The sequence below is a fragment of the Diceros bicornis genome, chromosome 14 (genome assembly GCF_020826845.1).
Source record: "Diceros bicornis minor isolate mBicDic1 chromosome 14, mDicBic1.mat.cur, whole genome shotgun sequence".
NCBI classification, from domain to species: Eukaryota; Metazoa; Chordata; class Mammalia; order Perissodactyla; family Rhinocerotidae; genus Diceros; species Diceros bicornis.
The window spans coordinates 47,864,792-47,936,880 of record NC_080753.1 but is presented as its reverse complement, the minus strand read 5'-3'; the positions used below and the strand labels follow the sequence as shown (position 1 = coordinate 47,936,880).

At 38.8% G+C, this 72,089-nt stretch overlaps 1 protein-coding gene across 1 annotated transcript; it reads left to right on the top strand.

Annotated features, from left to right (window-relative positions):
- The first annotated feature begins 43,999 nt into the window (after positions 1–43,999).
- Positions 44,000–47,363, top strand: ID4 (inhibitor of DNA binding 4). The gene is made up of 3 exons (XM_058555181.1): positions 44,000–44,832; positions 45,229–45,287; positions 45,863–47,363. The coding sequence occupies exons 1-2, from the start codon at positions 44,392–44,394 to the stop codon at positions 45,271–45,273; spliced, it is 486 nt and encodes a 161-aa protein (XP_058411164.1). The 5' UTR covers positions 44,000–44,391; the 3' UTR covers positions 45,274–45,287; positions 45,863–47,363.
- Positions 47,364–72,089: the final 24,726 nt, after the last annotated feature.

Sequence of the window (72,089 nt, the reverse complement as noted above, 5' to 3'; positions counted from 1 at the left end):
CGGTCTGGTTTGGGTGAAGGCCCTCTTCTGAATCGCAGGCTGCTGATTTCTTGCTGTGACTTCACTTGGTGGAAGGGGTGAGGGAGCCTTCTGGGACTCTTTTACAAGGGCATTAATCCCAGTCAAGAGGGCTCTATTCTCATGGCCTAGTGACCTCCTAATCCTATCACCTTGGGCATTAGGTTTTCAACATATGAATTTTGGGGGAAAACAAACAATCTATAACAATTTGTAACTCCTTTATAATACATCCTACTTTCTTCCCTGTAGTAATATTACCAGGTATAGATTTTATTTCTTCTATTAGATTGTAAATATATCCATCAAAGAGTCTAACAGTGTTTCGGCCATAGCAAGTGCTCAGCAATTACATGTTGAAGAAGTAAATGAAATTTTGGTTTAGTTTTAAAACAAGCCTAGTTGAGAAAGATTCTGTATTGCGCCTGTATTGAGAAAGATTCTGAGGTGACTTTCAGTCTCAGCAGGATGGAATGCTATAATCAATTAGTAAGGGAGGATGGACAAGTGGTTCACAGGATATGTATTTGCCACCCCTTTTCCATGGCCTTCAATTGTTTAATCCCAAAGCAAAAATTGAAATAGTCATTCATTTGTTCACTAGTTCTTCCATTAATTGAAGATATATTTATTGAGCACTGACTATGCTAGGACCCTAATAGCCAACATGATTAGAGAACTAGCTAAGTGTTCTAGAACATTTACTCATAGGCCCTTTTGAACAGATATTCTTTTTATGGTTTGTACAATCATTTTAACAGTGTTGATTAGTGATATTTCATAGTGCAGGCCTTTGTTAAAAAAATACTGTTGCCTTGTAAACATTATAATGTTTCATTTATCTTATACAACAGTCCTATTAATTGCAAAAAGACAGATGTGAATTTCAGGATTCTGAATATTTTTTTAGGTTGTCCTGTCTTTAGATTCACTCCTTTCAATTAAATATCTTTTCCTCCAAGTTGAGATTTTAAAAATATTGCCCAATTATTTCCTAGTAAAACATTATCCCCTAAGTGTTTCTTAAAGAATTGGTTAACTCTAGAAATTATTGCTCTACCAAACATTTGCGAATGTAATTAATTCATTTTCTTGATTTCATAGGTGTGATATCACACGTACAAATTATAATATACGAATCTGCTTCCTGGTAGGGAGCACCATGTGTTTAGCACAGCAATCTATTACACCACACACACATTATTCATTAACACTAATAGGCATTGTGTGCATAAAGCCCCACTCATTAATTGGAAAATTAAACTCCCTTGTGTATAATTAAATCACACCCCTAGCTATAGAAAGGCACTATTTTTACCTTTAAATTTGTATTTTAGTGCTTGTCTAATAAATGCAATTGGACTGTTCAATAATATCTTTTATTGTAGCAAAGATTTGGCTATGCTGGGAATAAATCCCATGTCCTAAAGTCTGTCCACTTCAAGATCAACAGAGTAGTCTTAGAATTATTCTTATCCTTCACTTGGTCACTAACATTCCATGACAAAAGACACCTGCTTAAAGTGGATAAATGTTCTGCCAGGTGATAGTAATGCATGTTGGTCCTATTAGTAGGGAAAACTTCGGCTGAGTTGCAGGCAAAAAGGCCTTTTGAACTCACCCTTAGCTGTTTCTTTCTGCCTGAAATGGTAAGCTATCATCAGTCTCTGTGGTCCAATTTCCCCAGCTGCAAAATGGGATCATAATAAAACCTAACTCATCAGGCTGTTGGGAGGATTAAATGAAATAACAGACACGAAATTCTTGCTACGAGACCTGCCATAGCAGGACAGAAGCTAGAAAAGGAAGCTGAGATGATCCACCCATTAATTGAAACCACTTCAATTATGATAATGAGGCCCTACTATGTGTCAGTTACTCTACGGAATGCTTATCTTATCCCAAGCAATCCTCACAATTCTGATAGACAGTCATCATTATTCCCATTGTGTACATAAACAATGTTACAGTTTACAGGAGTCTGGCTCAGAGAGGTTAAGCAGCTCTCTCCAGGTCCCAAGATTCTGGCCCAAGGATTCTGCATGATTAAGGTCTATGCTCTTTCTCTGATCCAAAAAAGCTGAAGAACAAATGCAGAAGGAAGAGAAGTTTTTGTTCTAGAGACTATCCAAAGCTCCATAAATTGTCATGATGTCTTTTTTGTAGTTTCTCAGAGAATGTCTATAGATAACAGTTTTATAAAACTGGAAAATATCTTTAACAATATCATCACATAGAGATAGATTTAGTGATAGAAACTAGAATATTAAGCATCTTTAGTATCAAATAAATGAGTGTCAGAGTAACTTGGGAACCTTGTAAGCTGTCTTATTTCAAACTTGCCATGCTTCACACATGGGAGAAAAGGATATCCAGTCAAATTCTTCTACTTGTTTGTCAAAATTTCCTGGTAAAACTGGCAGAATACCTAACCCAGTTAGAAAGAAAGAAGGAAGGAAGGAAGGAAGGTAGGAAGGAAGGAAGAAAGGAAGAAAGGAAGAGAGAGAGAGAAAAAAGAAAGAAAAGAATTGGTTTGAAATACAAACTACAAAAGAACAAGATGCTTTTAGCCACATTTATACAGAGATTTTTTAAATGTTTACTCGTAATATGATTAGTGTTTGAAAAGATTTATCTAGTATAAAAATAGTTTTAAAGTTGTAAAAAATGTTTTAAATAAATAAGAGGCTCTGAGAACCATCTAGCATTTACAACACTGTTAAGTACTGATTGAAGTGTCATTTTAGTAATGCTTCTAAAATTTCCTGCATAAACTAGTGCCCTTATATGTCTACATAAACAGTTTCTCCATTGCAAACAGTATGTCTTCTTGGCTCTTAACAAAGATGAATACCTCGAACAAGGGATTAATATTAGCATTTCTTCGACAAATGGTAAAAATTCATTATGACCCTCTCCTTTAATATATCCTTGCATAATCTACTTTACATTTGGACCCAAGAAAATAGTGTAAGAATTTCCATGGGAAAAAACCGTGGCATTTTATTCTAAGTCAGAGAGATTTTTCCATACATGCACTGCTACCCTTCCTATATGTATAAGTTAATAGAAGATATATTAAAAAAAAACCTTAGTTTTAAAATATATATAACATATATAAAAATATAAAGGACATTAATAACATTTCATATTATTTCTCAAACTCAATGCAGCCATATTCTTCGATTTGTATGTTTTTGTATTTGCTACCACTCAGAATACCTAAGATTCTAAAATGCTGGCATTCGAAACATAACCATTAGGATAGTTGTTACATATTTAATTTCATGCTCCACTCAGCATAAAGCAGTTGTGGGACTACAGACCAAAGCAAATTAAGTAGCTTCTTAGATAATTTCCTGCTTAATTGAAAGCAGGTAGCTTTTTAAAAGTAATGATTGGCTTTGTTTCAAATGATTGTAAGGTTATTTCTTTTTTTTAATACATGGTTGTAGGATAACTTTCTACTTAGTCCAAGCACAGTGGGTTGGAAGTCTCCCACTGAGTTTAAAGGACATGAATGTGACCTCGTGCCGGCAGTGAATGAATGAGAGCACTCCATGGTGGTGTGTGGATGTGGGGACACGAGGCAAAGTGGGGAATATATATATATATATATATTTATTATATATATTTATGTACATATACATACACAGCCAGCTCTGGTGGTCTAGTGGTTAAGATTCGTCACTCTCACCATGACAGCCTAGGTGAGATACTAATAAGGAGACATGAAAGGAATTTGGTATGACATGAATGTCTATATAATGGGTGCACAATGGAGTTCTGCTTTGTCAGGAGTCAATATTCAGATTTTTTTCAAATAAACTAGACCTGCTAAAAATCTTTTAAATAACAGAAAAGCAGAAATGCTTTCTTGTTGCCTAGATTTAATAGAATAATGGAGAAACAAAGAAAGAGAGAGACAGACAGGGACAGAGGAAAATGCACTCTTCAGAACGAAAAATTTTAAAACAGGGAAAAAATATATATTGAATTTTTACCTTCAATTGCCGTGGTGATTTATGCAACTGATAATGGTGAGCATCAGTGCCCTAGAGCTATGGGATAAGTGCTAAGAGATGCACTTTCGGTATTTACTAAAGTTCTAACTTGCCTGCATCCTTTTAGACCCCTGATTCTATATTCTGTTCTACTTTGGATCACTGCTGTCAGTCAGACTGCACTTAGAACCACTAGCTATGCCATTACAATGCAATATATTAGCAAATCAATTTTTTCTTTTTCAACACTTGTAACCAGCCTGTGGTACTGAATGCTTAGTTTCCCATTTTTGTGGCATTCCTAAGAATGTTTTTCCAGCCATTTTTAAAAGGTAAAAAGGAAGGAAGGAAAGAAGAAAAGAGAGAGGGAGAGAGAGAGAGTTTGTTAGCGGAAGAGCCATGAGTGGGTCTGGTAGTAATTAAGAGATGTTTATCAGCTACTCCAGTTTTCCACCTTCATGGCATAGGGTAGAAGTGTACTTCTCAATCTACTTGCAGTTTGGCATGGTAATGTGATGTGCTTTGGCTATTAGAAGATAAGCTCAACTGATGTAAATCACCGCCAGGCAGAAGCCTTTCAGAGCTGATGTAGGATATACCTTGTTTCCTCTCTTCCTTCTGCCACAGCAACAGACAATTCTCCAAATGGTAGGGGCTCCATCAGCCCTACTGAAACCCAGAAGGAGAAGACAGGGGTAATGTCTTTAGCCAACCCATAATAGACATGTAGCAGATGCAAGAAATAAACCTTTGTTTCTACAAGCAACTAAGATTTTACTTCAACATAACCTACATCCTAACTAATACAGTGAGTGACAGGAGAGAAAGAAGAACTCAACTTGTAACAGCAATTACCATAAAGTTGAAAGGAAGAAACAAAACATAGTAAAAAGAACAGAGATGTTTGTTTGAGAGGATATGAAGTTCTAGAAAGAATATGAAACCGAAAATTCAAATACAGGCACTAACTGGTCTAGACACTAAGGATAAGACTAATAGAATTCCATCAGGTACCTCATAAGGTATAAAGATAGCCCTAGGGGATATTAGTTTTGAAACTGGGGAGGATATTTTACGTTATCTCTGACATTTTGGCATTCTTCCAACATTACCTCCCTTAGTGCTCAATTCCCTTTTTCAGGGATTCTGAAAGGAAAAATCAACAGGAGTTGGCTGTTGCTTAAATGTGTAATAGGAAAGAAAAGATCAAAAGAGGATCCCTGAGTTTCTGGCTTTAGTATCTGAATTAATGGTTGTACTGTTTAATGAGATAGAGAACACAGATGAGAGGGGAATTTAGACACACTGAGATTGAAAAGCCAGTGACATCCAAATGGAGACATCCAGTGATAATTGGAAGTCCAACACATGAGTCTGGAGCTTAAGGGAGAGATCTGAGCTGAAAATGTAGATTTCGAATCTTTTAGCTTTTTCATACTACTTTGAGTTGGACAAGATAATTCAGGGTCAGTAGGTATGGGAAGAAGAGGGCAGAATCTCAAATTACACCAACACTCAAGGAACAGGTAAAGAAAAGGAACTCTCAGAAAAGAATGAGAAAGTAGAGAGAAGTGGGAAGAATTTTACCTAATGAAATTTCCAGGCCCTTAACCTCTAACTTTTCTCCCAGTCCTTCACTTCCTGCTGATGGTTTTACTTCCCTCCCTATTCCATCACACCACAATCACTTTACCTCTCTTTTGCACTGTCAATGGTCTTTCTTAGTGACTTACACCACTACACTAACATACCTTCTACCTTGAATCAATAAAAAAAATCTACATTTCTATTTTTACAATGATATCTTCCCTAGAACTATTTTCTTGGCTATACTGAGCCTAAGGTTAAGAGGTTTGCAGGGTAAGCATTTTGACTCAAACACCCAGCCCAAGTATTTAGCTTCCCTAATCACTATATAAGTGCTGTATGGAGCATGACCACAGGAAGAAATAACTAATATTTAAACATATATTATGTGTTAGTGAAGCACTATGGTGCATCTTGTACATATAGCATGTGTATTCTTGACAACACCATAAATTAATTTTTACTTACTTTAAAAAAGCTAAGAACATTGCCCAAGATCTCATTGTAATGCAGATATTCTGCTTCCAAAAGCGTTGTCCATGCCATGAGCCTCCTCTGCCTTCTAAAGAGTAGAAGGTGTTATTCCCTCCTTCAAAGTATTTTCACTGTTGGGCAAGAGAAAATCCATTTATGCTAAAATTATCCGAAAATGGTTTCAAACCTAACAGAAATGAAAACTGAGACCGCTTCATAATTTGCAATGTTAAACAGATAGGCATAGCTCAGTAGTTCTCAACTCTGGTTGTACTTTTTTAGAATCACCTATGGTGCTTATAGAAAACACTGGGTCTTCTATTCCCCGAAAGATGGACTACAAGTACTTTTCTCTATTCCTCCTCTTAAGTATAACTAATAACTCTGGACATTATGTGAAAAATAAACATAAGAAGACTGAAGACAAGGTGAAAAGAAGTAGCCAAATGAGCCAGGGAACTCGGCACCTGAGGATCAACATGGTGGTGAGTTCTCTGGGTTTTCTTTTTGCCTCAAATATCCCAGATGAGGTGTGAGACAAGCCAGCAATCCAGAAATGCCAGCAAGCAGACAAAAAAAGCCTTGACAAAATCTTTCTCTCTCTAGACAAAGGAAAAGGACAAGACTAGCCAGACAGAAAATGCTTAGACAAAAACATCTTTACTCCAGCCAAATGTCACAGAAAAAACTGTGGCTCCACCTCCACCCCCACCAGCAAAAACCAAGTGGGAACCTAGACTTCCATCCTTGCTAGGTATCCCAATACACCTACCTGAGTAGTGTCAGAGGAGAAAAGTAGGGAGCCAAGACTTTCATCACCACAAGATAATAAGAAGCACCCCCAACCATGGTGTCCATAGAGACTATGTGAGAAGCCTGGACTTCCACCCTACTCAGAAGTAATGAAGTGCTCTTCCTTCTTCATTGGAGTGGTGTCAGAGAACGCTAAGTGGAGAGTTAGGACTTTCACCACTACCCAGCAGTAACGAGGCCACTGCAACTCCACAATGTCAGTGGAGGCCATGTGGGGAGCAGCAATGAAGCTCTCATGCCCCTTCCAGTAAGGGTGATATCAGCAGAGGTCTAGTGGGGAAGCAGAACTCCCATCCCTTTCCCAGCAGTTATGAGGAGCCCCTTCCCACCAGGTGTTAACAGTAGTATGGATTTCCACCCTCACCAGGCAGCAACAAGGCAGCACCTTCCTCCTCTTTCCCTCACCCTAATTCTCCCATTAGATCTGTGTCAGGGAGCATTTTCTGCTAACACAAAAAATCTCAATAAGATCCAGAGTCTCAACATAATACCCAAAATGCACAAGTTTCAATCACAAAATCACTCTTCATAACAAGAGTCAGAAAAATCTCAACGTGAATGAGGAAAGACAGTCAATAGACATCAACACTAAGATGATGAAGATATTAAAATTACTGATCACAGATTTTGAAGCAGCCATCATAAAAGTGTGTAAATGAGCAATTATGAACTTGCTTGAAACAAATGAAAAAATAGAAAGTCTGAGCAAAGAAAACAAAGATTTTTAAAAGAACCAAAAGGAAATTGTAGAACTGAAAAATACAATAACCAAAATAAAAAACTCAATGGATAATCTCAACAGCAGAATAGAGGGGACAAAAGAAAGGATCAATGAACTTGAAGATAATAACAGAAATTACCCAATCTGAAAGATAGAGAGAAAACAGATTTGCAAAAAATGAGCTGAGCCTCAGGGACCATTAGGACAATAACAAGGCATCTAACATCCATGTGTTTGACAACTAGGAAGGAGAGGAGAAAGAGGGCAAGGCTGAAAAGGTATTTTAAAAAATAATGGCTGAAAACTTCCCAAATTTGGCAAAAGCCATCAACCAACAGATTCATAAAGCTAAGTGAACAAGAAGTGGGATAAACCCAAAGAAATCCACAAGGCACATTATAGTCAAACTTCTGAAAACTAAAGGAAAAAATAAAATCTTTAAAGTGGTAAGAAAAGGGTGACACCTTATTTATATGGGGAAAAAACAACTAGAATGACAGCAGATTTCTCATCAGAAACCATGGCGGCCAGAAGGAAGTGGTATGACATTTTTCGAGTCCTGAAAGAAAAGAACTGTCAACACAGAATGCTATATCCAGCAAAAATATCCTTCAAGAATGAAGGAAAAATCAAGGCATTCTCAGATGAAGGAAAACTAAGATAATTTGTCCCCAGCAGACCTACCCTAAAAGAATGGCTAAAGAGTTCTCCAAATAGAAAAGAAATGATAAAAGAAGGAATCTTGGAACATCAGGAAGGAAGAAAGAGCAAAAAAAATAATAAAAATATGAGTAAGTGCAATAGATTTCCCTTCTTCTCTTGAGTTTTCTAAATAATGTTTGACTATTGAGGCAAAAATTATAACACTACCTGATGAGGTTCCAAATGTATGTACAAGAAATACTTAAGAAATTATATTGTAAGTGGAGGAAGGTAAACGGATATAAAGGGAGGGAAAATTTCAATACTTCACTTGAACTGTTAATACCAGTAGACTGTAATGAGTTATGTATATATAATGCAATACCTAGAGCAACAACTGAAAATATTGTACAAAGAGATGCACTCAAAAACACTATAGATAAACCAATGGAATTCATAAAAAAATGTTCAAGAAGCTCACAGGAGAACAAGAAAAAGAAAACAGAGTAATGAAAAAGAGAGAGAGCAAACAAAATAAAAATAAAATGGCAGACTTAAGCCATAATATATCAATAATTACATTTTATGTAAATGGTCTAAATATACCAATTAGGAAACAAGATCAGCAGAATGGATAAAAAAAATAAAAAAGATGGCCCAGCTATATGCTGTATACAAGAAGCTCACTTCAAATACATTGATATACGTAGGTTGAAAGAAAAAGGATGGAAAAAGATATACCATGCAAGCATTAATCAAAAGACAGTAGGAATGGCTATATTACCATTAGAAATACTAAACTTCAAAGCAAGGAGAATAATAAAGGACAGAAAGGGACATCACATAATAATAAAAGGGTTGATTTACCAAGAAGACATAGCAATTCTAAATGTGTATGCACCAAATAACATAGCTGCATATGTGAAGCACAAACTGATACAACTGAAAGGAGAAATAGGCAAATTCATAACTATAGTTGGGGACCTTAGCATTCCTCTCTCAACAATTGATTGAACAACTAGACAGAAAATCAGCAAAGACATAGAAGAATTCAACAACACCATCACCCAGTAAAGGCTAATTGACGTACAACAGGATAGATCATATCTTGGGCCATGTATCAAATCTCAAGGAATTTTAAATAATTAATTCATACAAAGTGCATTCTCTGACCATAATACAATCAAACTAGAAATCAATAGCGGAAAGATAACAGGAAAATAAACAAACACTTGGAAACTAAACAACACCCTTCTAAATAATCCATGGTTCAAAAAGGAATTCTCAATGAAAATAAAAAAATACATTCAACTGAATGAAAATGAAAATACAGCATACCAAAATTTGGGGGATGCAGCGAAAACAGTGCTGAGAGGGAAATTTATAGCACTAAAAGCTTACATTAGAAAGCAGGAAAAGTCTCAAACAAAAATCTGAGATCCTATCTTAAAAACCTAGAAAAGGAAGAGCAAAATAAACCCAAAGCAAGCAGAGGAAGGAAATAATAAAGATAAGAGTAGAAATCAATGAAATTGAAAACAGAAAATAGACACAATTAGTGAAACCAAAAGACGGTCTTTGAAAAAAATCAACAAAATTGACAAATCTCTAGCAAGACTGACAAAGAAAAACAAAGAAGACACAAATTAATATTAGGAATGAAATACTAATATCTGTTATCACTACAGATCCTGCAGACATCAAAAGATAATAAGAGGATAGTCAGAGAATTCTACATACATAAATTGACAAATTAGGTAAAATGAACCAATTCCTCAAAAAGCACAAACTATCCCAACTCACACAATATGAAATAGATAATTTGAATAGCCCTATAACTATTAAGGAAATTGAATGTGTAATTTTGAAACTCCAGAAAAAGAAATCTCCAGGCTCAGATTGTTTCACTGTAGAATTCTACCAAACATTTAAAAAAGAATTAACACCTACACTACACATTCTCTTCCCCAAAATGGAAGAGGCAGGAACACTTTCCAATTAATTTTATGAAGCCAATATTATCCTGATACCTAAACCAAAGATAGTACAAAAACAAAAACAAAAAGAAAGATACAGTCTAATATCTCTCATAAATACAAATGCAACAATCCTTAACAAAATACTTGCAAAGAGATTTTAGCACTATGTCAGCACAGAATTATACACCATGACCTACTAGAGTTTATTCCTGCATTATAAGGCCATTTCAACATTCAACAATCAATCGATATGATCTACCATATTAACAAGCTAAGGAAGAAAAATCACAATACTATCAACTGAGGCAGGAAAAGCACTTGACAAAATTCAATATCCATTCATTATATAGAAGAATTCAACAACATCAGAACTAGGTCAATTCAGAAAACTAGGAATAAGGGAAACTTCCTCAAATTGATTTAAGAAAATCTTTAAAAAAATAAAATAAACCTATAACTAACATCATACTTAATGACAAAAGACTCGATGTTTTCCCTCTAAGATCAGGAACAAAGCAAGGATGTCCCTTCTCACCATTGCTATTCAACTTGGTACTAGAAGTTCTAGCCAGCACAATATGGCAAGAAAAAGAAATAAAAAGAAGAACTAAAACTCTCAATTTGCAGATGACATGATTCTCTACTTCAAAAAAAAAAAAAATCCCAAGGAATCTTAAAAAAGACAAAACTCAAACAAAACAAACATAAAACCTCCTAGAACAAACAAGTGAATTCAGCAAGGTCACAGAATACAAGATCAACAAAGAAAAATCAACTATATTTCTGTATACTAGCAGTGAGCACGTGGAAACATAAATTAAATATACAATACCATTTGCAATTGCTCAACAAAATGAAACACTTCGGTATAAATCTAACTAAACATGTTCAGAACTTGAATGCTGAAAAGTACAAAATGCTAATGGAAGAAATCAAACAAGATCTAAATAAGCAGAGAAACATACTGTGTTCAGAGACTAGGAGACCCCACACAGTAAAGATGTCAATTCTTCCCAAGTTGGCATATAGTTTTAACACAATATCTATCAAAATTCCAGCAAGTTTTATTAGATATACATAAGATTATTCTAAAATTTGTATGGAAGGGAATGGAACTAGAATAGCTTTAAAAAACAATGTACCAGAGAATAATATGAGAGGAATCACTCTACCCAATTTCAAGGCTTATTACATAGCTACAGTAGTCAAGACCACATGGTGTTTATGGAAAGATGGGCATACGGATCAATAGGAAAAAAGAGAGAAGCCAGAAACAGACCCACATAAATACTACAATTGATTTTTGCAAAGGTGCGAAAGCAATTCAATGGAGGAAGGATAGTCTTTTCCAACAAATGGGATACTCATAGGTTCAAAAAATGAACCTTAATATAAAAACTAACTTAAAATGGATCAGAGACTTAAATGTAAAATGTAAAACTATAAAACTTTTAGAGGAAACATAGGAGAAAATCTTCAGGACCTAGGACTTGGTGGAAAGTTCTTAGACATGACACCAAAAGCATGATCCATAAAAGAAAAAATTTTTAAATTGGACTTCATTAAAATTAAAAACTTTGTTCTCCAAAAGATCCTTTTTAAGAGGGTGAAAAGACTGGGACAAACTATTTGCAAACCACATATCTGATAATGGACTCATATCTAGAATCTATGAAGAACTCTCAAAACTCAACAGTAACCAAACAAACAATCCAATAAGAAAATGAGTAAAGACATAAAGAGATATTTCACTGAAGAGGATATGTGGATGGCAAACAAGGACACGAAAAGATGTTCAACATACTAGTCACTAGTAAAATACAAAGTAATAATATTGCAGTGAGATATCAATGCACACTTATCAGAACACTTGAAATTTAAAATAATGACAATACCAAATGCTGGCAAGGACGGCAGAAATTTGCTGTCTTATGCATTGCTGTTGGGAAGGTAAAATAATACAGTATTTTTGGAAAATAGTTAGGCAGTTTCTTAAAAACTAAACACATACTTGCTATATGACCCAGCAATCACATTCCTGGGCATTTATCCCAGAGAAATGAAAACTTATGTCCACACAAAAACCTGTACACAAATGTTCATAGCACCTTTATTTGTAACAATCTTTCAAAAAGGAAACAACCACAATGTTCTACAATAGGTGAATAATTAAACAAACTGTGGTAGATCCATACAATGGAATTCCATCTCAGTAATAAAAAGAAATAAACTATTGATATATGCAACAGCTTGGATGGATTTCAGGGCATTATGCTGAGTGAAAAAAGCCAATCTCAGAAGGTCACAGGTTTGTAAGAATCAATATATATAACACTCTCCAAATGACAAAATAATAGAGATAGAGAATAGATTAGTGGTTGCCAAGGGTTAGGGATGGTGGGGAGTGGGGGATGACTATAAAGGGATTACAGTGGAAGGTCTTTGTGGTGCTGGAATACTCTATGTCTTAATTGTGGTTGTGGATACAAGATTCTACAGGTGATGAGATGACACAGAATTACAGGAACACTTCATTCCAATGTAATTTCCTGATTTTATTATTGTACTACAGTTATGTAAAATGTAATCAATGATGGAAACAAAGTGAAGGGATATATAGGACCTCTCTACTATCTTTGCAACTTCCCATGAATCTATAATTCAAAATAAAAAGTTGGAAAAAAAAAAAGTAGATGCCAAGACCAAACCCCAGACCAAGTAAGTAAAAATCTCTGAGGAAGAAACCTAGCCAACTGCATTCTTAAAAATTCATAGGTTGGTTCTAGAGTGTGGCTACGGTTCGGTACCACTGGTAGCCAGTGCTATTACTGAAACTACAGGTGAGTGGAACACCTGTGAGTAAGTCTAATGGAAGATAGAAAGGAAGGAGAGAACTAAAAATGAAAATCTATTTTAGGTTTCTTGAGGGTTTTTTTCCCCCTAATGTTGAAACCTGGCATTTAAGTGAATCCAAATAATGTGCATGGAATAATCAGCCACCCATTATGTTATAGACCATTTATACAAAAACGCCAACCCGGGTAGACTGTTCTTTGGATTCTAAAGCATTTGGTATCAATGTTATAATTTTAAAACGCTAAGGAGCAATTACAATCACATTTAAATATGCAGCAATTTCAGAAAATTAATGTTTCACTGAGTCCTCATTTTTGATGGGTAACAAAATGAGTTTGAGGGTTTTTTTAATTTTATTTTTTTTTAACAAACTGCTGACTACTACCAGCAGTAACCCTGGGAAACATGTGAAAAGAAATTATTCCTATCTTGACCATGAATTCCAATACATTTGTTATTTTTATTAATGATCATCAACTACTACCTAGTAGTCTCTTTGGATTGAACTGTTTTGGGAAGTGTGTTGAAGACACAGAAGCCAAGGATTATTATGAGCCAATAAATGACGACTTGACCAACTAAATAGCTTGTGTGGTTATTAATCATTCTTTAGCACCATCATCAAAAGATACTCACTGGGCATCTACTCAGCTGAGCCAGGAGATTAAAAGTTTAGGAAAGAGTTCTTCTCTGCCTTTAAAGAGTTTAAAATCTGTTTGAGGATGGGACCAAATACATAAACAATAAATAAAAAAGCAAAGAAGGAAATGCTAAAATCTGGACTAACAGAAAGTAAAAGAGCCAAAGTGCTTGTTTTTCCTGGAGGTATTTTTGCAAGAGCTGGGAAGGGAGTTTGCATCTTCTGGGCTTATTGATCCTGCAGATGAGCGGCTGCAAAATGCTGATTTATGCTATCCATGGGAGGGTTTCGCTTAGTTCTCAGTTGTGGACTTCCAAAAATGCAGCTGTTTTGAAGCAAGAGGTTTGGCAGAAAAGTGAAAATGAAGCAAAAGGAATCACCTCCCACCCAACTCTAGTCAATAGCTATGTCTTCTTTCCCCCATCTTCAGGGCTAAAAGATTTTTGCACGGGGATGGGGTGAGGGTGGGAGTGGGTTGCATGCCGAACTATTTGCCTTATCCCGAAACCACCAATCTCTTCCATTTCCTCTTTCCTCCTCCTCCTCCTTGTTCTCTTCTCTTCTCTCTCTCTCTCCCTCCTTCCTTCACGCACTCTCCATTCTAATTTACAGCACGACAACTTCCCAGATTTATTTTCTGTTCTGGAAAGATTTATCCATTTGGAAGCGTTAAGTTCCTAACTTCAAGTTCCCAACTGTCGTGATGTGCGATTGAAAAGCAAAATAAGAACCACTGCGTTTGAACAGCGGTTAGTGCAAAATCTTTTAAAGAAAGTTGTTTTGTGATTGTGGGAGGTAATCAACACCTACTCAGACATTCTTCTCTAAGACAGCTGAGGTTTACCATTTGCGCTATTACGGCAATGAATTTTTCCTCCTTTGCTTTACGCCTTTTGGCAGGAACCTCGACTCTGCAGGTGTTAGCGCTGCAAGGGCTGAACCCAACCGCCAGTAGGTCTGCCGAGCCTAGCATGGGATGTTGCCCAGCAAAACACGGGGCCCAGGGAGACCGCGACCGAGGAAGGGAGCCTGCAAAGCGCGCTTCAGAAGGAACTGGGACCAGAGCCCTCGAAAACTAGAGCGAGTGCATTTCCCGGCACGGGGAACCCGCAGGAGACTGAAAAAAAAAAAAAAAGAGAGAGAGAGAAAGAAAGAAAGAAACCCACCCCCGCGATCTTAAACCCAGCGCGAGCAAGCGAGCAAGCGAGCGCGCGGGCTGGCTGGGCTGCTCCAGCTGGAAGTCATTGTGCCGGCTGGCGTCTGCGTCGTCAAGGCGACCGCCCGGCCGGCGCCAGCGGAGGGGGGAGGCGGGCTCGGTGAATGGGTGACGTCACGCGGCCGGCGCCAGGCAGTCTGGGCAGCCGAGCCAATGAATCAGCTGTCGGGGGAGGGAGCGGGGCGCGCGGGAGGAGGGTGCAGGAATGCGCCGGGAGCCGCGCGGCCCGGGCGGGCGGGAGGCGCCTCCGCCCCGCCTCTCCCTGGGCGGCCGGACCGTTCCAGGCTCTGCCGTCCCGGGCCTCCCCACTCCTGGCGCCGGGGCTGCGGCTCAGCACCGCGGGCCGCGCCGTCTGCCAGTTCGCCCACGGGCGCGCGCTCTGCGGGGAGGCCCGCGAGCTGGGCCTGGCTCAGTGAGAGAGGATTTGTTTCCCGCATGTGGCGTCTGTGCCACTTACTCATTAAAACAGGGAAACAAAGTAAAATTTGTCCTTCTAGATGGAGTGGACTTGGAAAGCGTTGATCGGTTAATTCACTGCGGCCTTCCTGTGTGCTCTGCTTTGTGCTGGGTGTCACAGAAAAGGAATCAGAGGAAGAGCTCAGAATTGTACAGGGAAGAACGAAATGTAACGAACTCATGATTCGGGCTTGGAGCCAACTGCATTTTCTTCTATGATTCTATTGTGCTGTACTATTCTGTGCCTTCGAGGGTGTAGAAGGTAAATGGCTCCAGTTTTTCAGTGCTTCTATGTTGTTTTTCCTCTGCTCTGTCTTGCTGTCCATTAGACGGTGACCTCCATAGGGCCAAGCGCTGGGTCATGGTCGTTTCAGTATCCCCAGCTTTTAGCGCTCTCAGACGCATGGTAAGCACCGTAAATTGTGATGGCTGATCTACAATGCAAGGGCAAGTGATCTTTGAGTAAAGGCTCGAGTAAAATGAATACCCTTGAATACCTAAACACCTATTTTGGGTGCTTACTTGGCTTTTGGCGGTTTTTGAGGTTGGTGATGCATTGTTACTGAAACTGGAAAACTGGCGAGTGTGGCCTCAATGTTAAATCTGCCTTCCCTGCTGCAGTCATTTCCTTCTCTGGTCCCCGGTTTTCTTCACCTGTAAAGGAGACCTGCTGAGATGTTCTCTTAAGACCTCTCAAGTTATACAAGCCTATGAATGTATTTATCAACCTTTACAGCTAAATTTTGAGTTTACTATTCCTATAATTGTATTTGGTACACATGGCAATTATTCATTTATTCAACAAACGTTTCAGGGTAACTGCTATGTGAAGAATAAGGACTAGAGGTTTTAGTTGAATTTTTTTTTTAAGATAGAAGATAGGATCCCTGACCCGAAAACTTTTAAAGATATGCAAATAAATACAACTAGAGCCAGCCCTGATGGCCTAGTGTTTAAAGTTTGGCGCTCTCACCACTTCAGTGGCCTGGGTTGGGTTCCAGTAGAGGAACCACATCTCTTGTCTGTGAGTTGCCATGCTGTGGTGGCAGCTCACACAGAACTAGAAGGACTTACAACTATGATATACAGCCATGCACTGGGGCTTTGGGAAGGAAAATAAAAAAGAAAGACAACTAGGAAACAAAAGAAGGTGCTAATAAGCTATTATAGACCAGTGAGTCTGAAAGTTTGATGTGCATTCAAGTCACCTGGCATTTGGTTGAAATGCAGCCTTGGATGAGGGCTGGGATTCTGCATGTCTAACAAACACCCAAGTGATGCTGGTCCAGGGACCATATATAAAGAGGGTCTACACTACAAAGTAACAAGGAAATCTTAAAGTAAGAATATGATGCAGCCCAGGTGGCCTAGCAGTCAAGTTCCACGTGCTCCACTTTGGCGGCCTGGGTTTGGTTCCTGGGCACGGATTTATACCATTCCTCTGTGAGTGGCCATGCTGTTGTGGGGCTCACATACAAAAAGGGGAAGATTGGCAACAGATGTTAGCTCAGGGCGGATCTTCTGCAGCAAAAAAAAAAATAGTAAGACTATGATTGATGTAAAATGGTGTCATTTCCTGAAAGCCTCTGGAGGAGGTGAGCTTGAGCCAGGTGACTGATTATGTGAGAGGCTGAGAGGAATGAAAATACCTCCAGGAGAAGACACAGCATAAATAACAACAGCGTTGGAGGGAAAGGAGCAAGAAATAAATCGGGCAATGGAGAGGATTTTGTTTGACTTGAATTAAGAACTATCTTGGGGAACTACAAAAGATGAGATTGGATATTTACTGGTGGGGTGGGTAGTATGAAATGAACCAGAACCAGAGAACTTAGGATTTTAGAGCTGAAAAGAACCTTAAAAGTTATCAGCCCCAACTAATTTGGAGTCGATGAGGAAACTGAGCAGCAAAATGATTTCATTTGGTGATGGCAGAGCTCAGAGTATAAGCTAAGCTGAGAAATTTAGATTGCATACATTCTGTATCCAGCAGAGTTCTTGATATAAAGAAAACCATTTGTTATTGTTGTACAAGGTGGAAATATGGAGGAAGAATGAAAGCAAGAGAGACAACCATAGGAAATAATTTAATACTTCAAGCAAGGAGTTTTGGATAAGGTCTGGGCTGGGGAGATGAGGAAATAAAGGGAAGGGTTTAATCGTAAAAATGTTGGTTTTGCATAAATTTTATGATGGCTGGAACCAGCTGATTGTCTTCTTTTTTTTGTAAGAGAATTCCCTCCATCCTTCTTGTATTCCAATGCAAAGTTTTTCAACCCTGACTCCACGTTAGCGTCACCCCAGGAGCCATTGAAAAAATAGGAATGCTTGGGCTCCTCGTCACATGAATTTAATCAGACTCTGGGAGTGGAGCCCTGGCATCAGTATTTTTAAAAGCTCCCCAGGTGATTATAATGTGCAGCCAGTGTTGAGAATCACTAATCTAATATATAGTCACCAGCTCATTTCATAGATTTCATTTCTGCCCCTGAACATTTCCCCTAGTGTTAACTATTATACTAGCACTAGATCATTTTTAATACTTGGTGTATTTTGTGGTGGATTTTGATGGTTTATAGCACATTCTCTAAGTTCAATGTTTTCTATCCCTCATTAACTGTCATGGCTTAGTTGTGAACATATCCTGCTATCTCTCATTGGCAAGAAAAGGAAAAGTGATTTGGCACATTATTGGATGGAAAGGATAAACCTGGTTTATGAACATATATGGTACCGCAATGTGGCAGTGTGTTGTCTTGCAATTTTTTTACTTGATTTTATTTTAGCTTTAATATCGCTACACTAACAGAGTCTTTAAGATTAGAGCTGATGAAAGAGGTAAGTACTTAAATAGCTACTTAGACCCTTGGAACTTTTATTTTCAGTTTTCTCTCAAAAATAATTTAAGTTTTTGTAGAAAAAAAAAATCCTGAAAGGGTGAAGTCCTTGTGGCTTTGTCCTTGGTGACTAACTTAACTTTTAAACTTTCATTGATTCATTCATTCCTCTAAAATTAATTGAGTACCTACTATGTGTTTGGTACTTTTTTAGGTAGAGAGTTGCCAAGAAAAGCAATTTTTCTGTCCTCAAAGAGGAAGAGATAAGCACAGTTAATTTCAGGTATTGTATTTATTTAGTTTGGACCTTTAAAAGGTACTTGGCTTTTCCACACTATCTTACAGCTGCGTTCTGTGAGTATTTTTTAAAATTCAATTCATTCCTTTAGTTTAAAAAACAAAACTAATGCATTTATGTGTTCAAAAACCAAATAAAAGAGAATATTTTCCCTCTCCTTCTTGTCCTACATCTGCCTAATTTCCCACTCACACCCCACAGAAGTCATTATTATTAATTTCTTGGGTACCCTTCCAGAGTATTGTTGTTGTTTTTGTTGAGGAAGATTCACCCTGAGCTAACATCTATTGCCAATCTTCCCCTTTTTGCTTGAGGAAGAGTCACCCTGAGCTAACATCTGTGCCAATCTTGCTCCATTTTGTATGTGGGTTGCTGCCACAGTGTGGCTGACAAGTGGTGTAGGTCCATGCCCAGGATCCAAACTCGCAAACCTGGGCCACCAAAGCAGAGTGTGCCAAACTTAACCACTAGACCACAGGGCCAGCCCCAGGGTATTTTTTATAAATATACAAGCAAATAGAAATATATTATTATTTTCCGCATTTTTACACTCTTCTATATATTTTTTTTTAATTTAAAAATATTGGGGAGTTCTTTATCAACCACATTCTTTTTCATTTTGTTATTCCTCCATAACATTCTGTTGTCTGAAATTATTGTAATTTGTCTTACTCCTATTGATAGTGACCTAGGTCGTTTCTAGTCTTTTATTACAAAGCTGCATAAATAACACTGTATCTGTGTCATTTTACACGTGTGAGTTTATTTGTAAGATAAATGCCTCCAAGTGAAGTTACTGGATCTTTAAAGAGTGTATGTTAACATTTCTAACTATTTCTTTAAGATAAATTCCTGGGCATGGGATTGTTGCGTTGAAAGATATGAATATTTTTAAGGTTTTGATATTTATTGACAAATTGCCATCTAAAAGTTTGAACTGATTCATTTTCTCACTTGCATATTATATAAGTACCCATTTCTCTGAAACATTGCCAGCACTAGAAACTATTTTTCTTTTTTTATAAATCTTTGTTTATTTGATAGGTAAAGAATGGTGTGTGTGTATATATATATATATATATATATATATATATATGTTGTGTGTATATATATACATTTTATATTATGTATATATATATATAGCTGTTAGATAGTTTGAACTTGATTCCATATGTTTATTAGCCTTTGTGTGATCAGGGATTTGTTTGTTCATTTGTCTAATTTTGAAGAATTTTGATTTTTCTTCTGATTTGCAATAAATGGATTATAGTTATTAATATAAATAATAATAATAATGGCTTATATTTATTGAACCTTTACCTTGTTCTAGGTGCTGTGCTAAGCATTTTTAATTGGTCCTGTATATTGTAAATATTTTATCCGAGTTTGGTATGTGTCTTTAATCCTTTCTTAAATAGTATTGCCACTTAAAAACCTATAGAGGCTTTAAAAATTATGTGATAAAATCACTATTTTATATCAATATTTTATATTTTTTATTTGTTTAACACATAAAAAAGTCTGTCCCACTCTAAAATCAGATTAGTGTTCATCTTTACTTTTTTCTAGTTCCGTATAATTTTAAATAATTTTTTAAATCCAAATCAATCATATATACATACATAAATATGAGTATTTACAAATGGTTATCTACCTACAATGTAATTTTCTTTTCTGTTTTAAGAAAACATTTGTATTCTTTTTAAAACGTTTATTTTTAAAAATATAGGTAATGAAAAAAGGTAGAGGGGGACTAAGATTATCCACAATCCCACCCACCTAAACTGATCCCTATTAACATTTAGAGCAAATCCAGATGGTTTTCTATATGTAAATATATACATATCCATATTTTTTTTACAAAAATGGCATTACACTATGCGTATGTTTTGTAACCTGCTTCTCCCCCACCCACCGCCTTAGTCACATAGAATGAATCTCTTTCTATGTCGGTAACTCTACATCCTGTCATTGGTCATCCATTGAATGAACAAGAACTCTCTAATGAGATGATTTCACCTCCAAGAGAAGGAAGCCTGGGCAGAAGCATTCCAGGAAAAACCTCACCTGCGTGTTTGATGTTCATCTGGTCAGAATTTCCTAAGGCAATTTAATCCTATTGTTTCTCAAAGACTAACAACCAGCGAAAAAAAGGCTAACACAGTGGTCAATCATTAACCTGCCCCGACAGGAGAGACATCTCAGAAAGAAGACAAAAATCACTCTCTTAGCAAGGCTAGTTCAACATATTCTTCTGGACTCATTTTCTTCAGTTTTCTTTCTCTCTCTCCCACACTCATTCTCTTCCCCCACCCGGTCTACATGCATGTCTCCTTTCAGATAATTTTACATTTTTCCACTTGTTTATTTCTTAACAAAAATAATGACATGATTTACTCTCCTAGAGATCTGACCTTAGGTTTGTTCTAGCTGCAACACCAGAATAGACCATTCCATCAATTATGGGTGTAATTACGTGTGCAGAGGCAATAGGAGGCCAGTGGTAATGTTACTTTATTCTGGAAACTTACCCTTATGAATAAATAATGAGATGTTTCTGTGAAATGCCTTTAGCAAAGGTGGGAGAAAACATTACTTTTCAAAAGACTGAACATTTTAAAGATTAGAAACTGATACCAAAGTTTCCTCAATAGGATATAAACCATTTATATGAAAAAAAGAAAAAGAAAGAAATGAACTGCAAACTCTATAATGCCAAATTGGGTGTCCAAAGTTCTCTAGATGGCAAGTGTAAAATCTAGGTGAATAGATCAAAGAGGCCTAAAATAGATTCTTGGATTTGCAGGGAATCTTATCTCTACCGCCAAATATCTTCCTATATTATACATTAAAAATAAATAAATCACTACACTTAAAAATTTTAGATAAAGATATTTATAATATAATGCTACGTTCCTATTAAACATAATATTGAAAAGTTGTAGTAAGTTCGTTCAATGGCAGTGATATAACCCAGTGGTATGTATGATAGATTTTTATTATTAAACATCATCTTTTTTTCTGTTTCAACTAATTCATGTTAGGCTTGTGTGTTAAGCTAGATATTCAAGTCTAGGTACCAATTCAAATAGCTTTATGAGGTATAGTGAGTGCTAGCTTCCCGAGATGATCTGTTCTGTACTGTACATTCTAGTCCTATTTCTAGAAAGTAGAAAATGCTTTGTGGTTGCCACTAGAGGGCAAATAGCCTCCTGGACATCTCTTTGACCAAAGAGGATCTCTGTCCAGGCAGCGAAAGTTTTAAGGTCTCATATAACCTAATCTTGAATCTTGCATTGCCAGCTCCTCCTAGTCAACCCACAGGCTCAGCAAGCTCAGAGCTTTTTAAGTCAAGATTTAAATGTGTTCTTTTACCATTTTGCCAAATGGCCCCATTTGGGATGATAGATCTCTTCCCTGAGTGCGCTAACTCCTCACCTTCTTATCCTAATCCTTTCTGGTCTAGATCTTAAACCCCACTGCTCTGCCAGCAACGTGACCTAACCACCCAGCATTCAACAGCATTCTTAGACTTTAGAGTGACATAAAAGGTACTTTCCAATCTGACTGATTTCTGCTTACTTTTCCAATCTAATCTCCTACCACTCCCTCATATTCCTGCAACATCGCACCAGTTCAGAATTACTGGGAGTTCCTTAAACATACTACGTCATTTCATGCCCCCACATTTTCACTCAGGCTATTACTTCTATCTGAGGTGCTAGCACTGCCCACTACACAGTAGTGAAGATTCAGTTCAGCTATTACCTGTGAGAAGCCTTATAGTCTCTGCCGATCCCTTTCTTCCCCTTCTTCCTTACCCTAAGCAATAGATTTAGTTTCTCCCTCTTCTATGCTCCTCCAGTATCTTGTCCACACCTCTGTTAACAATGCTAACTCTGCTGTTGTGATTATGTCTAGAAGAATTATGAACATTCAATCTATTTTGCAACGTACACTCAACTGTTTTGTCTTTTCTGCATTAAAAGTTGTTGGGAGTTCTAGAAAAAGGATGCAATACAAACAACTCCCCTCCTTGCCAGGAAGCAGAGACCAGGTGATCGTGGTTTTTGAAAATTGAGCTCTCTCTGCCCTTGAGTAAAGAGGCACAAGATTTTTGCTGATGAAAACTTGGATGTCATTGCTAGTTAAAAGAAGTGATTAGGACTTTAGGTGTAAAGAAATATTTGGAATCTGGAGAGACTGAGGTAGATTGGAAAAGGTTTGGAGAGACCAACCATCACTGCCCAGAGTCAAGAAAGTGGTCTGAAATACAGCTGCTACCTGGAGGTGCCCCATGAGCGGGCTTCGAGAAGAGCCCTATGAGGGGCACTGATGAAGTGGTCAGGAGCCATATTGAATAAACTCTGCACAGGCCTCAGCAAAGGACTGTCTAGTTGAGCGGGAGTCCTGCCTCAACTAGACAAATAATCATGGGCTGTGATCTCAGCCTATGATCAACTCTTTTTGTCTTTTTTTTTTCAAGCAGAAACAAACTACTCCTCAAAACTATCAAAGATCATTAAAAACAAAATGAGTCTGAGAAACTGTCACAGCCAAGAAGAATCTTAAGGAGACATGGCAATATAATGTGGTATTCTGGATGGAATCCTGGAACAGAAAAAGGACATTAGATGAAAACTAAAGAAATCTGAATCAAGTGTTGACTTTAGTTAATAACAATATATCAGGATTGGTTCATTAATTATAATTATATATAGTGTAGCAAGGTAAGACGTTAATAGGAGAAGCTGTGTATGGAGTATATGGAATCTCTCTGTACTATCCTTCCAATGAATCTGTTCTAAAAACTAAAGTTTATTAAAAAGAGGAAGGAGGAGGAGGAAGAGGAAAAAGAGAAGGAGAAGAAGAAAAACACAAACAAGCTAACCTGTGGGAATGTCTCCTCCAAAACCCTCTGGACACCGGAAGTGCCCGGGGCACCTGAACCCATGAGCACCTTGAGTACGGGTACTGATCGCTGTCGATGCTAATTGATATCCTCAGTGCCTGGTTTTAATGAGTGGTCGATGCATAGTTATTGAATTAAAATTTCTTTCCAATGAGGTAGTAAAGAGAATGTTTTTCTTTTAATGATAAATAAAACTGCAAAATATATTTTGTTTGCTGAAGTTGATAAATTTTCTAGAGCTATACGGCTCAACAAGGTTTGTCCTGACATTTAGAAAGAATGCTGTAAGACAAACTATTAGTGCAGAAAATAATATAAACTCCACTCTTTAAGAATATTGCCATTTTTCTGATGTTAACCTGGAGGAAAACCATGCTTATAATAATGAGATGTTAAAATTGAGGCAGAAAATCCATCAAGAGAGATCAGGTACAAAATGTCTAAATAGTTGTAAGTAAGGAACAAAGGTTCAATTTCTTTTTCATATAAAAGGAAGCAAATATATTAAAATTCTCCTAAGTACTAATATTTGAAGTATGTATAATGTATTTTTGTTATAAAAATTGTTCTCTAATATGTTTTTTAGTTTAGTGAAAATCTCTTGGCAAATGACACTTATCAAATAGCATTTCATCTGTGAAGGGTATTTCAAAATAATTTGGCATATAGACATTGTATTTTAAAATTTTGCATATCTCATAATATTTGTCTTTCAATATGGTAAGATACAGTAGAAATTTATACTTAAAAGAAGAAGGGGTGGAAGAAAGGAAAAATGGCCAAAAAATAAAGGTTTCAGATAATGAATTCAGAAGCTTTTCCTCTGCCAGATTCTATGCATTAACTGAATCAGTTGGGGGTCTTGCTGATGACTCAGGACTCTGCTGTCTTGCTTATCATAAGGGAGGCTATCCATCACACAAATATAAAGCTGTAACCCTCTCTCCTTGGCAAGGAAGTAAAAACACCTAATAGATTTTTAGTTTGAACAGACAACTCATACTGATATTTTATTCTGGGCATATTGTGAGAAAAGTAAAAAGGTCATTTTTTGGTACTTTCAGAATAAATTTAAATCAATTATGTTTTAAAATATATTCACTTTCATATATTTTTATGAAAACATATTCCAGATAACATATTAAAATATATTAATTCCAGGTGATGGTAATTAATTACATGAAATAGATTCTGTTTCTCTCTCAAAATAAGAGGAATGAAGAAAAGGAGAGAATGAAGAAATGCATGTGATTGGAGACAACAGGGTGGAAAGGGTTCTAGGTGGAATAGAGAGGAAAGAAGACTGGGTGGAGACCTTCTCTGTGCCGAAGACTCTATGCATGAACTATCATGCCTATTCTATGGGTCCACTGTGCTTGGGAATTTCAGATACATTTTCTAATTTTCTTAACAACTTAAACAAATCAATTACTCTCCATATTTTAGAAATGAGGACTCCGACGTTCAGAAAGTTGAGTAACTGGTCCAAGGTCACCCTCCCAGTAAAACGTAGACCCGGGTGCCAACTCTAGATTTATTTGATTCCATAGACTCTGGAACCTCCTGTATTATCCCTCAGCATATCCCTGTCAAAATTTTTCAGATATGGTTTGGACTGCAGATTTTGATAAGTTAATTCATATTCGTAAGAGCTATTGAGAGTCCAAGTCATTGTTGAAGCTAATTGAACCTCATCAATTCTCTCAATTTTTTTTGATATCTATAATCTTTGCTATCCTTTGTGGTCCATAAAGAAAGATTTCTTTACTTCTACCAAATGCTTTATGCTGTACTATAAACCAAGGCAATCTTTAATTATTGCTCTGGTACCATTATGCTGCATCTGCACTCAGAATGTTTAGAGCAGTACTCAAAATCTGATATCCTGTATTTGTTTTTTATGGCTCAGATAGTGTTTTAATTCTGTAAATTTATTTTGGTTCATTATTATTTTTTCTAGTTCTCTTTAGACGTTTTTCATCTTGTCTTTTAATTTCTTAAAATATGAGTGGTGGTTGTCTTAAAGTCTGTGTCTGAAAATTCCATTATCTAGATCACCTGTGGGTCTGTTTCTCTTGTTTTTCTTTTGGATTTTGGTCACATCCTATCTCCTTGTTTGCCTGGGTATTGTTGATCACCAGACATTGTATGTGAAAATTGTCAAGAGACTCTGTATGATACTATAGTCCTCCAAAGAGACTATACAAATGCTTTTGGCAGGCAGCTCATTTAGGGGCACTAGTAACCCCTAAACACCTTAATCCAATCCGCAAATGGAGATCATCTGAAGTTGGGTTTCAATTCCTGTGAGAATTGGTCTATTTCCAGTTCACTCTTATTCCTGGGTATAGCCCTTCTGGGTCCAGACTGACTGCCTGAGGTATTTACCAAGATCCCTACTCTTTAACAAACACTGACCTCCAGTTTTCAGTCCCCCACCTCCATGAGTCTGTCCAAAGCTCTCTCAGTCTTCATCCTCTCAGCCACAGCTTTCAGAATAGCAGTCACCTTTAGGAGAAAAGTGGACTCAACTGCCAAGTTCACCTCTATGGACTTTCATCCTCTCCCAGATCTTGACCACACAATTCTTCACTGCCTTGCTGACTTTGCAATGAGTTTACATTTTTTATTTTTTGAATATTTAGTCCAGCTTCTCTAGCTGCTCTCAGTGGGAGAGTTGGTCCAAAACAACCTAGGCTGTCATTGCTGGAAGAGGATTATTTTAATTTATTGTCAATATAAAAATACAGTTTCCATAAAAAATTGAGATATTTGGCTTCTCATAAAAAATTGGAAATTATAGCGAACTGACCCCAAGTTCCTGCATGCCAACAATCTGATGAATCAACTAGGGCTGTCACTTTGAGATGGTCAAGCACCATTCTAGTTTACAAGTCTTTTCAACATCTTAGTTTGTTCCACCAGTCTCCGTTCATTTCTGCTACTTGCCTGGACCGTATAGGCATTTGCTTTTGTGACCCCTGGTTCAAGTGACTATTTATAAATTAGGCAACAGGGATACAAACAGGCTAAATCGAGTTCTTTTCCCAGAAAATTAGTTAGCACCCAGCAGAAACAGAGATTTTATTTACCCCCGCTGCTAACCCTCAGGACTAAAGAAATTTCTGTTCCCATAATATAGTTGGGGTAAATTACACAATGTCATTTTTATAATATATTCTGCAACAAGTTTGCATTCATAAACATTTCTCTTTTTTATTTGCTAACTTGCAAATTTTGATTATCTAATCATGACCAAGGAATTCTAATCTATATCAATTGCTTAAAGACTTAACAATTTCTTCTTTAATTGAGTCTCATTTCCTTGTTTCCTCAATTGAATTAATTAAATGATTGTGCATGGAATTTTGCAAAAATTAATTTGGGTAATAGTGAATGTTCACTTTCTCATGCATTCTATCCACAATTGGCCAATATTCATCAAATATATATATGAGCAGATACCCTGTGCCAGACACTATCCTAAATGCTGAAGATGCCAAGATGAATAAGACACAGGCCCTGACCTAGAGAAGCTCACTGTAGTAGGGAGATAGATGTGAAAAACAGTCCTTACAACACTCTGTGATTAATATTATAATTGAGTTATGAACAAAGAGCTATGGGACTAAGTGACTAGGTATGTCTGAGGAGTAGGGAAAAAAAAGGCTTCTTAGAGGAAGTGGCATTTCAGTCTACTCTTAAAAGGATGATTGAGATGTTGGTCAAGTAAAGAAGAGGAAGGAGGTCTTTGTGGTTTCTTGCCTAAACCATACTACCCCAAAAGCTCCTTCTGGTTTCGCTGCCTCAAATTCTTTCCTCCAGCAATCCATTCTCTACACAGATCTTTCCAAAGCAAAATCTGATCGTTGGTTTCCCATCCTCTTCATGATGACTTCAGACTCCTCAGCTGGCATCTAAGGCCTTTGTCATTCTGAGCTCCCACCCACATATCCAGTTCCAGTTCCTGCCGTGTCTCCCAGGCAGGGCATATGCCACAGCTACACGGGAACCCTCAAAGGGCCATGCTACCTCATGCTTCCATATCTGTTGCATGAGTTTCCTCTGCCTCATGCATGCCTTCTGTGCTTCTTTCCACAGCACTCTAGGAATGCCTCTGTTAGCAGCTATTCATTGTGCAGTAAAGCCTGCTTATATTGTCTGGGTTCATTCAGGATTGTTGGGTCCATATAGCTCAGCCCAGTGCTTAGCACATAGCAATTCTCAATACCTGTTTTGGGTGAATGAATGAATTAAAGAAACATTGTGATGACTACTGTGGCTACAGTCCAAGGGTTAAAGAATAAACTGGAAGGAGATGAGATACATAAGGTACTATCTATGTATGAAGATAACTAACTATATCTCAGAATATTCTATACACACTTTCATTTAAACGATGCTGCTAAGTCTCTCAGAGATATTGTCCTTCACTTAAGTCCAGGAGTACATCAGAATTAACAGGTTTTCAATATTTTGACTTAAAAGAACCTTTGTTAGATCCTGATAATGAAAGAAAACACCAGATGACCTGACAGTAGCATCGTAAATTTAGATATAAATTACTTGAAGTAAAACATAATGAATGGCTACATCTTTGAAGTCAAGGTTTTTTCAAGGCTTCCATTTGTGCTATTTCTGTTTACTCTTCCTGATTCCCAATTTCAATTGCTATCCGTTAGGTCTGAGGTCTTTATAGCTCTAACTCTGGTCAATTTTCCTCAAAAGTTGGAGTTCCAGGTACAATTTGGTATCCTGGATTGGATACTGGAAGAGAAAGAGAACATTAATGGAAAAATTTGTGAAAGTGAAATCCAAATGAAGTTTGTGGTTTAGTTAATAGTAACATAACAAGGTTAAGTTCTTAATCATCACAAATGTGCCACAGTTATGTAAGATGTTAACATCTGGGGAAATGGAGTAAAAGGTATACCCAAACTCTCTGTTCTATGTTTTCTGTACACCAAAATTATTCCAAATAAAAAGTTTTTTCTTTTTTTTAAAGTTGGAATGTGTTTAAGAATTATGCTCAGAGCATATATATCACCTACAGAGAAATCAAATTCACCCAAAGATTGACCCATGATGTTGTACTACAACCTGCTATGTCTTAGGCACTCCAAAATGCAGTGTATTGAGCGCTTCCTTTATAAACATCCTTCGGTGCTGCTCTTTGCCTTCCAGACTGACTGGATTTTATATTTGTATGTGTATTCTAGGGAAAATTCACTTGTATTTTGTTTTTTATGCTTATTGTCTTCACCAGAACTGATATTCCCAAGATCCCTCATTAAGCCAGAAAAGTCACTGAGAAGTAATCCATACTTCTTTAATAATAACACTAAACAAAGAACAGCAAAAAATAAAAACATTGACAGTAGAAATTCTTGGTAATGTATTCCTTTTTTTAAATTCTTTGTATCAGTAATTCACGTTTGTTGTGAGAAATTTAGGAAATAAAGACAAAAAATTATTTTGTTTTTATTGTTATAAATTAATACTTGATTATGATAAATAGGGGGAAAGGAAACATTCAATATACTGTCATTACATGGCATTTAAGGTGACTGTGGAAACAGAATCAAATGCTAAATTATATTATGATAAGCAGATGTTTCTAGGTAATGTCAGGTAAACAGTACACAGCTTAACATAGCAGGAAGTGTATTTCACCGGGTCACTCCCATGGTTTGCACCTATACAAATACAATCTGCATAATTGAGAACCAAAATTTTTAAACATCCATTGACTTAAAATATCAGATAATTAGGAAACCTGACTGCATAATCTACACTGTCGAGAAATTAATAATAAAGCTGTTAAGTGATTTACTCTTCTTCAAGACCACAGGCCAGTAAAGGGCCACTTCTCCCCAAAGCCACCAAGAAAAGCATTCTCTCTGAGAATATGAAAAAATAGCACATGCATAAATGTGATTCTAAAATCCACAGGCAAAAGATCAAATAGAGGAAGGAGTAGTGTGTATGACTTAAGTAGGAAGAATATTCTTTGACCCCTACAAAGCAAATGGGCAGGCAAGTGAGGAGACCAGACTCATAACCAGAGTTTCTGGGGAGCTGTCAGAGCTTCTTCCTGCCCACAGTTGAGGAAGTATAAAAATACAGGTGACCTCACACACCACCTGGCAAACACCTCTTCTGGGGTAGTCAGAACCGAAAGGAGGGTAGCAGATAAGAGGCATTCCAAATGACAGATCTCAGTCTCACAGTGTGCTGGCTGAAGAGAGTGCTCAGAGAGCCGTGGGCATGCCACAAAGCACTGTGCAAAACTGAGCCTAGAGTGTGATCCTTAGTTGATAGACCTTCTGTTAGAGCTCATTCATTCATTTCATGGATCCTTTTCACAAGGAAATCCAGGAATACATTCAAAGGGTGAGTAAGAAAAAGAGAAAATTTTTTTTCATTTAGATATTGTTGAAAAAATCCTTCTATAATGCATTCTTCCAGTTGGAAAGTAGGTCATTTGGATAGCTGCATCAACTCCATCAGGTCACTGAAAACACAGAAAAACAAAATTCCTTCTTGGAAGAAATTACTATACGGTGCCCTAGCAGACTGAATTTAGAAGCAGGTGATAATATTTTTTACCCAAATCGTTATGTTCATATTCTATGTATATTCTGAATACATCAAATTAAAAAGTTTTCCTTCTTTCCTATGCTTGCTGTTCCAGGGGACACAGGATAAACTGGAAGATGAAGTAGATAAGATACCTCCCATTTCTAATGGGTTTTCCCTTGTATGTGAGGTTTCTTCCAGCCTGTACCATATTAACAGCATTTGACCTGACTAAGGCACTCCCTGCTCCTTGAAACAATTTCTTCCCTTGACTTCCCTTTCTCACTGGTCACGCTTCTCACACTCTTTGGCTGCTCTTCCTCATCTCCCCAACCTCTGAACACTAAAGTGATACTTGATCCTTGGACCCCTTCTCTATCGACACTCTCTCCCTAGAAGATATTACCCAGCGTGTGGTTTTACATACCATTATTGGAGAGATGATCACTCCCAAATTTATATCTCCAGCCCAAACATCTCCCCTGAACTCTAGATTTAGATGTCCAATTACCTACTCAATGTTGTGATTTGATGTTTAGTAGGCATCTCAATTTAATACGGGAAGAACTAAGCTATTCTTCCCTCAACCATGCTCCTCACACAGGATTCTCCATCAATACGTGTCAACTCTGTCCTTCGAGTTGTTAAGACCAAAAACTAAAATAGGTTTTTGACTCCTCTTTCCCCTACAACCCACATTCGTTCCATAGGCAAATCCCACAGGCCATAGTTTCAAGATATATCCAATTACTTCTCCCCACCTCTGCTGAATCAGGCTGGTCCAAGCCTAGATGATTATAGTAGCCTCCAGCCTACTTCTGTTCCTTGTGTTCTATAGACTGGACTCAACACAGCAGCCAGAGGCTCTCCCTCTGTCTCTCAATATCCTGTTGACCATTGCTTAAAAACTAGCTTGTGGGCATTGCTATTGTTCTTGGGGAAGGTAAATCATAATGGCTTACAACCTAAAATCCTTTTGAAAACAAGACTCCAAATGAACAAATTAATTAATTAATTAATTAATTAGAAGCATAGAATACTGGAGTTGAGCAGACCTTATAGATCAAGCAGTTCTAGTGTCTCCTCGCATTGACTGATGTGAAAGCTGAAGCAGAAAAGATGACTCAGGGCTCACCCAGTCAGTGGTAGAGCTAGGACTGTGACCAGATTAGGTCACAGGTCTCATCGCTTCTCCAGAGCTGGGATCCATGAGTTTTTCAGAATATTTTGCAGATTATAAATCACATTTTCCCCCAGATCAGCTGATTTTTTTCTTTGCTGTATATATTTAATGTATACAACTTGATGAGTTTGGTGATAAGTATACATCCATGAAACCATCACCACAATCTATGCCATAAACATATTCATCACCCCAAAAGTTTCCTCCTGCCCTCTTTATTTTTTATTATTATTATTCATGTGTGTGATACGAACACTTAGCATAAGATCTACCCTGTTGGCAAATTTTTAAGTATACAATACAGTATTGTTAACTATAGGTACTATGCTGTACTCTAATCTGTAGATATCTAGAATTTATTCATCTTGCAAAACTAAAACTTTGTACTCTTTGATTTTATCTTCAGATAACTTATTAATTACAGAAGTTACACAGTGCAGCTTCATAGGCCAGTCATATGTAACTTCAGTTTTAAAATAAAGTACTAAAGTTAATAATATGTTTTTCATGACTTATAATTCTGTTGAATTTTGAGATCTTTTAGGGAGTGAGCTCATGTTGTTTTCACCAAACTCTTGAAGAGTTTTCATTGTTAGAAAAAGAGGTCCACCCTCCCTTTTGCTGGCTATGACGAACAGTCATGCCCAAGCTGGTGGTTACACTGTATTGGGAGTTCTCCTCCAAAGTGAAACTTGGCTGGGTAAAGTCTGCTCCTCCTTTCACTTCTAAGAGTCTATATTTGGAGAACCAGTTTACCCTGCTCATCTTACGTTATTTTTGTATTTATTTTTTTGACAATTTCTCTCCTTAACCATCCGTGGCTTTATCCTAAGCTTGAAAATATAGCATGCACATGAATGCTGGTATTTAAATGATGAGTGATTAGACTTCTGAAAGTGGGTATATATGTATACTTATAGACATAGATATTGATATAGATAAGATTATTAATCTCTTTGCCTCTGATTGACTTCTTTTGCTCTTTTAAAGTTCTTCATCTACATTTACTTTGTTGATTGCAGCTGCTAAACTAATTTCACTCGGTCCTTCATTTTGAGATGATACTTCTGAGGATTGTGAGAATTAAATGATATAGCTATATGTGAAGCCATTTCATAGTGCCTAGTGCATCATCACAGTTCAATAAATGGTAGCTACTCTATGCTGTGACATCATCATCATCAACATCCATCTCTACTTTGTTTTCTCCCCAATTCATTCCCATGCATAGAGTGTCAAATCCTGAGATTTCTGCACAAATAACTCTCAAAAAATTCTGTCTTAAATTATCTACCTTTACCTATAGGCTTGATGAAATTCCAAATGTATAGTGTTTGTTTTTTAAATATATTATTATACTTGCTGTTGATTAGACGAGTATTTCAAAATGTGGTCCTTGAATCACTGCATTTGAATCACCTGAAGCAGAATAACTAGAGGTGGCCCCCAGATATCTGTATTTTAAGGAAGTACACAGGAGGTTGCTTTGCACACCAACATTTGTGAACAAGTGTTACTCTACTTTCAATCTCTACCATTTCCTCAATGCCATCAATTTTGCCATTGATTTTTAAGATGGTGAAAGAGATTTATCTTACCACATCCTTACAGCAACTCATATTTGCAGAGTATAATTCTCTAGAACCTATTGAGCAGAATAAAATATGTATTATTATTATAAAGGTTTAAATCTCCAGAGGAAACAGAAGGACCTAGTACAAATTGGTAGCTAATGAATGACCAATAATGCAATGGATACAAGCCTCTTCAGGGTTTGAGTACCTTAAGTATTTAAAGACATGAAAGAGTGAATGCAGGCACTTCCCTAAATCGTGAACCGCAAGTAACGTAGTTACAGCAGAACTGACAGTTTATTTCCCTGCTTTAACCAGCAGATTGAGTTCGACAATACACTGTTGTACATGAGGTGAGTTGTTGCAAATCCCTTTTAGAACTATATAACCTCTACTTCCTAGAAAAAATAAATAAATAAAGATGTGCAAGATAACCAGAATTCATCTGTGCAAAAGGACTATGGACTAATGAGACTAGTTTTCTTGGATGACTTATGAAAATCAGAATTGATAATATGGAGCCATACTTTGTGTTTCAAAAACACAGCCACTACATGAATATAAATATCTTCCAAGTTATAGATGAGACTCTTGTGCTAAATGGCAAGCTACAAGGCATGCACAAAGCAAATGAGATGCTTTAAAATAAGTGCTGAATCTCTTGCAAGATGAAATATTCGTATTATTGACATAGACCAAGTACCTCCATCACCAAGGTGCCTGTTTATCTCTTGCTGCCTGTACTAAAGTGGTATTAGACACTTAGAAGTGAAGACCAGTGAAGCATTTTACTAAAACTATAACTGCAAAGCTAATTGAAAGTTGCAAATTAAGAGGGAATAGCATGCACAGTGCTGTAAGAATGTCATGGAATCATAGAAATTTACATTTGGAAGGGACCTGGATAATTTCCAGTTCAACTTCCCACCCATATCATTATGTTCTGCTTTAAGTATGTGAATACAGGGGAAATTCCGTGTGTTTATCTAGTAAATATTTATATCATATTCTAGCGACTGTTGTTAGAATAGCTCATTGGTTCATAATACCATCTTTAATATATTTTGCCTCCTTATATTTACTTTCCTAAATGTCAGACCTGGATTCCTGCCCCCACATCTTGTATTTTCTTCTGAAAAGTTTGTTTGTAGATACTTATTTGTTCTGTTAATGCCCAGATATTTCCCTATCACTAATCCAAATTCTTCTGCTAGCTATATTTTAGCCTTTATTCAGCAAATATTACAATCATTGGTAGAATTATAAAAATTAAATGGCCAAGAGGAGAAGCCATATTGTTCTAGATGTGTGATTTTTATTCATGACAAGGGAATGAGAACTAATGGGGAGACCTTCAGCCAACTTCCCTCCTCTGCCATGCACCATCCCACTAGCAAGTTGATGGACTATTGAGAAATGGTCTTTGGAGCTGGCTACAGCACTACCTCCACCTGTTCACTCACCCCTAAAATGTGGGGTTGTCTGCAAATTCAGTGACAACAACAGCAGAGAGAGAACTGTAGCCGCTAGTTCTTCCCATGTTTTGAAACAATTCTAAGTTTGATCAAGACATACGACAGACAACACTTTTATTTTTATGGCTACCGTATCACAAAGAAGGAAGAGGACACCTTATAACACCTTCCATAAAGATCTTAGAACCACCATTTTAATAAAATGATAACCGCTCTTTATCAGTTCAGCAGGACAAAGATGCCTCAGGAGCCTGATGGCTCAGCAAACATGCAACGATAGGATGAAGGAAGAGTGCTCCTCTATTGCTTTTTCATGTCTTTTCAGAAATTAAATAATGGATTTTTGATCACTTAGATTATAAAACTGCTTTCTCATCAACAATAAGTTAAAACATTAATCATATTCCAATAGAGAAAATAATCATTTTTACACTAAGGACATTTCTATTCCAAGACAAATGTTGCTAAAATAAAGTGACATTATTATAATAACCATTTCTAAACTCAATTCATTGAATAGGACACTTATACCTACTCAACTTACAGAGTTCTGTGTTCGGTTGTTCAATAAAATGAATTAGCACCTGAATCTCCAAAAAGAAATTTGATAAAAATTGCCTTTCTATTTAACTATTCCTTGTCTACTTTTTACCAATATGACAAGTGGTTTAACTTTTGCTGTTGGGTTACAGTATGGTGGTCTCTACAGATTTCAAAAGACAACTGGTTTGACCTATGGCAGTAAAAAGATTTGGGTCAATGTGGGTGAATATAATGATTAGTTAGTGTGCAGAGGGGACATAAACTTCATTGTCAAAATTTTTTGTAACTGCATTTATATTCTGGTTGTAGGAGATGACTGAGCAAGAAAATAAAGAGTTGAAAGAAGGGAATGGGGAATTCAGCCTAGAGATGAAGCCTGAGTAGAGAGAGAGCCAACAGGGGCACTGACTTGATTCTACTCGTCGTGTCCATAACAGTTCCTGTTCTTGCTCATGCAGGCCACATGCTCTGCTTCACGCCTATGACGGCTCCTTTCCACCACTTCCCTCGCTGAGAGAAATTGAGGGAATTGAGAAATCTCTCAATTTGAGAAATCAAATTGAGAAATCTCTGGCAAATTCATAATTTAAAGTTTTAGCAGCTTTCTTAAAGCTTTTTGCTAAGTAGACTAGAACCTTCCTGGGATGTCAGCTGACCCAGAGGATCCACCACTCCTCTGCTCCAGCCCTTCCTCTTGCCATTTCAACAGGCCAGCTGCTCTCTGAATATGTGCAAAATCTGCAGGTCACCTCTGAACAGTTCTTTATTAGGATGTCATCCTTGCAGATTGTACCAACCCACCTAAGCAGCTGTTTGAGCACTTACTATATGAATAATTCTCTTTACTGACCTACAGAAAGTAGCAAAAGAAGAAAATACTAGCCTTCTGTCTAAGATGCTTTTGACTTAGTTGAAGATCTAAAACACAATTCTGACATAGCTTGAAGAGAACTGAACAGTAGCATGCCAACAAATGCAAACTGCCATATAATATCAAGATGAAATAAGTGCATCAGATATGATGAGAGTATACAACAAAAAATTGGAAACAATAAAAATATTTACAACAAAGAGTTTGTTAAATAAGTTATGGCATGTCCATCTGATAGAACACTATGCAACCATAAAAATTGCCACAAAGACAAGTAACTATTGATATGGAAATATATCCATGCCACATGAAGTGAAAAATTAGATTCTCCAGAAGTATGTATTGCACGTTAAAATCTTTGTTCAAGAAATAATATCTATATTCATGGGAAAATATGTACAATAAAATATTAACACTGGTTATTTCTAGAAGTGGGTTTGTGCATGACCTTTATTTTCATCTTCAGGTTTTTTTGTATTTTTGAATTTATTTGCAAATTTTATATACTGTTATTATAAAATAGAAAATCAAAGTTACTTTTAAATAATGATAGTGAAGGAATTAATGACAGATGGCTTCCTGGATGACAAGCCATGTTGCACTAAGTCCTGCAATGTTTTTTCAAAGAGTTGACAGCTGTGGATTGGAAGGAAGGAGAGTGAAAAATGGTTTAGATGGGAAAACTATCATGAGAAAAGGAAGAAAAGTACTAGCTGAATGTAAAGAAATGAAAGTTGAGTGTTTGAACTGAATCAGAGAGAACAACAAGAGAGAACCTTGCAGTTTGACTCCTCCAAGCTTCTACATGTGCTATTCCCACTCCCTGGAAAGCCTTCTTCCACTGATGAAGTCATCTTTCAAGATCTAGCTCTAGTAACTCTTCCTCTTTGAAGTTTCCTGTGACTTGGGCTTTGGTTTTTGCCCCCACTGTGCCCCACACATGCCTGTACTATTGCAAAGAATGCACTGTATTGCATTAATTAATTTTTAATTTGTTTAAACCATTTTCTAAACAGTAAGCTCCATGAGGGTAAGAGACTTGTTTTTCCTGAATACAGTCTTGTCATATAATAGACATACAATCCATGTTTGTGTACGATTGACTTGAATCAACTTGAATTGAAACAATTTTGGAGAAGGATCAGTTAACAGAGAGCTTTAAAAGTAAAGTTGAAGAGTTAAGTTTATATACCATAATATAGAGGTTTTAAGCATGTATCTCTTTAGTATATTAGGATGCTTTCCCTAGAAGTTGAATAAAAAGAAAGCATTACCATTCTTCCAACCCATGTTCACCAGAGATCAGAGTTGGCAGTTCTGGGAATACTGTTGATAGAAAATATTGGAAGGGGCCAAACATTGCCCATTTAATAATGTACCAAAGGGCAAAATCATTTTATGTACTACAGGTTGTAGATTTCTGATCAAGACAGAACAATGGGTTGATGACCAATGATAAAGCATATTCAACACGTTACTTTGATATCTTATAACTCCAATCTTATGCCCATGACAATATATGTAGCATTTTTACAATGTCACAGTAATTGTCTTATTTTACCTGATAATGTGTTTTACTCATTTTTAGAACATAATGCAAAGTGAATAATACATTAATATTGACCTAATGAACAAGAAGTTTTAAAAATGGTAAGTATAGTTCCATCAGACCAAATATTATCTATGCTTTATCAAATTTTTAGATTATTCTATCAAAAAGTTATATTTTAAGAAAAAATATTTCATTAATGTTTTTAGTCGTTAAAGATTGCAAATATCATTTAATTTAATTCAAGGGAAAACAGTTCTACCTGTAATCTCTCCCAAAGGAATGATTTTGTTTAAACTGGACTATTTTCATATACAATTACCAACGTTGGTAAAGTTCAAAGTTAACTCAGTTCCTTTTCCTTTAATTCTGCATCTTTAATTCCTTTAGTGCTTTGTTGCACATGTTTTGCTAGTAGAAAAATGTACTAGTTTAATTATTTCACATACAAGTGAGTTTTCCTGCTGTTCATCTACTTTCCACAGTCATTTTCCACTGCAGGTACACAGTTTGCTGACATAGTGAGCCATCCAACAACCAATAACAACTGTGTGAGATCTAAAAAAAAGTCTCAAAAATTTCTCTTCAGGGAAAAAAAAGTGCAACTGTTTCTTAACATTGTATCTGTTCTTAGGAACCATGACCTAGATATCAACAAAATGAGAGTTTTTTCTCTTAGCCAAGGCAGATTTACTGCGATGGATTCATATTCAGTTCCAAGATGTGAAGCAAATTACTGTTTATTTAGCATCTTTCCTTTCTAATTGGTTAAAATATATTTAATTGTGCTTCTTCTATATTTTAGGATTATTTTGTATTCACTTTAAGAGAAAGGGAAATATAACGAAAACTCCTTTATCAGTGTAAGCCTAGCAATAGTTTGTGCTATGAGTAGAACAGTTTTTAGCAATAACTTCACTTGTGGATTTACCCGCTCAAACAACGAAAGCAGCAGACGGATACATACCAATATTTATTGGGATGAATTTTTAAATAATAAATAAATAATTCTTGTTTTGAGTTTCTCTACTAAAGGATAATGATGAGCTAAAGGAAGAACTTGGTCTCTTTGGCATCTTCATAACCATTTTACATATTACAAGCCCCTTTCAATAATGGCACACACATCAGTGGACATTGAGTATCTATTATGTACAAGTGTACTGCCCCCTATTGTTCACTTACTGCCTTTCTCCTGGGGCTTTCAAAGCAGCTAATCCTCACTCCATCCCTGTAAAGCCCTCCTCTTGTCAGATGGAGAAGCTGAGACTACAGATTAAGCCATTGGATTTTAGAGGCAAAAATATGGTGCCCATCGGAAATTTTTACTCCCTGCTTTGGAACTGAATGCAGTTAATCCTATTAGACTGCTTATTTTCTTGAGAAGGAAAGGGTAGAGAGGAAAAAATCGTAGGCCATCCTGAATATAGAACGATGAGGCTTCTTATCTTCTCCACCCAGTGTGTGTTTGTCCCAAGGCAGCTGCTAATTTGCGGTAACTGAGGCAGCAGAGGCTACAACTGGGGTGAAACACAGAGATGAGACCCCAGAACATAGCTTCAGTGTTTGCACAAGAGAAAAGTATTTCAAAAAGTCGGGTTGAGTCTGCCCCACAGCCTCAAATCCTTGTCACATGAGATCAATACAGAACAAGGAGGAGTGGAGGTGGTTTTAGCATAGTCCATTTTCAGCAAGTCATTGAATGTGTTAATGGATAACCATGACAGCGAAATATTAAATCAGTATATGTGTCTCATGCCTGCTTTGGAGGGTATCCCACGAGCATTCAGTTAATGTTATGATACCTGACTTAGAGCAATATGATACAGAGTTTAAAAAAGAGAGAGAGAGACTATAAAATGCCTATTTACAGAAAGTAAAGAACAAACGCTGGTAGATTCATAAAAAGAACGCTTCTGAGATCTAAATGTTAATTTTAAAAATTAATACTTTTTAACAGCTTTATGGAGATATAATTGGCATACAATAAACCACATATCATATACACATCTATTCCACAACTTGTTGAGTTTTGATGTATTCTATCCCCGTGAAACCATTACCACCATCAAGACAATAAACATCTCCATCATTCTCATGCCCCTTCATTTCTTCATGCCCCTTCATGGCCCTTGGATGTACAATTTTGTTGCTCTTGCATAGACGCCTAGCAGGAGAATGAATGGGTCATATGGTATGTGTATGTTTAATTTTTTAAGAAATTGCCAAACTGTTTTCCAAAGTGGTTTTTCTCATTGTACATTCCCGCCAGCAGTGTAGAGAGTTCCAGTTGTTCCACATCCTCACCAATATTTAGTATGGTCAGTCTTTTTAATTTTAGCAGTTCTGACAGGTGTGTAGTGACATCTCATTATAGTTTTGAAGCATGTCCCAAGTGACTAGTGATGTTGAGCATCTTTTCATGTGCTTATCTGTCATTTGTATATCTTCCTTAGTGAATTGTCTGGTCAAGTATTTTGTCCACTTTTTAATGGGTTGTTTATTTTCTTATTTTTGAGTTTTGAGAGTTCTTTATATATTCTGGGTATATGTTCTTTATGTATTTTGGATACAGGTCCTTTTTGGAAGAAATTCACAAATAGATTCTAACATTCATATGGAAAGGCAACATACCCAGAATAGCCAAACAACTTTGAGACAGAACAAAGCTGGCAGATCAAGCAACACTACCTAATTTCAAGACTTACTATAAAGCCACAATAATCAAGACAGTATGGTCATGGCGTAAAAACAGACAAATAGACCAATGGGACAGAATTCAGAGGCCAGAAAAAGACCTATACATATACACAACCAATTTTGGCAAAGGTATAAAGGCAATCCAATGGGAAAAGGACAGTCTTTTCAACAAAGAGTGCTGGAACAATTGGATCGATCCATAAAGGAACAAACTGATAAGTAGAACATCATCAAAATTAAAAACTTCTGTTCTCAAAAGATTGTCAAGTGAATGAAAAGACAAGCCACTAACTGGGAGATAATAATTGCCAAAAATGATAATAAATCTTAACATTGCACACATTATGTGCCAGACACTGTTTAAGAACTTTATGTAATTTCACATATATCTATTATAAACATCTTATAAAGTAGATACAATTTTTATCCTCATTTCATATATGAAAGGCACACGAATTTAAGAATCCAGCTTAACGATACAAAACTAGTAAACCAAGAAGCCAAAATCGGAGCCCCGGCTGTCTGACTTCTGAGCCCATGCTCTTTACATTTCCTAAAGTAAAAACAAATGACACCTCTTTCTTTTCATTTTCTGTCTTTAATTTATCTGAGGAGGGCTTTTAAAAAATAACCCTTCTTCTTATTTCAATAGCCTACTTTTCAAAACTCTTGAAGTAAGCATTTTTGATGGCCACGTCTGCCCAGCTATGCTCAATATAAAGTCCCCTTCCTATAAGTCTTTTCCAAGACGGGGCAAACCAAGAGGTTATCAGTGTTTCCGGGACCGATATGTACAATCCAAGGGTAACACAAGTAAGTTTGTAACGCTTAGTGCCAGATAAAGCAGCCTTGAGCTTGGATTGCCACATTGCCCAGTTTACTCTTTTGGAGCGAGGGACATTCCTGCTGGAGAGTACATAGTGGTTTCTTATGCCCGGAAAGAATGCATGTGCCTCCTTCAGTGACCACTTACATCTAGAGAGGGACCAAGGCATGGGAACGCTCATGTTTATCTGTGTGTCTGAGCCCACCCACTGTTTCACTGCAGGCCTTGGAGCAAGAAGTATCAAGTCCTAAAAAGGCATTTGGGCTGAATAGCGCAATATGCTTGGATACCCTTGCTTCATGTAAACACAGGGTGATTGTGAATTCCAAGAGCCCGGGTGTTGCAGTTCAGCAAGGGTCTGATTAGCATCTAGAAAACATCCCAAGAAAGGGCTGCAGACCTCTTTGTCTAGAGGAGAGGTGTACACATGACCCTGGTCACCGGGGCTTCCAGCAATTCTCCTATGAATGTTTTATCCAGGTTCCCATGGAGGTATATTTTGGGAGTCTCTAGATCTTTCATGGCAAAGGGCTTTTGGCTGGCCCACCTTATTTTTACAAGTGCGAGTCAAGCAGTCTGACGTACAAGGAAGAGTTGTGGGAAACGAAATTTCCTTTTCTACACAGTAGAAATAATATAGCTTGTAAGGTTTTTCCAAAAGCTGGTAATTGCTGAGTAAACTCTGTTTTGAACTATCAGCGCCGGGAGTCTTTCGGGATTTCAGCTTTGACATCACGTCAGCGACTGTGTCTAAGAATCAAAAACATACATTGCGTAGCCCCTATTACTCTCTGGTTTCATGGGCCAAAAAGCACAGAACTGTATTCCTTATTTCCATTGTATAACCTTTTACGTAGCACTTTGATTTTTTAATGTCTTCTTGCCTTCCAACCTTCAAAAACAGAAATACAATAACTGTTTCTGCCTACTCCGCTGGCAGGATTGGGGGATCGCATTTTTCCTGGGTGTTCTTGATCATGTGGCCAGGGTACATTACTTTGAGCTTACCCCCCACAGTAACTCAGCCTTTCTGACTTTAAGCCAGTCCCATGGCGCAAGTCCAGCAAAACTTGAAACTTTGGCATTTGGCACTTGCCACTCCCAGGACATGGCTCTCTGAGATTTAGCAAAATCCAAAAAGATGAATATGATTATCCCTTTGTGTCATATATTTAAAACTTAAATTTTAATTTTAATCAAGTTTTGAAACGTGAGTGTGCCCTGGGCATATTAGCATAGTTAAGTTTTGCCAAACATAGAAAAATCTTAGGTTGTAAATTTTGGAGCAGCTTGTAAACTCTAGAAAAGAAAAAAATCAATGAAACAAAACGTCTGTACATACGTTCATTTACTATTATCATTTGTGCTGCTAGGACTGGATCTAAGATAATAGCTTGCACCCAGTAATGCTTTCTTGCCCAACTTTCTGTCTAAAATGACAATATTCTTTCTGTGTGTATTTATATTAAGAATATATAAAACTATGCCTGAATTTAGAAGAGAGCCTTTTTTGGGGTTTTATAATTCTGCTTTTCTTGATAAGTGTGTATGCAGACCATCTGCGTATGCACATAAGAAAATAATGTCACTTGTTTCCAAACAATTATTAGAGGCAGTGATGTATGAGGATTACGGGAGACGAGGATTGTTGCATCTACCTGTGAAAGCAGCATTAAATAGTCACTCATTTCATCAGGAAAAAGGAATGTGCTCTGGGGAATTAGCACAATAGTCATAAAGTACCCACGTGGCTAAACAAAATTCCTGCCTGATACAGGAATTTCAGTTCTGGGAAGGGAAGGAGGGTTTCTTTACAGAGGGTACACAGGAAGAGATGATTGTCTTTCAATTGTCTACAAAAATGAAGGCACCAATTCATATCATGTACACAAATGAAGAAACATCTTGAGTTAATTCATCTTCTAGCTTGTCTAAAGGTGGGAGGTTTGCAGGGTGAAGGCACCTAAAATTTAAGTCCCCACTGAGAGTTTTTAATGCTCATTTCTCATCTGAGGGGCTCAATTTTTTCTTGAAGAGTACACACAAGGCCCTATCAAAGTTCATTGTGCAATTTTGTTTTGAACCCTTGAAAGACAGCTTTTCCATTAGAAATCTAACACAGAAACGTCCTTAATTAACAGACTTTTCTGGGGTGCAGGGTGGGGCCCAAGCAGAACTCTGGGGACTGGAGGTGTGAATTTTAATGCTTTGTTGCAAAAGGAGACTCTAGACCTTCTCAGCATCTTATTTAAAGCGGAGTACGCTAATACGTGAAGCGGTGCATTACTGGCCTACATTGTTACAGGTATGAATTTTACATAAAACGGATTAATATTATATGTCATGGTGGAATTTTAAATACTCTGTGCCCATGCATTTTTAATATTTACGTGCTCTAATTTAATGCTCAAGGCAATTGCATGTCTTGAGCCCACTTTTGCATGTAGATAGGTAAAAGAAAAACCCTACGACATTGTTTTATTTATACGTCTCTTCACCAAAAATCTGCATTTGGCATTCTTTTCCTCTTTTTTTGCTAAGCTTTAACGTTTTTGCAAAAGAAAACGGAAAGGCTACACATTCCATTCCATCATATGGTTTCGGCAATTGTGAAAAGGCGAATAATGAAACGGAGGGGGAAAAATACAGGACAGAACGAACGTGCCTTCTTGAACAGCGTCCTTCTTAAGGCACTGGAATCCCAGGGATGGAGTGATGGGTGGCGGAGGGTCCCTGGGCGCCGCGCTATTAGAAGTGGCAGGAGATCCTCGAGCAGGGCCCAGAGCTCCCTCAGCAGCCTGAGCCAGGCGAGAGAGAATTCCAGCCGCACATTCCCGCAGTTCTTCGCAGGAACTTCTCCCTCTCTTTTCTCCTCCCCAGGGCACACACCAGCCTGGCCCGACTCCCACCCAGCTCCCTTTGCTCAGAGCCCCGACCCACTGCGTTGACGGAATGGAGTGCCCTTCCCATTGGCCCGAACGTCATTCCCTGAGGTGGCACCGTCCGTCTGATTGGCTGGCCACTTCCGACCCCCCGCCCACCCCTCCTCTCGGGTTGCCCGGCTCCCCGCCCCCCAGCACCGCCCGGAGCCCCCGCCCTCGCAACCTCCCTCCGCGCACCCTCCCGCGCGCCCAGCCCGGCTCCGCTCCGCTAGCGCGGCGACCTGGCCAACGCGCTGGCCCCGCCCTCGGGGCGCGCGGCTTATAAATGCAGCTGCGCGGCGGGCTGGGCGCGAGCAGAGAGGAGGCGCGGTTGTGAGTCAGTGCTCGGAGTGGGGAAACCTCGGGTCCGGGGGGGAGCGCGGCGGCGGAGGCGGCGGCCCGGCTGTAGTCGGAGCTCCGCAGGGAGTGACTAGGGAATCCAGTGGGCTGCTTTCCTTCTGGTGCTTTTGATATTTCCGGCCTCTTGGTCCCGGCCGAGTGTCGCCCACTGAGCAGAGATCCCCCAGCAAAACCCGGAGCGAGCCTCCCGTCAATTGTTGGGTGCGGGATCGCCGGGAGCTTCGCGGTGCCCCGAGCGCGGACCGAGCGCGCCGGCCGCGAAGGCAAGGAGAGCGGAGCCGGCTGCGGGCGGGGGCCCGGGAGCTTGCCTGCTTCCCTCGCTCGCCCCAGCAGGTCCGCTCGCGCAGGGCGCGCGCGATGAAGGCGGTGAGCCCGGTGCGCCCCTCGGGCCGCAAGGCGCCGTCGGGCTGCGGCGGCGGGGAGCTGGCGCTGCGCTGCCTGGCCGAGCACGGCCACAGCCTGGGCGGCTCGGCGGCCGCGGCGGCCGCGGCGGCGGCAGCGCGCTGCAAGGCGGCCGAGGCGGCGGCCGATGAGCCGGCGCTGTGCCTGCAGTGCGATATGAACGACTGTTACAGCCGCCTGCGGAGGCTGGTGCCCACCATCCCGCCCAACAAGAAAGTCAGCAAAGTGGAGATCCTGCAGCACGTTATCGACTACATCCTGGACCTGCAGCTGGCGCTGGAGACGCACCCCGCTCTGCTGAGGCAGCCGCCACCACCGGCGCCACCGCACCACCCGGCCGGGACCTGTCCGTCCGCGCCACCGCGAACCCCGCTCACGGCGCTCAACACTGACCCGGTGAGAGACCGAGCGCCGGCCCAGGGCGGTCGCCGCCGGGGTGCAGGAGGGCGGTGGCGGGGTGGTGGGACGCGGGCGCTCCCCTTCTTCAGGGCAAAGCCTACCGAGAATGACAGTGCCTCCCTCTTTCTCCTCTGGGCGCCCGGGGCCGTCAGCGGCTGGCTCCGCGCAGCGAGCGCTGGTCCCGGTGAATGCGCGGGGCGGGACTGGGACTGTGCGCATCCTGGGCTGTCAAGTCCAACCTGTGCCCGGGGTTGGGGTAGGGGTCCCCCAGAGCTGCAGGCTGTGGAGGGGGCGTCGGGCTCCAGCCTGGTTTCCGAGAGCGAATCCTGGACCGTGAAGAGTGCGACGTTTGCGCCTGCTAACCTTTCCCTTGGTGTTCCGTTGCTGTTCCAGGCCGGCGCTGTGAACAAGCAGGGCGACAGCATTCTGTGCCGCTGAGCCGCGCTGTCCAGGTGAGCGCGCGTCTCCCTTCTCGAGTGGCCGGTCACCAGGGACGCCTGTGCCCGGGGCCTTCCGGTGCCAGACACTGTGGTGTTCTTTGCCCCCAGAATTTCTGAGAGCAAACTCCCAAGGAGGCAGATCCCTCCTGTCTCTCTTCCTGCCACCCAGTTAGCAAGCGAACCCGTACTTCGCTTTAGTAACTTGGGGTTCACTCTAAATGGAAATGGATCAGCTTACGTCCCCGCCGCCCCCATTCCTCCCCCAGTGACCGCAGGCTCTTCCTGCTCTCCTCCCCGCCGAGGGAGGGCACCGTCGTGGGCGTGGAAACTGCCCGATGTCCCCCGCGCAGTCTGACACCCACGGAGGGGGACACAGACAGGGCCTGGGAGTGGGTCCCCTCTCCAGGCTTCCCCGGAGCCCGCAGCTGCCTGCTTGGCGCCTGGCCGGGCCGCGGGCTGCGGGTGTTGTCCGACGTGGTGGTTTGTTTTGGGTTGTTGATCAAGCATGTCTTGAGATTGGTCGGTGGCGCCAGTTAGTCTGCAGCGGGAAGGTTCACACACCCCCTCTATTCATTCCTCTTCCACAGGTGTGCGGCCGCCTGAGCCCGAGCCAGGAGCACTAGAGAGGGAGGGGGATGAGCAGAAGTTAGAGAGAAAGCCACCGGAGGAAAGGAAAAAACATCAGCAAATCCTATCCTAGAAACGTTTCATTCGTCATTCCAAGAGAGAGAGAGGAAAGAAAAATAAAACTTTCATCCTTTTTTTTTTTTTTGCACGTTCATAAACATTCTACATACGTATTCTCTTTTGTCTCTTCATTTATTACCGCTGTGAATTGTACATTTCTGTGTTTTTCGGAGGTGCAGTTAAACTTTTAAGCTTAAGTGTGACAGGACTGATAAATAGAAGATCAAGAGTAAATCCGACTTTAGAAGCCTACTTTGTGACCAAGGAGCTCAATTTTTGTTTTGAAGCTTTACTAATATACCAGAGCATTGTAGATATTTTTTTTGACATCTATTGTTTAAAATAGATGATTATAATGGGGCAGGGAACTTTCTTTTCCCTGCAAGAATGTTACATACTGTATAGATAACTGAGTGACATTTCATACCATGTATATATAGAGATGTCCTATAAGTGTGAGAAAGTATACGCTTTAATAGACTACTGTAATTATAAGATATTTTTAATTAAATATTTTTTGTAAATATTATGTGTGTGTTTTTTTTAATCTATGGGAATATTTCTTTTGGAAAATTATTTTTCAGCTCAATGGCAGAGCTCTTGATATCTTGAATGTCTGTTCTGTTTGGCCTGGCTTCTAATTTGTTTTTGTTTTGCTGAGTGTCTGTAGACTCGGAAGTAACAGTTATAGCTAGTGGTCCTGCATGACTGCATGAGATGTTTAATCACAAAATAAACTTGTTCTGAGTCCATCCAAATGTGTTTTCTTTAACCTAGATTGAAATCTTTGAATTTGAAGCATAAGTGTTGAAAATATACTTTATCAGTTTTCAAGTACAGGGTTTGATAGTGTAATATATGAAGAGTAAGTGTTTGTTTCTCGTTTCTTAACTGAGGTCAAAATGGATTCTGAACGATTTTGCATATGGGTCGGGGAAATGCTTGGATCCTTAAAGAGTTTATGAAATCTGTTTTATCAAAGTGAAAAAAAAGATGCTTATCATTCTTCATTTTACACTAATGCTTAATGTCACTGAGTTTCATGTCTGTACAGATTATTTAAATCATAGAAATGAAAAATGTTCTCTGCTTGCTACCAAAGGACTGACTCTTGGAAATGAACACTTTGTGCTTTCCTTCCTCCAAAGAATATTAATAGGCAACAGTGGGAGAAAAAAATTAAAAAGGCATAATGGCAAATCCTTCAAGCAGGGATAAAAGTTGATCTTCAAACATTAACTTAAGTAGACCAAAAATTCTGATGACCGCATCTAGATTATTTTTTTATAAAAATGATTTTCACTATAATGTTAGTTAACTGCTAAACTACTGTCCAGTCTCTTGTGATGTGTAACTTTTACATGTGAATATTAAAGTAGATTTATCTGTCTTGTACTGTGATTTCTGGTCTCATTTCTTCAAAACCTTGTACTTATTTTTTAAGACTTTCTTTTCTCTTTAAGGAAGGTAATATTTTCTAGGTTAGATAGGACTATCAGGGCTTGTGAATATTAGGCATTTAATGTGATCAGTACTTTACACACCAGTTAGATGGAATTTTTAGAGTGAGAGAGAATTAAGTAGGATTTAATTGGGTGCTTTGTAAATAGTCAACTGTGTGCGTAACGTGGTCTGTTTGATTTTTAAAAGGAAAGGATTTGTTTCAGATTATACAAGAATAAAAGTATTATAGACCCAAGGGACTTTTTATGAGGTCAAAATCAAATATTTATATGAACATGAAATATCATGGTCCCTAGTAGTCAATTGAAGTTGCAATATCTCAACAGAAATGAACAAAGTTAATGCTAGTAGGCTCAAATAAATTGAAAAGTTTTAAAAATCTGTCCTATCCCCAGCATGTCATCCCCTCAGCTTTGACATTTCACTGGTCTTAGGTATTTTTAGAATTTGATGCATTTGATGTTGAGCCTTATAAAGTCAAAGGACTCCTTGTTTCGATGAGGTTTATTTTTATTTTTGATATTATTCATTCTTGTCACACATCAAGAAGAAAACACAAGAACACTGCTGGAATTCCAAATCTGAAGAATTCTAACGATTGCATTTTTTGTTATTAAAAAAGGGGACAATTCCTCCTTTTTATTTAGCAGTTTAATTTCAGTAGGAAGCAAGTCACATGTGCGCTATTGGTTGGAGTTAGACATCTGTCAGGGCTGACTGCTGGACCCCACCTAAGCTTTTAGGCTCAGTTTAAACTTATGCAGAGAGATTACAAACCTCAAAATAAATGGATGAATATTTTTGGTTTTTGAAGATAGGTGTTGCTCCTTAATTTTATATTTTGGGCATGAAAAACCACTAAAAGGGAAGAAAAGTGTTATAGATATTGCATTTTAGAGAGCTGGCATTTTTTCCCTGGCCACTTGCATAGCATTGGATGTCTCTAAAGAAAAAAAGTCATTTATTTTTTAAAAATTATATGCAGTTGTATAAAAATATTACATTCTGTTAAATGTTGGCTGTATCCTAACCAAGCAACCATTTGATTGATAAAAACATAAATTGATTGATAAAAATGATAAAAACATTTGAGTCATTTATAGTTCTAATTATTCAGATATTTGGTTTAACAGAGGAAAATAACCTGACTTCTCTCATTTAATTTGTCTACTTTTCATTGTATAGGCACAACCAAAGAGTAAGAAGCATTTAGAACCTTCAAAGGAAAAAAGAGTATCCTATAGTGATGTTGTTTCTAACGTGGTTATAAAATCCTGAGCATCTCAGACATCTCATGTTAAAGGAAGAAAAAAAAAAAAACGCTTTCATTTCAAAGAGCTAATATACTTTGATATTATATAAATCTTACTCTACTTTATTGTCAAGCTTTAACTGAATTTTTAGAACTTTTAAAAATTTTGACCCCCCAAATCTATTGTATTAAATGCCTTCTATAACAATAAATCTTCACTGAGCAAAGGGTTCTGAAGTTTGTGGTTTTTAATTGACTTCGACTGAGTTATGCAATTTTTCATTATCAAGAATGGGTCTCTTGATGGATCACCTCAATTATTTACAATGTTTCTTAGCATGTGATGAAAAATGTGGCTTAAAAATGGTGATATAAACGGAAAGAAAATCTGGTTTAAATGCTAAGGAAAGCTTGTCTGTTCTTTGGTGTCTGCTAGGGTAGGAAGCAATAATCCTAAAGCAGTAGCAGGATGATGTCCAGGGAAACTAAACCCACCCCCCCAACACACACACACACACACACAAAGGTAAATAATGTAGACAGAAAGAAATTATTTCACAATTGTACACAGCCAACTAAAACTGGCTCTGCCTTTCTAGCTGGCACACTTTAATTATATATATGTTAATCAGCCCAGATAGCCCTTGGGTCTCAACAGGGCCAAGTACCAAACCCTCCAGGCTTATGAGGAAGGAAAAGCTTCCCTTCACTGAATTGCAAGTCCAGGAAATTAATTTACCTACCTCAGAATTAATCGTAATAGGGCTGCCCTCAGTAGGTATTCTTCAGACCCAGATGATTTCTTTCAATTACAACCCATGACATTTTGCTAAAATATTAATTATATTAATTGGAACCATTGCCCAAAAGGTTTTAGGATTGTAATTTTACTTACGGTTCTACCTTGAGCATTGATATAATCGATACTTAAAAGATAAAGAAAACTCTTACAAAAGGGAACTAATTTTTTTCAAGGGAGATGAACTGCAGTCATATATAATTAATTGAAAATGCTTTCAAATTTTCAACGAATTTTAAACGCATGTTTGGCATTCAAGTGCCTTCTTCATGCTGATTCATATCCTGGCTTGTTCTAAAAAGTTTTGCCTAAGTGCTAAAACTCAGGTCTGAGCCACTTTGCTAAAGGTTTTCTATACTCACCCAAGCAAAGCAATTCGGTAGGAAGGTTCCTGAAGTTAGTTCCATCATTCATAAGTCTCCACAGTAAATTCATACACGGGATATGAAAAGAAGGTGGTAAAAATTGAAGTTAATTTGAAAAATCCCTTTCAGTCCATAAAAGAATAAACATCAGTTTCTAGGGGGAAAAAGAACAAAATGTGTTACCTGTATTCCACTGGCTAAAATGTGGCTAAAGAAGAATTGAACTTAGAAAGTTAAATAAAAAGACCCAAGACAAATTTTCCGTGTGAATCCATTTATATTTGAAATTTTTTCCAACAAGAAATCTCACATCTTAGAAAGGAATTTCCTAGATTACATAAGTATTGGCAAAATGCGCAAATTCCTGGTGGAACAAGACACCATTATGTGTTTTAAATTACGGTTTCTCAATTCTTTATGATATAAAATGCATATCAGCACTTTTAGCATGCATATTAAATTCAAATTTTAAAATTTTATCTTTTATTCCAAGTTTAATTTCCAAAGGAAAGTATTGCGGTCCTTCAGTACTTCATGAAAATTCATGTATTTCACAAAGTTTCTTAAATATTTACTTAAATATTTTCTTAAATTTTTAAAGTATTTTCTTAAATATTTTAAGCATTTTCTTAAATATTTACTACTTCTTTCATAAGCTTTAGCAGTCAATTGAGAGACGGTAGCTGTGTGTGTGTGTGCGTGTGTGTGTGTGTCTGTGTGCATATATTTACCTAAAAATAGTTGGCTAACATATAGGAAAATATCTTTCAAAAAGGAATTTTCATCTTAAAAAAGAAGTAAACGGTATTAACCTTCCTCCATTTTCTCTTCACTTTAGTTCCTAAGATTGGAGATTTCTGTAAAGATCCACCCGTCTGTTTTTTGGACTGCTATAAGTCAACCATATTATGTTTAAGCATAAAGCAGGATAAGAAATAAAGAATAGGTAAATCAATTGTCATGTTTATCATATCCTAGAATTTGGTTTAACCGTCATAAGTAATCTAAAGAAAAAGGTAAAGAAAAAAAGAGTGACACACTTATATGTCAAACCTCAGAGAAAGCCAGGAAAACAGACCTGAACTTGTAGACATAAATACACCTTACTTCAGCAATAACACTTTTCGTACATGTTGAACCTGAGTCCATGGCCATAGTTAAAGCAAAGTAGGCTCCTTAAGGGAGAAGGCTGTGCATGATTCTTCTTTGCATGTCCTATGGTGCCTAACCAGGACTTTGTAAAGTATCTGTTGAACTGAATTAAGAACGTCCCCGTAATAGAGTCTCTTCCCAGTACTCTCAGTTATTCTTTCTTTGCCCTTTCATCTACATTGAATCACAGCCGAATCAGACCAATATATCTAACTGCTTCCTGGTCCTCTCTGCCTAGGAAGTGCAGTGGATTTGAAACAGGGTTTTATGGTCTCCCCCATACCTGCCACTCTTTCTGGATTCCTTATTTTCTTAGTCAGTTTGGGCTGCCCTAACAAAGTACCATAGACTGAGTGGCTTAAACAACAAAGATTTATTTCTCACAGTTCTGGAGGCTGGAAGTCCAAGATCAAGGTGACAGCTGATTTGGTTCCTAGAAGTCACTGCCATTGCCGGATGAGCAGAGCCATCCGCATGCTTCCTTCAGATCCCCACAGTCACCCTGGCACTCCGCCTCCTCCTTAGACCTGCACCATAAGGTGCAAAAAGAACCCAAGGCTAAGCAAGCTCCTCTTCCTGCCCCGTAACCTGGACGTAAGGATCTTTCCAGTGTCATTTCACCACCAGTCCTTCCTCTCCTCCACTTCTGGCTGCCTTCAAGCACAGATTCCATGCTTCAGCCATACCTAAGGTCTTGTTCTGTACGTGCTAGACAGCAAAGGATGCTTATCTCTAGCCTTGACAGCATACGATTAATTTCCTGAGAGTTAAGAAGAAAGCAGCTCAGGAAGGACATAGGTGGAACACAGAACGTGGGAGTGGGGCAAGGGGAGCGCCTGCCCCGCCAGTCAAATCAGCTGAGTCAACTTGCCCATCTGTGGGTAAGGGCTAGCCTATTCGCATTCAAAATGGCATGCTCTTTCATGCTTCCCTTCCTTTGCACATGGTGTTACCCCTGCCTGAATCCCCTGACACCACCACCTCGAGTCTAGGCTGTTGTTAAACACTTCACCATCCTGCAAGACTCAACTGTCACCTCTTCTGCAAAAATTATATGATGCCTCTCCTCCTCGCCCCGCAAAATAGCCACCTCCCCATGCTATATTATAATTATTTTCACAGGCTTGTGTTCCCTGTAGATCCCCGATCCTCCGGGATTCCAGACCACAAAGTACTAGAAGAACATTCGTGCCACCGTCTGTGCTACAAACCTAGCAAATTCTTTGCAACTCAAAATTGCAATCAAGAGATTATCATTATCTTTAAAAACCTTTGGCTGCGTTAAACACAGAGAATAGATAAGCCATGTGTTCTTGAGAAGGAGGGAGTGTGGTTAGCCTTGGGCAAACAGAGTTGGACGGAGAGACTGAGGCGAGAAAATGTAGAGCAGATCCTGTATCCCAAAGAAATGAAGAAACATACTGACCCAAGTTGGGATAAGCAAACAAAGACGCCTCAGTGCCAGAGATAAAAATGCGGGGCGAGGAGGGATGACTACACTGGCGTAGGAGGTGATGGGTCTGGGGTGGAAGCAGCAGGCAGGAGGGACTCGTGAAGCTTGTACAATCAGTCTCTGCATTTGTGTCTTAGGCCTCTGTTCTCATCGATGGGTGAAGTGACATGGGATAGATCAGCCACAATCAATGCAGTGAATCCTCATGAGTTGGTTCTGAAAGGACAAGCTTGCTGCGTGAATGGGAAGACCTTTTACAGATGGAAGTTTCATTGCCCCTGCTATGATCTGAGGTCCTAGAAGTAGAATTGTATGATTAGAAACCTGGAATATGTCTTGAAATATTCCTTTTATTTTCCAGTGAGGGGGACAGAAGCCCAAGAGGTGAAGCGGCGGAGTCAGGTCCAGAAACTGGTTTCTCTATCTCTAATCCAGAACCGCAAAACTCAGCATGGATGAATTCTCTTCTAGTTCACTCTTTTTTTTTTTCTGAGGAAGATTCACCCTGAGCTAACATCCATTGCCAATCTTCCTCCTTTTTTTTTTTGGCTTGAGGAAGATTAGCCCTAAGCTAATATCTGTGCCAATCTTCCTCTACCTTATATGTGGGACACTGCCACAGCATGGCTGGTGAGTGGAGTAGGTCCACACCTGGGATCAGAACCCGAGAACCTGGGACACCGAAGCGGAGCACGTGGAACTTTAACCGCTTGGCCACGGGAGTGGGCCCCAGTTTACTCTTAAGTGGTTTATCTCGGTCTACATTCTAATCTACAACTTGACTCACGTTCTTTCCTAAGAAGGTGGGGTTTAAATCTTAAGCAAATAATCATTAAATGCAGGACTGATCTGGCTGCCTTCTAGAAAAGAGAACAGAGGCAAAGTCTTTTACAATAAGGATCAAGTATTTCAAAGCTCTTTGACAAAGGAGCAAAGGCTATTCAATGGAGAAAGGATAGTCTTTTCAACAAGTGATGTTGGAACAATTGGATGTTCGCATGCAAAAAAATGAACTTAGACACAGACCTTACACTTTTCACGAAGATTGACCTAAATATGAAGTGCAAAACTATAAAAATTCTAGAAGAAAACACGGGAGAAAAATCTATGGGTTTGATGATGTATTTTTAGATACAACACCAAAAGCGTGAAAGAATTTCAACCCTCTGTTATCCTCCACAATTGTATCTACCACGTCTGTGTGTGCAGACCCATCCTCCAGTCTGTGGAGGAAGTGTGATGTGGGGAAGGGGAACAGACTGTCCAGCCAAGCCAAAAGACTTGAGGGCTACTCAGAGCTCTGCAACTAATTAGTTGTGTCCTCTCAGGCAAGTAATTTTTCCAAGTTCAATTGCCTCATCTGTAAAATGGGTATATAATAATAATTTCCTAGCATAGAAGGTTCTTGAAAGATACAAAGCAAGTAACATATATGCAAATATTTTATAAGACTATGGTTATCATTTTGGAATATATAAAAATCATCTGGAGGGATTTTAAAAGTTTAGATTCCTGAGTTCTACCCATCTCCTCCCTCCCAAAGCTGAGATTCTGATTCATCAGGTCTAAGGTAGGACTCAGGAATTTGCATTTTAGCTTTTCCCTGGTGAATCTGAGGTAAGTCTCCCAGGAACCCCATTTTAAGAAACAGTATTGTAAGCTATAAAATGTTATATAGCTTTAAGCTATTATTGTTACACCACATGTGATGTATTTCTCCTACTTTTTGATTTCTCCACTTTCCAATTTTCCAGGAGCACCAATCAGGTGAAGAGGAGAGGTTAATATCTTATCAACAGAAGGTCATGGCAACAATATCTAGAGGGAGAAGGGAAGCTGGTACTAGCAGGGAATGCCTAGGAGGGAGCTACTTGAAAGTGAGACTATGGAGTGGGGTCCCTGGGACAAGTCTGTGGTCAAGATGCTGAGTCCTCGATACCCTTGGTTCTCATTCCAATCTTGCTATGAGTCAAAACATTCATAATGACCTTTTTTTCTTTACCTATCTCATTAAAGCTTAAATTTTCTAAGGAAAGATGTAAAAGAAGGAGGACATTTTCTACCCTCTTGTATGTCATTTTGAATCATTACATCCTCTCATTACATTTATATGATGACCTAAAAAATGTTGGAGAAGGTATGCCTACACAGGCAGCAATGAGCAGTATTGCTTTAATGGTAAAATGATTCCTCTAGAAAAACAACTTTAGAAAAATATTTCATTTCCCCTAGTATATTATAGTTTGCCTTAGAACTGTCCTAATTCATGGCTATCAAGTACTAAAATACTGTATGAGTGTAACGTTGGGATATGGTACAATTGCACTTTAATTTCATATAATGAATTTCTTCTTGGTAAAATTGTGTATAATTTTTATAAATTTAAAAGCAGTGGAGAAAAGAATAGCTTAAATTCTTCCAAAACTAAATAAGAACTTTATAAAAGGAAATATTAGTAAGTCTGTGGAATTAGATTCTGAGCTCTGCCACTTACTGTGTGGCCCCAGGCAAGGTACTTAACCTCTCTGAGCCTTATGTAAACTTTCTCTTATAATAAAGATACAATACTTAACAATGAGTCTTTATGAGGATCATGTGTGCAAAGCTTCTAAGACAGTTCTAGGCACATGAGCTATTCATTATACGTTAGTTCCTTTTCTCTAATCATTCCTGCCCCTATTCATCTTTAAGACCTAAAAACGTGCTTGCCTTCTTCCAGTACGAAAATGTGGTTAACAAGGGAAGAGCAAGGGATGTGTGTGCAACTGGGCCCTCAGTACGGAGGAAAAAGATTTCAAAAATGCACAAACATTCCAGGGAGACCAAGATTTTAAACTTTCTAAGAGCAGAAACCATTTTCTGTGTCATTTCTTTCTCCCCAGAATAACCCAGAGGTACTCTGCAGACAGAAGACATAAATGACATAAATGTTGACGGAAAAAGAAGGATTTGAGGAATGATGGGACTCTAAGGAGCAAAAAAAGAACTGCAGAGGTGAGAAGGTAGAGGAAAAATAGATGATGGCTTACAGGAAATTAAAACGATGGTCTTACATATCTGTTGATTTTGCTGTTAGCATGGTCGGGCAGAATGCTTTTGTTTGCTTTTTTATCTATTTTAGACATCTATTTTACTATCTATGTGTTTTATGGATCTTATCTATTTTATAAGTGCTACAGGACTGAGATAGATACTGAGAACAGGGACAGAGCGAGGAACTCTACACATAAACTCCCATAATCATGGCTAACTAATCTGGCATCCTGGTAATATTCTCCTGGCAGAGAAATAATTTTGAAAATCAAAGACATCATACTGGAGTGGTGTACAGTATACCAAGTGGTATTTCAGAGACAGATTAAGGTTGAAAACAGTATAAAATTTGTATATTTCTTCATAGCTTAGAAAAATCTACCTGTTATAATGTATGTTTAATATAACTTCTGGTAGCCATGCTTTGCCATAAACTAAAACCAAGACTAATTCAACAGGGTAAAGAGACCAATGTTAGGGAGTTCATAGCGTCAACTGTAATACTCCGGTGAATCATAAAATAAGATTTTTGAAGTAAAATCAAATACCCTGATTTTACTGATAAGGAAACTGAGGCTCTGAAATGTAAAAATGGGCCTTTTGTAAGATGACTTAAGGCAGAGGCAAAGCTGCCAGCAAGACTCAGGCCTTCCGACTTGCAGTCAAGGAGACTTTGTTAAGTTCAAAAGATATATAGTTATACTATATCAGGTTCCTCTTCATTCTGATGCGTGTATTTTTTTTCTTGCTGATCATTTTCCTCTTATAAAAATTCTGTAAACACAGCCTTTTTTTTTTTTTTTTTTTTTTTTTGCATTTGTAATTTGAGGACTGACTAGGGTCATTCCTGAGAGGGCTACGTTCCTAAGAGAATAAAACTATTTTTTTGAAACTCTAGAGATGATTGCTCTGGAAAAGAGAAACGCCTGTTTTTGTCTGGAGTTATTTTGAGGTGAAAGATCTCCTGATCACTTTGGATTATATTATTGTACTAGCAGACTCTAAGGATACATACAAATGCCCCGTTAAGTCCTTAATGATCCTGCAGGGCACTAGAGACCCTATCAATTTGTTTATCAATTTGCAGCTCTCATTTCACGACATGTGAAACACCAGTAAAAAAATAATTTCCTGCCTCATTCTTTTAGAGAATACAAAGAAATACACAATCACTGTAGACCTGTTACCTCTTGCCAAGTCTGGTTTTTATTATTATACATATAAAGAGAATCTTCTGTTTGCCAACATCTATAAAGGGGCTGATTTCCTCAGCTCCACAGTAATTGTTTAATATTAAATCAGTCCAAGATTTTAGGGCATGTTTCTCAGAAACCCTTTGTCTAGCATCAGGTGTGCATCTAGACAGGATAGCAGCTGTTAATTTTTAGGTTACAAAAAAAAAAGATAACGTGCATTTTCCCAAGTCTTAATGGAAACTCTTTACAGTTTAAATAGTCTAACTTGATGAAGTAAATAACATCTTCAATTCTTTCTGGAGATCAAAAACGTGCTTAAAACAAATAGAAGGTTCAACTTTTAAGAGGCAACATCTAGATTCCTTATGCAGTTTGATGCTTTCTTGGTAGACTGACACCATTTTAAAATGCTTTTAATAAAAAAATCAAGAGTGAATATAATTACTATAAAACCAGGTCAAATAAAAAAGACTATAAAGATCTCATAAGCCTTGCAATCTCCTTTCAGGGTTTATTTTTAAAGATTTCCTTTGTGTTCACTGTTCCTCCCTGCCAAAAGACACCGAACTTCTCTGTGAAGCTGTGTTTAGGGTTGACATCCAATTACCACTCTTTTTAGGAAACAGGATTATAAAGAGGTCCACTGGGTGATCCTAAGGATGAAATCCTAACACGTATCTCTGAAGGATTGTGTTGAGGACTGTGGTTTCAACTCAACCTAAGAGCTTCAGGCCTCTTCCCCTTCAACAATTTTTTTCTTCTTTTCCGTCCCCTTCCCCCCTGCCCCAAACCTCCCTGAAATCCCAATCTCCAGGGAGCTGGGGGTGTCCTTCCTACACAAACTTTCTTCTGGAAGCAGTGGAAAATCACAGAGAGAATCCTCTTCTCCCCCATCCTGTGAGTCTCATACCCTATAGAAATTACCAGGTAGGAAGAGACTGCACGCACTTCATGGGAGGATCCTGCTCATTTCAGAGAATCTGCAAAAGCACTTACAAGACAGCAAAAACACACATGCAGTCTCTCCATCCCACACTGCGTGGCCATTTCTCTAGTACTCAGGCCCTGATTTGGCTGACATTGCCATCGCAGGTTTTATATCACCGAATAACGTGGCATGGGGCGGCCCTGTTGGGCAATAGGGCTGCACTTGCCCTCAACATCACCGAAGCTCATTAGATCCCATTAATCAAATATTTGCTTTTACATTAAATGCACAGTTCTAGAAACACAAATTTCTGGCACAGCTGACCCTTGCATGATGTGAGTCTTGATAAACCAGCAAATTCTCCTGCTGACATTCCTCAGGTTACATGCTTTCCTGGTCCTACAGGCAGTGTCAGTTATCTGCTGCCCTCTTTTGAATTTTAGGGCACACTGCACTCATAAATAGGGTCTATTGCCTGAAAGAGCCTCTTCTGCCTGTCTCGGGGCAGGTTCAACCTTCTGGCTTAGTTTTCTGATGACCAGCAAGGGCTATTCCATGCTTTCACTCTCCCTTTGCATACTACTTTCTCTTCTCATGTTCTTCAGTGGAGAAAGCAAAGCCCATTTTCTACAACAGCAGAGCAGCAAATGAATTATAAGACATGCTATTGTGTTTTTTTTTCTTCTTATCTTAACCAAATTTATCACCCAGACCACTACCCTCTCTGGGCTGATCTATTCATTCCCTTAAAGGGCACACGTACAATTCTGCTGATAAGGATACTGAAAGGAAGACGTATGCCTGAATACAGTCCATATGCCTGTCCAGCTGAACACATCTGTCCTTCTAGGACAATAGCCTGTGATCCTCACAGAGGTGACAGGGTCATGAGGAAATCAGAAGGCCTTGCAGGAAGTTAGACCTGCCGGGCTGGATACAGCTCATTAATACTGCCTTCTTCCTGTCCTCCTGCCTACCTCTCCACTAGCTGCTCTCTGCTGAGATTACATCACCCCCCCAGGACCATTTGCATGGCGGCTCCTTCCCTAACTCTCCCCTGACAGCATCTCACCACTCTATCCTCATGTCCCCCGCTCATCTCTCCCGTTTCCTTCTACAAAACTAATACATGAAGGAACAGGTGAGAATATGCTCATTAAAAATAAAACGAAAGAAACTATTGTCATCTTTCCCTCAAAACCATAGGAGTTCTTTGGAGAATAAGAAGACAGGAGCAATGTTGTGCTCAGAAAAATTGCGAGAGACCACATCTAAGAATATGAATTCTACCAGAAAGTCGATTTCTTTTGTTCCTCTACAGGAATCTCTCTCTGTCTGTCTGTCTGCTTCTCTCATGCTTCTTTGAGCTCCACTTCACCCGCATAGCCTTTTCAGACTTAATCGTAAAGCATCACTCCCCTTCAGCCCATCTCTTTGCCATAGCAAAGAGATTCTTATACTTAGAATGGCTGCTCTCTGACCATGGAGATGGGAGAAGTGATCCCACTGTAGCTCCTAGTGGGAGAAAGAATGGATGGCACTGTCTTCCTCCGGGCAGAAGAAGCGCTGAAATTGTCTGATGACCCCACTAGAAGGCCACTAGAAGATTAAAATGCACCAAAAATACAGAAACCCTCACAAACCATTGGGCAAATGTCCCTCTGCACCAGGGCCGGCTTCCTGGGCATGCAATGCATGCAGCAGTACAGGACCCTACGCTTAGAAGGGCCTGCGCTTAGTTTAATGCTCTGCTATCACTGTCTTGAAATTCTTCATCATTTTTGAACAAGGGGCCTACGTTTTCTTTTTGTGCTGGGCCCCACAAATTACATGTCTGGTCCTGCACAGCATTCAGGGGCAGCCCAGTTCACAGGCATCCTATTTCTTCCTGAAATGGTGTGTTTACAAATGTTTATTTATTTTGGGGGTGGTTTGCCTTGTACCTGTTTTTGTTCTCTTAGCTAGAATGCCAGCTTATAAGGGTAATGTTGCGCGGCTGACAGGCAGCTACATTCCCAGGGATTGCAGGCTTGGTCAATTCTGGAATGAGAAAGTTTCCATGGAGAACTGTGCGATGCGCCTGAAAGGAATCATCATGGCAGGTAGAAAGACACTGAGAAATTCTGCACAGGGGAGATAGTTCAGTAAAAAGAGAGGTTCACAAGCAAGTCCCAGGGGTAATCCTGTTGTGTCTAGAAATAAGAGACAAGGAAAACCTTTTCTTCCAGATTCTTCCTTTTCAGCTGAAGCCACAAGGCCCCTGGCGCATACTCAGCTGATGTTTTTTATATCCTCTACTGTTTACTCTGAATTCTTCCTGAGCTGTTGCAGAGAAGCACTACATCGACACAATTTATTTTATTACGATGCCATGTCATATAATATATCTCCTGCTCACATTAGGTTGATGTGGCACTGCGTTTGTGTGTGAGCATATATGGATACATATTATCACAATCACCATGGAATAGCGTTTATTAAGTGCCCAATACCATATTAGATGCTACAAACAGAACTGTGAGGGCACATATAATAATTTAATAACATAAAAAAAGATACTCTTTCTATTTAATTCAAATTACAGAAAAACAAAACAAAAAAACTACTTGGTATTTCCTCTCCGTGCCTGCTGTATGGTGGTAAGAAAGACCTCTAAGTGCATAAAGCTCTTATCTTTGTTCATTCCCCAAAGAATAATAGATCAGTCAGAGCTCTGATGCTGTTTTAATAATGTACAATTTACAATTCATTGGTTACCAAGCACTCACAGTATAATTAATTTTACAGACCTGTTCAGCAAATCCACATGGTTTTGTACAATATGGTGGGAGGCGGGTAGTAGTCCCGGGGGAGGAGACTGGGAGGGGAGGGCAAAGGAAAGATGGGGGAAGATGGAAAGCCATCTTTTCTCCTCTTTCATATCAAAGTGGCTGAGTCCTGCACCAGCTGGGCAGACTGGGAGGCAGCTGTTACTGCTGTAGGAAAGACTGAGTTTGACATACAGATATCTTCCCACCAAAAAGTTTTGGACCAGCAAAAACTGCAATCCTTATGGGTACCATATGCAGTCTCCTGGGAAGATCTCACTAAGGAAGCATGGTGACTAAACCACAAAGCAATGTCAAGAACCACTCTTTTAGAAAGGAAGCTATTTCCCTCTCCTTCTTAACTACATGCTTCTGAAAATAAAATTTAACCTGCATGTGACCACTCTCTCCCTCCCAAAAGTGCCTAATAAGAGCAGGAGTACTAACTGGGGTAGGAGTGGGGGAGGTGAGACAAAGACTCCCCACGTGCTTCATAACCCTCGAGAGGGCCGTTGTTTACTTGAAGGGGCCTCTGGAAATTCAGAGAATTCTCAAAGCTGGATAAAATTCACATGAAATGTGTCTAAGTATATTTCTGATCAATGACCTGTGTTTATTTTTTTTTTTTGAGGAAGATCAGCCCTGAGCTAACATCCATGCTAATCCTCCCCGTTTTGCTGAGGAAGACTGGCTCTGAGCTAACATCTATTGCCAATCCTCCTCCTTTTTTTTTTTTCTTCCCCAAAGCCCCAGATAGTTGTATGTCATAGTTGCACAGCCTTCTAGTTGCTGTATGTGGGACGCCGCCTCAGCATGGCCGGAGAAGTGGTGCGTCGGTGCGCGCCCGGGATCCGAACCCGGGCCGCCAGTAGCGGAGCGCGCGCACTTAACCGCTAAGCCACGGGGCCGGCCCAACCCGTGTTGTTTTTAAATCTCTGTTCTGAGCCTTTTGGATTTCCCAAATATATACCTAACATATTAGCTTAGAATCAGTTTGTCGAAAAAGGAGAATCTGCTCAACTTTATTGCTGTCCTTAAAAACAGAACATAAAAAAGGTGCAAATGGGCTCAACATACTTCTGTTTATTCCTAAAGACTGTTTTCTCTTTCTTTTGGTTTCTAAGGCCCCCAGAATGGGACTAGCACACATGTAAGCTGGAGATTCTACACAACTACCCTGTTGTAACCACTTGGGTTATCATGTCTCATGCAGTATGGAGGTGAAAAGCTTGGGCTTCTCAGGCAGACAGACTGGGTTCAGATCTTGGCTTTGTCATTTGCTAGCTATTTAGCTTGGAAAAGTCATTTAACCTCTTGAGGCCTTAGTTTTGTCATCAATAAAAGTAAAGTTGAAAGCATTTACCTTACAGACTTGTTAAAGGCCTGAAGGAGATAATTTGTATAAAGTGGTCAGCATAATACCTTGTTTTTGGTGGGTGTACATAGTAAGTGGTCATTATTATTTTGTTGATGTTATTCAGTCCTGATTAGTCGTTTTGTTATGTTGAGCATCCCAGATAATAACCAGAGGATACATGGATCAACATTGCTTCCTTCTGAGCTAGGATGTCGACACAATGGCCATGCCTTCTAATCTCCCATTAGATTAAAAGGGAGGGGGTTATGGTCCATGATCATTTCAAGGATTGCCTAAAATAATCCCACTCTGAGTAGCCTGAACTTCTCTTCATTGGAATTCCAAATGAGTTGGTTATCAAAGGTAGAATACTGTTTTCAGAAAGTCAAAGATAAAATGGACTCCTCTCTGTTAGCACATTAAGTGCCTTCCAGACATGAGATGTAAGATAAGGCAAGATCAGCCATGGAAGGAGAAAGTACTCAGCACAATGGGTGAGTTAGGTCAAAGACATTAGGCCAACTATAAAGACACACCTTACCTTTAACCAGCATCCAAGTTAGAGACAAGGTAGATGCATTTATAAAAAGAATGGAAGTCCCTGAGAATAGAGGCGGACATGGAACACAATTGCTTACATATATTAAGGGTTTCATATTCCCTGGATACTCTTCTAAATGCTTTGCATATGTTAATTCATTTAATTTCTCATAATTATAGTTATGATTCCCATTTTACAGATAAGGAACATGAGGCACAGAGAGGGTAAGTTCAAGATAACATAAACTTCTTTTTTCCTGTAAACCCAAGTCAGCTCTGCAGGTACTTGAGTCATTGTCTAAGACCATCTGGATAGATGTTGTACTTGAGACTGGGGCTGAAATTAACAATGGCTTAAAATATTATTCTGGGATTATAAGTTATAGCAACCTATAGTTGGAAGCCTGGGGAGAGCTGGCAGAACATTCACAAGCCAGGAGGATGGTGGGAGGGGTACTCTGAAGAACTAGAGAAAAACAACCCCCAGAAGATGCCTTGAGGCCCACTATGGCACTCTGGAGCTGTCACTATGGTGACTCATTAAGGGTGTTGAGAAGAGGGGTAGATTTTCCTCACTAGTAGCTCTTCCCACTGGGAACCACAAACTGCTTTATGCCCTTCTGTTTTAGCTGGATGCTTGTGGTTAGGGCAACAGAGACCCATTCAGAACACAAGAAAAGGGGACAGAGTGCTGTTGTAAGGATATTCACAGACTAGAACTGGAACACAAACTGCAAATCTCTTTAGAAATCAACACGGCTCCAGAAATCAGCTACTCTTCCTCTCAAAGGTGGCATTATCTTTCTTTCCATGTCTCCTCATTTCTTAGCCTATATCTGCCATTTTCTTTTCTTTCTACCATTAGCTGCCTTGGCTTCATCAAGGTTTCCAAACTCCTAAACACGACCCACCATAAACTCTCTTGCCTCAGCTCTACCCCAAGCAGTCCCCCTTCCCACCATTTGAACATATTTGTTACAATATATTAGTTCATATTTCCAAGAAAGAAAATCTGATGGACACAGTTTATCTTTTTTTTTTTTTTTTTTTTTGGTGAAGAAGATTAGCCCTGAGCTAACATCTGTTGCCAATCCTCCTCTTTTGGCTGAGGAAGATTGGCCCCAGGCTAACATCTGTGCCCATCTTCCTCTACTTTATATGTGGGATGCCTGCCACAGCATGGCTTGATAAGCGGTGTGTAGGTCCATGTCTGGGATCCGAACCTGCGAACCCCAGGCCGCCAGAGCAGAGCATGCGAATTTAACCACTACGCCACTGGGCTGGCTCTAGTTTATCTTTTTTTTATTGAAGTATAATTGACATACAACATTATATTAGTTTCAGGTGTATGACATAATGATTCTATATTTGTATACATTGCAAAGTGATCACCACAATGTCTAGTTACCATCCATCATCAAAGTTACAAAATTTTTATTTTCTTGTGATAGAACTTTCAAGATCACTCTCAGCAATTTTCAAATATGCAATACAATATTATTGACTACAGTAATCATGCCGAACATTACATTCTCATGACTTATTCATTTATGCTGGAAGTTTGTACCTCTTAATCCCCTTCACCAGTTTTTCTCACCTCCCAACTCCCCTCCCCTCTGGCAACCACCAATCTGTTCTCTGTATCTATGAGTTTTGTTTTGTTTCTTAGATTCCACACATAAGTAAAATAATGTGGTAATTTATCTTTCTTGATCTGGTTTATATCACTTACCATAATGCCCTCAAACTCCATCCATGTTGTCGTAAATGGCAAGATCTCATTCTTTTTTATGGCTTAATAATATTCCCTTATATATATCTGCATGTATATATATATATATATATATAAAATACCACATCTTCTTTATTCATTCCTCTGTCAATGAACCTTTTGTTTGTTTCCATATCTTGGCTATTATAAATAATCTTGCAGTGAACACAGGGGTGCAAATATCTTTTCAAATTAGTGTTTTTGTTTTATTCAGATAAATATCCAGAAGTAGAATTGCTGGATCATATTGTAGTTCTATTTTTAGTTTTTTGAGGAACCTCCATACTGGTTTCCACAATGGCTGCACCAATTTGCATTCCCACCAACAGTGCACCGGGGCTCCCTGTTTTCCACATCCTCATAAACCATTTCTTGCCATTTTGATAATAGCCATTCTGACAGGTGTGAGGTGATATCTCATTGTGGTTTTGATTTGCATTTCCCTGATGATTAGTGATGTTGAGCATTTTTTCATGTGTGGGTTGGCCATCTGTATGTCTTCTTTGGAAAAATGTCTATTCGGACTTTTCTCTGCCCATTTTTTTAATTGGATTGTGTGTTTTATGTTGTTGAGTTGCATGAGTTCTGTATATATTTTGGATATCAACCACTTATCAGATCTATGATTCGAAAACACCATCTCCCATTCAGTAGGTTGCCTTTTAATTTTATTGATAGTTTCCTTCACTGTGCAGAAGCTTTTTAGTTTGATGTAGACCCACTTGCTTATTTTCACTTTTGTTGCCTTTGCTGTTGGTGTCAGATCCAAAAATATTATTGCCAAGAGTGACGTCTAGGAACTTACCACTTATGTTTCCTTCTAGGAGATTTATGGTTTCTGGTCTTAGTTTCAAGTGTTTAATCCATTTTGAGTTAGTTTTGTGTGTGGTGTAAGATAGTCTAATTTCATTATTTTGCATGTCTCTGTCCAGTTTTCCCAACCCCATATATTGAAGAGATTGTCCTTTCCTTATTGTATATTCTTGCCTCCTTTGTCATAAATTAATTGACCCTGTATGCATGGGCTTATTTCTGGGATCTCTATTCTGTTCCATTGATCTATGTGTCCGTTTTTATGCCAAGACCATACTGTTTTTATTACTATAGCTTTGGAACATAGTTTGAATTCAGGAAGCCTGGTGCCTCTAGCTTTGTTCTTCTTTTTCAAGATTGCTTTGCCTATTTGGGATCTTTTGTGATTCCATACAAATTTTAGGAATGTTTGTTCTATTTCTGTGAAAAGTGCCATTGGAATTTTGATAGGGATTGCATTGAATCTGTAGATTGCGTTCAGTAATATGGACATTTTAACAATATTGATTCTTCTAATCCATGAGCATGAGTATCTTTCCATTGATTTGTACCTTCTTCAATTTTTTTGATCAATGTCTTGTAGTTTTCAGTGTACAGGTCTTTCACCTCCTTGATTAAATTTATTCCTAGGTATTTTATTCTTTTTGACTCAATTGTAAACGGGATTGTTTTCTTAATTTCTCTTTCTGATAGTTCATTATTAGTATATAAAAATGCAACATGGGGCTGGCCTGGTGGTGTAGTGGTTAAGTTTGGCGCCCTCTGCTTCCGCAGCCTGGGATTCACGGGTTTGCATCCCTAGTGTGTACCTACACCACTCATCAAAGCCACGCTGTGGCGGCAACCTACATACAAAAAATAGAAGAAGATGGGCACAGATGTTAGCTCAGGGCCAATCTTCCTCACATACACACACAAAAAAGCAACAGATTTTTATATATTGATTTCATACCTTGCAACATTACTGAATTCCTTTATTAGTTCTAACAGTTTTTTTGGTGGATTCTTTAATGTTTTCTGTATATAAAATCATGTCATCTGCAAATAGTGACAGTTTTCCTTCTTTCTTTCCAATTTGAATGTCTTTTATTTCTTTTCCTTGCCTAATTGCTTTGGCTAGGATTCTCATACTATGTTGATTAAAAGTAGCAAGAGTGGGCATCCTTGTCTTGTTCCTGATTTTTCTTTTTCTTTTTCTTTTTTTGGTGAGGAAGATTAGACCTGAGCTAACATCTGTTGCCAATCCTCCTCTTTTTGCTGAGGAAGATTGGCCCTGGGCTAACATCCATGCCCATTTTCCTCTACTTTTTATGTGGGATGCCTGCTACAGCATGGCTTGATAAGCAGTGCATAGGTCTGTGCCCAGGATCCAAACCTGTGAACCCTGGGCTGCCGAAGTGGGGCGTGTGAACTTAACCACTACGCCACTGGGCCGGCCCCTTGTTCCTGATTTTAAAGGAAAAGGTTTCAGCTTTTCACCATTGAGTGTGATATTAGTTGGCTTGTCATATATAGCCTTTATTATGTTGGGGTATGTTGTGTCTATATCTACTTTATTGAGAGTTTTTATCATAAATGGTTGTTGAATTTTGTCAAATGCTTTTTCTGCATTTATTGAGATGATTGTATGATTTTTGTCCTTCGTTTTGTTAATGTGCTGTATCATGTTGATTGATTTGAAGATGTTGAACCATCCTTACATCCCTGGAATAAATTCTACTTGATCATGGCGTATGATCCTTTTAATGTATTGTTGAATTCAGTTTGCTAATATTTTGTTCGGGACATTTACTTCTATGTTCAACAGGGATATTGGCCTGTAATTTTCTTTGTTTGCAGCTTCTCCTCTTTCATTTCTGATTTTATTTATTTGAGCCCTTTCTCTTTTTTTCTGAGTAAGTCTAGCTAAAGGTTTGTTCATTTTGTTTATATTTTCAAAGAACCTGCTCTTATATTCAATGATTTTTTTCTATTGTCTTTTTAGTCTTAGTTTTATTTCTGCTCTGATCTTTATTATTTCCTTTATCCTACTAACTTTGGGCTTCAATTGTCCTTCTTTTTCTAGTTCCTTTAGGTATAAAGTTAGATTGTTTGAGACTTTTCTTGTTTTCTTTGGTAGGCCCATATCACAATACACTTCCCTCTTAGAGACTGCTTTTGCTGCATCCCATAGATTTTGGTTTGTTATAGTTCCATTTTCATTTGTCTAAAGGTATTTTTTGATTACTCCTTTGATTTCATTGACCCTTTCTTCAGTAGCATGCTGTTTAATCACCACATATTTGTGATTTTTCCAGTTTTCTTCTTGTAATGGATTTCTAGTTTCATACCATTGTGGTCAGAAAAGATGCTTGATTTGATTTTAATCTTCTTAAATTTATTGAGACTTGTTTTGTGGCCTAACATATGATCCTGGAGAATGTTCCACGTGCACTTGAGAAAAACTTGTATTCTGCTGCTTTTGGATGGAATGCTCTGTATATACCTGTTCTGTCCATCTAGTGTGTGTCATTTAAGACCAATGTTTCCATATTGATTTTCTGTCTGGATGATCTATCCATTGATGTAAGTGGGGTATTAAAGTCCCCTTTTAATATATTGCCATCAGTTTCTCCCTTTAGACCTGTTAATACTTGCTTTATATATTTAGGTGCTTTTATGCTGAGTGCATAAATATTTACAAATGTTATATCTTCTTGTTGAATTGACTCCTTTATCATTATGTAATACCCATCTTTGTCTTTTATTACAGTCTTTATTTTAAAGTCTATTTCGTCTGATATAATTATAGCTACCCCAACTTTATTTGATTTTCATGTGCATGAAACATCTTTTTCCATCTCTTCACTTTCAGTCTGTGTGTGTCCTGATATCTGAAGTGAATCTCTTGTAGACAGCATATAGATGGGTCTTGTTTTTTTATATATTCAGCCACTCTGTGTCTTTTGATTGGAGTGTTTAGTCCATTTACATTGAAAGTAGTTATTGATAGGTGTGTAATTATTGCCATTTTGTTTATCGCTTTCTGACTGTGTAGTTCCTCTCTGTGCCTTTCTTCCTTTGTGGTTTGATGCCTCTCTGTAGTGTTAGATTCCTTTCTCATTATCTTTGTGTATCTACCATAGGTTTTTGTTTTGTAGTTACCATGAGGTTCACATATAAGAGCCTATATATATAACAGTCTATGTTAAGTTGATAGCAAGTTAAATTTGAATGTATTCTAAAACTCTGCATTTTTATTCCCACTCTACATTTTGTTTTTGATGTCACATTTTACATCTTTTTATTTTGTGTATATCTTTTTTTATTGTATTTATAGTTATTTTTACTACTTTTATTTTTTAACCTTTATACTTGCTTTATAATTGATTAAACCACTACCTTTACTATGTATTTACCTTTGTAAGTGAGATTTTTACTCTCATATGTTTCCTTGTTACTAATTAATGCCCTTTCTTTTCAGCTTAGAGAAGTCCCTTTAACATTTCTTGTAAGACCAGTTTAGTAGTGATGAACTTCTTTGGCTTTCCTTATCTACAAAAACACTTTATCTCTTCTTCAATTCTGAATGATAACCTTGCCAAGTAGAGTATTCTTGGTTGAAAATTTTTTCTTCACCACTTTGAATATATCATGCCATTCCCTTCCGGCCTGCAAAGTTTCTGCTGAGAAATCTGCTAATAGTCTTGTGGGAGTTTCCTCATATATAACAAATTGTTTTTGTCTTGCTGCTTTTAAGATTCTCTCTTTATCTTTAACTTTTGATATTTTAATTATAATGTATCTTGGTATGGGTCTCTTTGGGTTCATCTTATTTGGGACTTTCTGTGCTTCCTCAACTTGGATGTCTATTTCTTTTGCCAAGTTGGGGAAGTTTTCAGCCATTATTTCTTCAAATAAGTTTTCTGTCCCTTTCTCTCTCTCTTCTCCTTCTGGGACCCCTATAATATGAATGTTTTTCCACCTGATGTTGTCCCATATGTTCCTTAAGCTAGTTTCCCTCTTTAAAATTCTTTTCCTTTTTGCTGCTCTGATTGGGTGAATTCTTCTGCTCTGTCTTCAAGTTCACTGATCCTTTCTTCTGCTACATCTAGTCTGATGTTGAACCCCTCTAATGTATTTCTCAGTTCAGTTATTGTACTCTTCAGCTCTATGACTTCTCTGGTACTTTCTTGCATTTTCTGTTTCTTTGTTGAAGTTCTGACTGTGTTCATCCATTCTTTTCCTGACTTCAGTGAGCAATTTTATTATCATTACCTTGAACTCTTTATCAGGTAAATTGCTTACCTCTGTTTCATTAAGGATTTTTTCCTGGGATTTTATCTTGTTCTTTCATTTGGAACATATTTCCGTGTTTCCTCATCTTGCTTGACACTGTGTTTGTTTCTATGTATTAGGCAAAACAGCTGTCTCTTCCAGTCTTGAAGGAGTGGCCTTGTGTAGGACATGAACCTTATTGTTTAACCTTGCCCTAGCTCTTGGTTGTCTCTTGGACTGTCTCTCCAATTGTTCCAGACCCCTGGGGCCCAGGAAGAAAATCCTGCTTGGACACTGGAGCCAGCTGCTCAAGGAATGTCCCCTGGGTGGGCTGTGCTTGCCCGTCAGCTTTGGCAGGGCTGCAGGAGCAGTGCAGGGGACAGGGCACTTGCCCACTGGTGCTAACAGGTTACAGTGAGAGTGCAAAAATGGTGTCTTCCAGTGCTGTCACTAGCAAGGTAGAGGGAGATTGCAAAAATAGCACCCACCAGTGCCTCCATTTCTGGAGAGAGTCCCGACAGGCTCCTGCCCCTCCAGCAGATGCTTTGAGATTAGCAAATGAATCTCTTTTACTTATGGTCTAGGCATGTTTCAAACTGCTGCTTTTGTGCTGGGTCCCAGAGCAAGTGAGTCTATGTGTAAGCCATTTAAAAGTGGAATCTCTGTTCCCCACAGCCCTGTGGTTCTCCTGGACGTAAACCCCATTGGTTTTCAAAGCCAGATGTTTTGGGGGCTCTTCTATCTGAAGCAGGTCTCAAGGTTAGGATGCCTGGTGTGGGGCACAAACCCCTGGCTCCTCATGGAGAAGCTCCATATCTGTGAGATTCCTCCCGAGTGTGGGTTGCCGTATTGAGGATGGGGTTTTTGGCAAGACTGCATCTCTCCCTCTTTTCCCCATCTTGATCTGGCACTTTTACCCTTTGTTGTGAAGGAGCTGTTGATCTAGTTTTCAGGGTTTCTATTTTTGTGTGTGTGAGGAAGATTAGCCCCAAGCTAACGTCTGTTGCCAATCCTCCTCTTTTTGCTGAGGAAGACTGGCCCTGGGCTAACATCCGTGCCCATCTTCCTCTGCTTTACATGGGATGCTGCCATAGTGTGGCTTGATAAGCAGTGCGTCAGTCCAGACCTGGGATCCAAACCTGTGAACGCCAGGCTGCCGAAGCGGAGCACGCGAACTTCACTGCTACACCACCGGGCCGGCCTTCAGGGGTTTTTTAAAGAGGGAATTTTTGCATACGTAGCTGTAGATTTGTTGTGTCCGTGGCAGGAGGCGAGTTCAAGATCTTCCTACACTGCTGTCTTGAACTGTGTCTCCTCAGTTTATCTTTTTCTGAGCCGAGCTATGGGTGCTGTCCAGCCTGAGGGTTTTCTGCCCTCTAGTAGGATATCCACTCCTATCCCCATCAGTTGTGAGAAGCAGTGTGGGGTCACCTGGTACAAAACGTAGGCCTGGGGGCTGCTCCTTTTGCAGTGGCTCTAAGGAGGGCAGCCTCCTTCCAAAGAGACTCTGTCTGAGGCAGGCACTGCAAACCTACCTGGTGCACCTCCAGATCCAAGTCTGGATCTGGCAGCAGGACAGTGCTCTCAATGGAGGGTCACAGGGGCCTGGAAGGAGGCTCTGATTGAGGAGAAAGTTTTCCAGCAACTTCCTCTGGAATTTTAGCATATATTTCCAGGTTTTTCTTATTTTACCTACTCCTCAACTCCTGCTGACCCTCACCTGGGATCATCCTTAACAAACACACACACAGACACACAAATATGCACACACACGGGCGCACATTGGGGCTTAGCATCTCCTATTCTCAATCAGTCCCTGACCTCACCCTGTGAGCCCCAAATCTGCTCACATTCTTCTTCCTCTCGGGCTTTGGTACCTCCTCTATGTCCTCCCTCCACGTCTAACCTCAGCCCAAACTGTTTTTAGCTTAGTTACTTTCTTGTCAGGGCTAGTACCTTGAAGGAATTCCCATTTTCTGAACCACACAATCTATGACAGATGGACAAATATGTTTTGCTGTAAGGGCACATTGGGTCACAAATGATATGAAGCTGATGTTTATCAACTGTCTAGTGTCTGTTTACTCAACAGCCTTTGTCAGTATGATTTCAGCCAACTTTGCTCAGAGTTACTAGTCCCTCCTAGTTTTGCTTGTCACACACATCAAATCCTTAGGGTTTGTTTTGGTTTGTGGCAAAAAAAAGAAAAAATAAAACAAAGTGAAAATACCTCCTACCAAGCTAAGCTTAATTTGGGTTCATTCTTCTTAATATTTTCATTCCCATCTCACTCTTTCTTTTTGTGGAATTTTTTTTCCTTTGACCATTTTTCTCATGTCCAATCTCTTTCTCCCTTTGGTCTTCTAGATCTCTTGATAATCATTTATTCCATGGCAACTCCCTGATCTACCCATCTGGCCAAGCAGGATACAGTTTATTTTACTCTTTCAAAAAAAAAATTGCCTTCAATACTGCCCAGTCACATCTGATTTTTTTTTCCCAAGCCAACTGTCAGGGGCATCCTAAGTGTCCCTGAAATAGAAGACCCTGATTTACATTGGGCAGCAGATAAATTCAATTCAGTTCCATGGGGGAAAATGGGATCTTTTCTCACAGAGAGAAAGTCTCATGGATAGCTCTATATGTGGGCACCTTAGGAGCCTGGTGTGATTTATGAGTGCTGGGATGACCCATTGCTCCCCAAAAGACCCTGTTTCATATCTTCCAACTCAGTGGTTCTCTACCACCCAGGGAGGTTTAAAAATTATGGATGTCACACCTCTACCCAGACCAACTAAGTCAGAACCTGTGGATTTGGGGTCCAGACATGAGAATATTTTTAATTCTCTAGGTGGTTCTAATGTGCAGCCATACTTGAGAACCCTTCCTTAGTTCAGTGGTTTATAAACTTGGCTGCACTTTGGAATCTCTAGGGAGCTT

Bases quoted from the DNA above. Each gene is read 5' to 3' on its own strand.
- ID4 (XM_058555181.1), top strand. From the start codon at position 44,392: ATGAAGGCGGTGAGCCCGGTGCGCCCCTCGGGCCGCAAGGCGCCGTCG. The intron at 44,833-45,228 runs GTGAGAGACCGA...TTGCTGTTCCAG, and splicing joins CGGCGCTCAACACTGACCCG to GCCGGCGCTGTGAACAAGCA.